Below are 72,089 nucleotides of genomic sequence, written 5' to 3'. Positions count from 1 at the left end.
CGCTAGTCAGACGGTGAGTTACACACGCTCTTTTTCCCACTGCGGGTGCCCCTGTGTATCGCACCCATTTTTGATGTCATAGTAGCCTGCGTGTCCCACGCGTACGCGTTATTCGTGTTACTGGGTGCCACCGCGTACTGCGGGAGGTTCAATCCATGCACGTAGGCTGCAGGGTTGCGTGCACGGTTTTACTGCAGTTTTGGGGTGCCTGAGCGTTGCGTGACCCGTCACCACATCACCGGGGTCACATACAGCCTTGCAGGTGCAGGGGGGCTGTTAACATCTTGCTTCCCACCCCCTTCACCCCAATTGCCCAGGTCAATTGTGGTGTACACCTCCCATTGGCACCACTCCATCTGTGCCAGCACTACTACATCTGTGCCATGGTTGGGAGGCCACCAAAGGTGAGGGGCGCCTCAGCTGGGCGTACTCCTCGTGGCGGGCGTGGTCGGGGACGTGGCCGTGGTGACCAGGGAGTAGGGGGACTCCAGGGTGTCCAGGGCAGCCACAGAGGGGGAAGAGGCAGGGGTGCGCCACTTGAGCACAATGTTGTGCCATGTGTCGGTGCAGCCATGCCACCACCCCCTGTGGTTCCGGGGGATGCAGCTCCTGCATCTGGCACTGGCACCCATATGACCCGGCAGTCCGTTCCATCGACTGCCACGGGCCCAAGGGTGGTGGTAGCTGCAGGTGCAGCTGTGGACACCGCCACCCAGGCTCAGGGTCTGCCAGCGCAGGCTGCGTTGGCACTTGAAGAGCCCTTGGTAGATCTCCAACAGGCCAGGGGGGAAACCATAGGGGCACGCTGGGCTGCTCAGACCAAGACACGTGTCCCTGGGGCAGTCATGTCATCTGCTGCCCCGAACAGCCGGGTGTTGGCAAGTGCAGGGGCAGATGCACCCAACAGCACCCCGGTTGTGAGTCTGCCAACCAGGACCGTTGCGGCCAACCACCCTGCCACAGCTGATGCTGCTGCGCAGGGTCCATTAGTGGGCACCCAGCTGCCACTGACACAAGTCAGGCCTCTGGTCATCCCTCCACCTGCCACTCCCTTGGCTCAATCCACCGAACCCACTGGCCATGCTGGTCAGGGCGGCATTAGCCAGCCAGGGTCTGCGCCACAGTCCAAGAGGAGGAAGGTTGCACCTGCAGCACAGGCTGGGACCCCACACACAGCCACGACCTCCTGCACGTCGAGGAAGAAGCCTTTCTGTAAGCAGGAACTGGACTTCCTTGTGGACTACGTGCGGGGACACAGCCGTGACATGCTAGTGGGTGCCAATAGTCAGACCACGGCTGCCCAACGTGACACCCACTGGAAGCATGTTGCGGAACATGTCAGTTCATTTGGCCATGAGGTGCGCACGGCGCAGGAGTGCAAAAAGCGTTGGAATGACATCAAGTGCAGCACTAAGGCCAAGCGTGCCTCAAATTACAACTTGACTCTGGTGACTGGCGGTGGGCCTGCACCAGAGGAGGAAGAACTCACTCCGCATGAGGCTCTCGTTGCGGAGTTCATACCACCTGAATTGGTCGAAGGAGTGGGAGAGAAGCTGGACTTTGATGCCCAGTCCAGTGAGTGTTGATGCGTGTTTGTTGAGGACGTGTGTGTTTCACTTGTGGGATGTGTTGTGCATGATTGCTGCTACATGTGACCTGTACATGGTTCAGATGTGTAAGTAATGCAATGCTACCGTCATGCATGTCTCCTCTGCCTGCATGCGGGACTCCATGTAGGCATGCTCCCTTGCCCCTCCTCCGCCACTCTGCACCCCAGTTCCACCTTTGCACTGGTCTGCTCCAATCTTGCCAATGTGTAGTTTCTTGTCCATGTGTCCTGTGTAGATGCTAACTTCCAGCGTAGAATCTGCCAGACATATGCCATGTCGTACAGCCTTAGTACTTGATGCAGGCTATCTCACTTGTACTGTGCATGGGTCAGATGTCCCGCAGGGACATGAGTGCCCATTCATGCTCCATGTGCATTGCACGCATGCCCCTATGTGTCCTTGACTGGATGATCACTGTAATATCAGTCCTTGGTTACATACATTGCCTGCCATCTCATCAGCCTTCCCATGTCAACTGTGCCTCAGTCCTGCGTTGCACACATGTTTAGGCTCTGACAATCGGTGTGGCTCACAGGCCTCAGCCTGTTCAATGGCCAATGACTCTGTCCAACTCTTGTTGTGTCTTCTTCACACGTGGGCGGCCTCTGGAGTTTCCATCATGTGTCCTGCCCACTGTCCCAGCACCATTTGCAGTGTTGTCATTTGAATCACATGAAGCTGTTGATGCCAGTCAACACTGCCTGTCAATGCACAGGTGTATGGTCAGCCTTTTGATACCATGATAGGCATCCCTGCTTTGGTACTGGGGTGGAGGGGTGCTTGGCTTCTGGACATGGTACACATTGAATGCACAATGCACGTGATGTCTGATTTTGACATTGCACTGCCTTCACATTTCCTGGCACACACCATGTAGTGCTTGTACATGTACGTAGTGAGTGGCGTACACATTTTCTGCACTGCATAGACCCACTTCCATGGAAACTGCCACCTTTCAACAGGTCTGATCACAGAAGCTATTCAAAGTAGACCCAGCATGCATGCCACGTCATATGTTGTGTGTCACATGTCTGCCTGATGCCTTTGCTGTCGGTGTGTGTGTGTGTCGTGTGCTTCTGACATGTGTATTGACCTTTTCCTCTCTATTTTTCAGGTGATGACGCAATGGAGGCAGAGGATGGTGTTGTCATGCCAGACACAGGGTTGGTAACGCCACATCAACCCGGCACTAGTGGGGGTCGTGGGGTGGTAGGCCACGAAAACCCCCAAGTGCTGCAGTCCATCTTGTCTCTGGCTGCCTATGAGTCCAGCCTTGATGACGACTCTGACGTCCATGTTGAGTTGGATGACCATCAAGTCCATGTGTCAGGGGTGAGTGATTCTGATGTGGACACTCCTCTGTCTGCGACACCTGCACTGAGGGATCAGACAGTCTTGGTTCCTCCGCCCGTGGTGGATCGGGACGCAGGGTCACCCTCCACACCAGTTACTGATGTGCCTGGGACATCACGTCGACGGGGGCATGTAGTCGTGCAGCCGCAGGCGGTGCCAACACAGCGAGGACACCCGGTCCTTGGGTCCCGCAGGGGTCAAGCCCGGCAACGCGGTCGCCGCGCGCAACCGCTGTATACTGAGTGGGAGCAAGACATGACTGCCAATTCCGAACGGCAGGGGGCAGCAATGGAGAACATCGCTGAGAGCATGGAGCGTGTGGCCCGATCTGTGCTCCCCCCTGCTAGGCAGGTGCTTCTCCAGCAGCAGGCGGCACGGTCCACGGCCCGCTCGCTCAGGCTGGGCATGGCGGCCTCAGACAGGGCACGCCAGGCTGAAATGTCGTCTCTGCGTCAAGCAATTGCTGCTCACGCAGAGGCGCACATGGATGCCTTGAGGGAGGAGTATGCTTCCCTCAGATCCACTCTGGGTGTCCCTATGATGTCCCAGAGGCAGCGGGCAGAGGAGAGGTTTGCACAGCTTGAGTGTACCATCTCGGCTGAGCTACAGGCTTGCCGGGAGGTGCAGCGGTTGTCCAGCCAGGCCTTGCAAGAGGAACTCCGTGTTACACGTGCTACCTTGCAAGAGGAAGCACGTGTATCACGGGAGGTTCTGCATGCAGACCTACGTCACATCGCCACACAGAACCAGGCTCACCCGTCCGGCAGACTTGCTGCCGACGAGGGGCAAGCTGCGGCTAGGCGTGGCCAGGCTACTGTGCCACGTCCTCCTTTCCAGGATGAGCCAGACTCGGACGACCATCTATCTCCCACATAGGTCGTGCTGTGCAGGCGTTGAGCCCATGGAGGTTTTTTTTTTGGCTCAGCATCATCGCATGTGGATGTTGAGCAGCACCCTGTACCTCCCCCCTCCTGGGTGCCTCCCCTCCCCCCCGGGTCGTATGTGGCCATTTTTGATTTTTCCTCTAGTTTAGTTAGTTAAGTTTCTGTTTGATAGTTAGTTTAAATAGGTAATGTAGGTTTTCCATAGTTAGTGTAATTAGTTAATAGTTGATTTAGTTTAAAATTGCTAGTCTATTGTGCTTTCATGTGACGGTGCGGTGCTTTGTGGCTTTTGAAGGCATCCACTGTCTGTTCCAGCTGGGCCCTTCATGGTTGTCTTGTGTATGTGTTTGCTGCTTGGGTTCCTTGACTCACATATGCCACTCCTGCCTCCCTTATCCATGGGCTCGCAAGAATGGTTCGGTGTTACAGCATTTTACACAAGGGCATTGGACTGTCATGTCTGTGGCATGTCTGGTGCTGTGTGACTTGTGTTGACACCCCTAGTGGGGATGATTTAGGTGTCATTGTCCACTGTTCAGCTTTTGCTAGATGGGGTGTATCATGATTAATGTGGACATTGATTGCTATGCATTGTGTAGTATGTTTCATTTCTTTCCTGTACATGTGCTTGTTGCAATTCATGCTGTAGATAGTGTTCCACACTTTGTAGGTGAAAGACGGACTGATGGTGTGATTTGTGATGTGACTCTCTGACATGGTCAAGTAATGTGACTTTGAAGCATTAATCATGTGTTACATGCCCTTTCTGCAGGTGGATGAGCCTCCAGAGCACCTTTGCCAGCAGACATGTCCCATTGGACGACGGAATTCTGGACCCGTTTGTTGGTGCCCACATGCACATGTGTGCAGAAGCAGAGGCACAGTGATTGCAGACCCACATCCTAGTACTGCTGACATGTTCCAAGGAACTCCAGGCAAGGTGAGCATCACAGGGGGGCCACGACACAGCAAAGCTTGCACCAGGCGAGTTGCACATGCAGGCTTAGTCACAGCACTGAGGGTGAGCTTAGAGGAATATTGGTGTTGAAGCACACAATGCAGCTCAGATGTGTTTGTGGACTGATGGCTGCTGATAGTAGGGTTGTCTGGGACACATGCAGGGGCAGTGGCACATACCCTCCGGTACACCAAGGTCCATTGAGCCACTTGTATCAACCATGTAGCCTTCCGAGACATGGAAAGGGGCAGCTCACAGGGACATGCAGCAAGGGACATACTCGGGTGCAGTGCATGTCTTTTCCACGTACTTCATGATAAATGCACTGCCAACTTTGTTTCGGTCATGGTGGTACACAACTTGCTCTGTAGTCATGGCTTGCAATATGGGTCTGTCTGCTTACCCAGGGAACATTGCATGTTGTGTGAATTGTGACACATTGGTGTCCCATTTGCCACGCACCCAGCAGCGGCTGCCTTACTGCATTGACTGTGTATGACCCGTCACAGGGGTGATGTTATATATGGGTACGAAGCATCAACCACAGATTATCTGTTTGTAGAGTAGTCTGTTGCTATGGGGCATGTTTGGTGTTGTGTTTGTGTGCAATTGGCACGTACAGGTTGTTGACTGTGTCTCTCTTTGCAGCATTGCAGTGCTCCTGTAACCGGACCTGAGAGTGCGCAGGCAGGAGGCCAGCACTCAAAACCAGAGCTAAGTGTCTTGTTGTTTTTCTTACAAACTGCTCTGCATAGGCTTGCTGGGGAGTGTACTGATGCATGGATGTATGTGTGGTCCAATTTGGTATGTTATTTTCTCCCTAATCACCCGTGATCCTATGCAATTTTGAAACCTGTACCCTCTACCCGGTGTTCCTGCTTCCCGTGCCTATCCAAGCAACGTTCCCTGACCCTCTTTCCCCACTGGGGTTGCGGATGCCTGTGTAAGCCCCGAACTTGCAGGCGCCAAAACCCTAGAGGGGGTGGTTGGTTCGTACCACTCCTGAGCCTGGACTACAGAAGGCCATGACGATGATGTCCAAGTCTGTTTGGATTGTGTATGTGTTCATGCAGGTTGTACATTTTCGTGCATTCCCTAGTATCATGTGTCATTCCACCTCCCCTCTCCTGCCGCTCATTCCAGTCATCCAGTGTGTCAACACCTGTCCCGACTGCATATCCCTGAACCTCCTTCCCCAGCAGGGTCTCAGGGGCCTGTGTGAGTTTGACCTTGCAGGCACCCGGGACATGGTGGGGGTGGTTGTTTCGTGGCACTCCCGCGCCTGTACAGGGGACCTCTGACAGTACACATCCATTCATGGTGCATCATCCTATGTCATGTACCACACATGTCTCACATCCTGTCGTGACATTGTTTTGCTGTGCTACCTTGGTTGTTGCATCATTGTGGTAGTACTTGGCCTTTGTGAGGTACTGCTACGTCAAGTCATCTACTGGAGGGTGTTTGGGTTCGTTTTTATGCCTTGGATTTTGTGTTTCGGAAATGAGTGTGTATTCTGAGGGTTCAGGCATCTTTTTACACACAAGGTGGGAGATGGTGACGAAGGGTTAAGGTGATCCTGTGGCCAGGTGGAATTGAGGTTTGGGGGCTCCATGACCCAGTTGCAGTTGTTCAGTGGGTCATGGTCATTTGTGAGGGAGGGGGGGGTTGTTGTTGATTGTTGCCTTGCCCTGCAGTGTGATGGGGACTCTGACATAGTAATGGTGGTATCCCATGTACATGTTGTGTTCTGCTGATCAATGCCTGTTCATGTGTTGTGTTTTCCTTTCAGGTGCGAGGGGATAGTTGTGGTTTGACATGCTGGGGTGTACACATGGTGGATGTTCACATGTGATGTGTAGGGAACACTGATGGTCACTTGAGTGCACATGCATATGTGGAGTGCATGTCCTTGCAGAACCACACACTTGCACTCTGATGCACTACATGTACTCCCACCCTTGCATATACACGTGTACACTGTTTGCCTTCTGGTGCCCACTGTGTCCCGGCAGCACATGTTCTGTGAACGATCATGGATCCAGTACATGCCTGAGTTGATGTTTGACGTGGTCTGTCACTCAGATGTGATGCTCAGGGTGTGCATCACACACAATGGCTGTTCACTGTGCTGTGCGCTGAGCAGTGTGATGCAGGAGTAGGACACTGCACACATGAGCTGCAGTGTTGATTTTGCAATGCATGATGTGCATGTAGACAGGCATTCATTGTGATGTTACGTCTACGACTGTTGTAATGCATTTGGAAATTACTTATTTTGGGTGGGAGGTTGTTGGTCTGTCATTACATCTGATTCGGGGTCAGGCAGCAGTGTCCGATGCCACTGTGCATTTAGGACATGGCAATGTGTACCTTATCGTTACTGCATTGGTGTATGGGTATTGCGTGCCATGACATGTTGATGTTTGGGAGGGTTTGTGTGATATGACAGTGATGGCCATGGCCTGGTTTGCAGGTGTGTGTGATGCACACCTTGCATGTCCGTGTCATCCGCTTCTCAGAGCAACTAGCTGGGGGTAGATTTCTCTCCGCAGCAGGGCCCTCCCCCTGGAACAGACTTCCGGCCTGACTTGAACTTGAGGGGAATTATCTCCAGTTCTGGAAGCACCTCAAGTCCTTCCTCTTTGCTTCTGCTTACTGTCTGCCTCCCCCTTGCAGAATTCTCCACTGGAACTGCACAGGAGCTGCAACTGGGCCACCCTCACCGACCTTGGTCCCTGGCCCAGCCACTCTCCACTTGCACTGCTTCCCTGGCAACCCCTGCACTGCAGTACTGTCTCTCTATCCCTACAGCCCTCCCTTCCCAGCACTTGTCTGCACTCACCTTTGTAGTTGCCACCAGGTGACCTATGTATTATTTTTTCGGGCTACTTCCCCTGTACTGGACTCCCCCCCCACCCTTCCCCTTGAACTTTTCCCATTCCCCCTACCCCTGCACTTGCACGATCCCAATGACACCTGGCCTAGTAGTACCGTTCTCTGTGTTCCCTTGTTCCCCCCTCCCTGCCTCATTGCGCCTTGGAATACTTGTGTATGGCCCATATCATGTCATATGTCATATGTGTGCCTTTTGGTCACACAGGATAGCTTGTGTTTAAGTAGCTAGGGATGCAGACGATGTGGCACTTCCGTGGCAACTATCTCAGGGTGGTAAGGTTGTGACAGTTGACTGTCTCTTTGTCATCATCGATTGTCACCTGGTATGTGCCAGGCCTGTGTGCACTCCGCAGGGGTGGGAGTTTAGGTGAAAAATGTGGCCACAAGCTGGGTCCGGGCTTCCTCGCCACGTGCCCTGTCCCCTCCCATGGGCAGCGCCTGTGGTTGGGGATGTGGGGGCACCACCATGTCCACCGGGACGCCCTGCCGTGTTGCAACATTGTGCAGGACACATGCTGCCACAATGATCCTGCACACTACTGGTGGTGCATAGAGTAGTTGCCCACCAGAGCGGTCAAGGGAGCGGAAACGTGACTTGAGCACTCCGAATGTGCGCTCCACTATGCCCCTGGTTGCAATATGGGCGGCGTTGTATCTTACCTGGGGTGGTGTGGTGGGGTTCCGGATTGGCGTCATCATGTGGTTGCTCAGAGGGTAGGCACTGTCCCCTGGGGAGATGATAATAGTTGAGATAATTAGGGTTTGGATATTTGTCTGTGTGTGACTTGCATGCATGTGCAAGGGCATTTGTACTGACCTAGGAGCCATGTGTCGCCATGCTGCCCAGCTTCCAGGGCCCGGCTCAGGGCGGACATTCTGTATATGAAACTGTCATGGGTGGAGCCAGGGTAGTTTGCATAGACAGAGGTGATGATTCCCTTTGCATCACATACCACCTGTACATTGATGGAATGCCAGTGCTTGCGGTTTCGGTAGATGTGCTCAATGGCCCTAGGTGGACGTAGGGCCACATGGGTGCAATCTATGGCACCGAGCACTTTGGGGAAGTGTGCCACCCTGAAATAATCCAGGACAACGGCCTGCCTTTCTGCGGGTGTTCTGGGCATGTATAGGTGCCTGCGGACTGAGGGGCGCGCTGTCATGATTGCCTGGTGTAGGCAGCGTGACTGCGTGGCCTGTGAGACCCCCCCCACTATGGCAGTGGTCCGCTGAAATGACCCAGTGGCCAAAAAATGCAGGACATTGAGCACCTTCTCCAAGGGGCTCAATGCTTGGGAGCAAAGGGTGGGGGATGTGAGGTCATCTTCCCACTCCCTGACCAGGTCTAGGATGATATGGGGTGGAAACCTATACCTGCCATAGACCTGGTCGTCAGGCATCCCAAAAAGGCTTGTCCGTGTTGCTAAAATGCGTGCCCTGGCTATTCTCCTCCTCCTGCGGTGTCCCACGATCAGTGCAGCGACAAATGGGGCATTAATCGTAGCTGTATATACGCGTTTGTTGTTTGCGCGCACTTTTATGCTGTGCGCGGGGACGCTTCCGCCTGCCTTCGTGTGGCAGACGCGTTGACGCCTGTGCACGTCTTTTGCCGTGCGCGTGTTTCCCGTGTTCGGATACGGTCCGAGTGTCATCGCGTGTGATCGGAGGGGAGTGTGCGTACACGCAAGTGGCCTGGGTACGTGTGTTTCGGGGTGCCCGGGAAGTTCCACACGCGATTAGCCTGGGTACGTGTGTTCCGGGGTGCCGGGAACTTTCACACGCGATTGGTGGAAATCCACGTTTGTTCTGTCATCACGTGCAATGAGGGAAACACCTGCGCGCGTCACGTCACTTACGCGCATAGGCCCTTTCCTCGTATTACACGCTGACGTGCAGTTTTTCACGCGCGCTGAAATGCGCATGCACGTCTGTACGCGTCACGTCACAGGGGCGCTTGCGCTTGAGGGGCCTTCTGTCCAATGAAAATGCGTATGCGTGCAGACGCGCTTACGCGCTAAGGGCCTTTCCTCGAATTACACGCTGACATGCAGATTTTTCACGTGCCAAATCACTCCGTATCAAGCTGGCCACGCGAAAACACACGGAAGACCACGCTCATGCCCAGAAGGCCGAATCACTGCCCCCCAGTGCCCCGAGCAGCCTCCCACGTGCCATCTGCTGCTGCCTGCCTGCCTGCCTGCCTGCCTGCTGCCACCGTGCCCTGCCATTTGGTGCCTGCACATCAGCCATCTGCAGGGGTCCAGTTGCTGTGTCCACCCCTGCTGGTACAGAAGACTCCCGACTCGAATAACATCGCTCCACAGCCCAGCCCCAGGACCCAGTTGCCCCCCCACTCCTGCCCCTGGGGTTGCCATGTCGGGCACATCCACATCTGACCCCAGTGGCAACCCCCGGCCAGAGGGGCAGAGGGGCACCAGCTTCACTGCCACCGAAGTTGGTGTCCTGGTGGAGCAAGTCCTGGGGCAGTATGATGCCCTCTTCGGATCGTCCCGCGCCAACAGGGAAGGACGGGATAGGATCTGGGCCGACTGTGTGGTTGCCATCAACGCGGAGGGGGTGGCAACCCGCACCATCCAGAAGGTCAAGAAGCGCTGGGAGGACTTCAGGTCCAGGACCCTCATGAAGGCCCGGCGCCTCGTGGAGGGGGGCCGGGGCCGCATGAGTTCCATCCAGTTGAGGGTCCTGGAACGCGCACACCCAGTGCTCCACGCCCAGGTCCTTGAGAGGGAGACCCGTCTGGAGTTGAGCGGTAAGTGGCCAAGCATTGCTGTGTGAGACAGGGCATGTTGCAGTGTGCTGGTTGTCTGATACTTGCCTGCATGTGTGACATAGGCCATGTACGCATGTATGTGTGCAGGGACATCATGGGAATGCCTGTGCGACCTGTAATGTGTGAACCGCACGGTTGTTGCATGTGTTTGAATGCGACATGGGGAGCCCTGTGCAGATTGCACACATGAGAGCATGGCAGTCTCTGTTCCTGGACATGGGTGGGGGCGAGGGATGGGTGCTGATGCCAGATACATATGTGGTATCCATGTGTGTGTGCCTGACCTGCGTGTCTGTGACTTGTGAGTGCCATGGATGCATGACACATGTCTGTGACAATGTACAGATTCACTGATGCAGCCTAGTCATCCTTGTATGCACTGTGATTGGGGTGTACGGGGCCAGATGGATGTGACTGAGGTGAAGTGTGTGCATGTGATAGGCATGACCCATGATGCATGTGAGTCCCATTACATTGTATGATTCGAGAGTCCATTGGACATGCATTGAAATGTCCATGGCACGCACCATGACTGTCACTGTGTGTGTTTTGCCTGGACTGACACATGTGTTGTGGTGTGACATGATGGAAGTGTACTTTGACAGTGGCACTCATCTGCTATTGCTTCCTGTCTAGGGGACCATTGTACAGTACCCTTATGCTTGTATTCTATGTCTCCCTCTACGCAGCGGCTAGTGAAGGAGAGGGCGGAGACGGCGCTGTGGAGCAAGGCGGCGGGGATGCCCCTACGGCTGCAGCGGAAGGGGTGGGTGAGCCCCCACAGGGGCCTGCTACGGCGGTAGACGGCGAGGAGCCATCCAGGTTGGTGGTTTCCACAGAGGAGGAGGAGGCCGCCACTGAGGCGCACATGGGGCCTGGTGGGGGCATCCCTGCTGGTGCAAGTGGTGCAGTCCAGGGGCAGGGGCAGGAGACAGCACAGGTCACCGTGGAGGGGCCTGTGCATGTCGCTGTCCCTGAACCTGTTGGTGCACCACCTTGCACCAGCAGGGATGCCCCGTCCCAGGCCCGTCCGCAGGTAGAGGGGATGTCCATGTTCTTGGGGGCGTAACTGGCGCTGCTGCAAGGTCGCTGCGCCACTGTGCGCCACGGCTGGTTTTGGTGGCTGGAATCCATGAATACGCTGTGCTCGGAAATGGGTTTTGGCGCACGCGGCTGGCGCAGGGATTCGCACGCGCACACTATGCGCCAGCCGCGTGCACCACTTGTGCGCTGAATTCTATGAATTACCCCCTTATTGTATGCGTATTCGGAAATCCATAAAATATCTTTCCAATTGCTTTCGGTTTGGTGTAGCCTACAACGTAGGTATTGTTCAAGAGTCTGGTTGGTCCTCCCCGTCTGACCATCAGTTTGGGGGCGGTGACTGGTTGATAGCCTTACGCCGATTTGCGCCAATTGACAGCATTTCTTCCAAAATTGCGAAATGAATTGACTACCTCGGTCAGAGACCAATACAGAAGGAAATCCATGGATTCGAACAATGTTTTCGAGAAATTCCTTGACCAAAATCGAAGCGGAAGGTAATCCTTTTAAAGGAATAAAGTGGGCCATTTTGGAAAAAAGATCCACAATAACTAGAATGGTGTTAAATCCATTACACAGAGGTAGATCTGTAATGAAGTCTAAAGACAAGGTGTGCCATGGTGGAATATCCAAAGGTTGTAAAAGGCCAGCTGGTTTTTTCTTCTGACTTTTGTTTTGGGCGCAGATACCACAAGACATCACAAATTACTTTACGTCCTTTCGCCAGGTGGGCCACCAGAATTGTCTTTTAATTTTAGCTTCAGTTTTTGCGATACCTGGGTGTCCTTCATTAGGGTGTCATGATAATTGGAGATGACTAGTTCTTGTAGTTCCTTGTGTGGTAGTATAGACGTCCTTGATAGTAAGGCAGGTCATTGATGACTGAATAATCTTGGCCTTTCTTTACCCAGTCCTGCAGGGCTGCTGGATCGAAAAGTTGTTGGATTTTTAAGTGAATTTCTTCTAGAGTCTGTAGAGTAGTTATGCCAAGAATTCTTTGTTCTGAAATTATAGGCACCAGTTCCGGGTTCGAATACACTTCTCCTATCCCTATCCGGGATAGGGCATCTGCCTTGCCATTTTTACAACCTGGTCGATAAGTGATCACGAAATCGAATTCGGCAAAGAATAATGCCCACCGAAGTTGATGCGATGATTGGGCCTTGGCTGTTTTCAAATACTGCAGATTCCTGTGATCGGTGATTACAGTGATGGTATGCCTGGCACCGAGAAGATAATGCTGCCAAGCCTTGAAGACAGACTTGATGGCTAATAACTCCTTATCAGTAACCGCATAGTTTAATTCGGGTGCTGAGAACTTTCTTGACCAGAATGCTACTGGATGAAGTTGACCGGTTTCGGGATCCTTCTGGGACAGGACAGCTCCCATGGCTAAACTGGATGCATCGGTTTCAACTTTGTATGGAAGCTCAGGGCGTGGATGCTTTAAGACAGGTGCAGACGTGAATTTCGATTTTAACTCTTGGAAGGCTCTTTCAGCCTCTTCAGTCCACAAAAAACGTTTGTTTTTTCGCAAAAGTGCTGTGATGGGGAGTACAATATGTGAGAATTCAGGAATAAATCTGCGATAGAAATTATCAAATCCAAGCATGCTTTGTACCCCTTTAACTGAACTGGGTGATGGCCACTTGAGGATTGAGTCCACCTTTCGAGAGTCCATTCGAACTACTTTTGGAGTCAGGATAAATCCCAGGAATTCAAGTTCTGTAGTATGAAAAACACATTTCTCCAATTTTGTGTATAACTTGTGCTGGCGTAGTTTCTCCAGGACTGCACAAACGTGCTTCACATGGTCTGATTCTGAGGAGGAGTACACTAGAATATCGTCTATGTATACGACAACACAGACATCAATGAGTTCACGAAGGACATCGTTCATAAAATACTGGAAGGCTGCTGGTGCATTGCACAACCCGAAGGGCATCACCTGGTATTCGAATAACCCGTACTTGGTGCAAAAGGCAGTCTTCCATTCATTGCCTTTCTTTACACGTACCAGATGATATGCCCCTCGGAGGTCTAACTTAGTGTAGATACAAGCATCCTTTACTTGGTCTAGTAATTCAGGGATCAGAGGCAATGTGTATCGGTTTTTTACTGTAATCTGATTTAATGCGCAGTATTCTATGCACGTTCTAAGGTCACCTTCCTTTTTAGGCACGAAGAATAGAGCTGAGGATGCAGGAGATTTGGATGGACGAATGAAGCCATTAGCAAGGTATTGGTCCAGATATTGTCGTAAGTGAAGATTTTCGGGTTCTGTAAGGGCGTAGATTCTACTGCATGGAGGTTGTGCACCAGGTACTAGGTCGATTTGACAATCGTATGATCTGTCAGGTGGTAAGGTATTTGCCTGTTCTTTTTGAAAAACATCCTGAAATTCTTGATATTCCTGAGGTAGCTGCACAACTGGATTAGTAACGGTGGCCAGGCTTTTGTTCAAGGTTTTTTCCGGGTAACAGGTGTGTGCACGATCTGGGAAGGTCACTCTCTTCTCTCGCCAATCAATACAAGGATTATGTGTTTCCAACCATGGCATTCCTAGAATTGTTTGGAATTGCGGGGCCTTGATTAAATCAAACACAATAGTTTCTCGATGCCCATCTTGACCCAACAGTGTCAGCTCAGTAGTGGAATGAGTTACAGGCCCAGAGGCAATTTCAGTTCCATCGACTGTGGTGATGACATCCGAAGCGGTCTTTTTGCAAAGGGGTAGATTCATCCTTGAGGCCAATTCGTGGTCCATGTAGTTTCCTACGGCCCCGCTATCAATGTATGCCCTTACTGCGTGCATACATGATGGCTGCCTTGGATCAATTAGGACCATTGGTATAATTAGGTGGGAGGTCTGAGTGTCCTTCTTTAAGCTCAGCAAGAGAACCTCTGCACTTGTCGGGCGTGGTCGTTTCCTGAATCAGGCTCTATTTGACCTTTGTCAGCTACTCCTACTACTTTCTTGGGTGGTTTTATAGGGCAATCCCGCAGAAAATGTCGGTTCCACAGTACAGACACAATTGCATCTGCCGTCTCTTTTCTCTTTCCTTTTGAGTTAAGGGTCTTTTAACCCCCCCCAATCTGCATAGGTTCTGATGCATCTGTTCCTTTGGGGGTAACATTGGGTTTAACCCATACCCGACTCTCGAACTTAGCTAGATCAGCCTTTCTATTCTGAACTGGACCACTAAGTCTATATATTCTGCGCAATCCTGAGGTGGGTTCACAACTTGAGCCAAAACATCTTTGAGTTCTCCCCGAAGCCCACGATGAAATAATGTAATTCATTTCTCCTCAGGCAATCCGGTTTCCACCACCAACCTATTGAAGGTTGCGATATAGGTTAGCAGATCCTGATTACCCTGTCGTAGGGCTAAAAGTTTGTTATCCAGGGCCTGTCCCTGTGAATGTCTGGCGAACAGTCTTTCCATGCTTCTTTGAAAACCCTGAAAATCCCGAAGAAGAGGGTCATCCTGGTTGACTAGTGGAATTGACCAGTCAGCTGCGCTGCCACTGAGATATAATAGTACAAAGGCTACTTTGGCTTGGTCATTTGGAAAAGCTCCAGGTCTCCATAAAAAGTGCAAGCGGCATTGATTCATAAACACTGCAAACGTTTTTGGGTCCCCAGCAAAGCATTCGGGTGGAGCTAAAGGAATAGCCCCTGGTAGGATTACTTGCACATGATTGCTCGATGAAACAGGAGCTGGGTTTCCCCCGAGTCCAGGTAGGGGTGTTTGCCCAGCTTGATTTTGCAGCAGTTGTCTAGCAAGATCATCTGTGTGTTCCTTTGACACAATCAGTTCTCTCCTGAGGGCATTAGTCTCTTGGCGCGCAGAGTGCACTTCCGCCCTAAATTCCCCTAATAATTGGGCTAGTTGGTCTGTTTCGGAGGTTTCCATAACGCCCGGGTGGGGATTTGTAGATAGGCTTCGCATTCTGTTAGGCTCACCTGGCTCCCACAGGGGCGTCGATCGGACCCGGAGAGCTGCAACCTCCTCCAACGTGAAGCGTAGTGCAGAGATGACAGACTGGACTGGACCACCTAACCTCGTCTGCTTGACCCGTAGAAGTATTCTCCTGCAAGTGGAGAAAGGGATTTAGCCACCCGTGGATTCTAGTAATGGCACCCCACTGTTCTCCCCACTAATCACCACCGATATTCACTTTCAGTGAGCTCACCTTATGTTTGTAAATGATGAGCTCTCCATCCTGCGCGGAATGCAGGGGCGCGTAGATACCAGTTACTTCACTGGTTTGAAGGTGTTGGAAGAGTTCCGGATGAATATTGACTCAGAGGTTCCAGCCGAGAACCCGTAAGTATAAAGTTCAAAGAGTTCAATATGTCCGATGTTCACTCTTGTACATTCCTTTCTTGTGTTGCAGCTGAGTCCAAGGGAAGATTGTCTTGTGGCAGCTGATGGTGTTCAGGTAAGAGTCTGTATTACCCAACACTGTCCGGCAGAAGATGCGTGTTTAAATTGCTGGTTTCTCTCTCCTTACAGGTGCGGTGTAAGAAGTTGCGGTTTGTTACAGAATAATGCCTCCGGTTGTTAATCAGGTAAGTCTATGGTGGAGAGGTTGTATTCGTTGGCTTTTTCGGCTCACCTTATGTTTCTTTTGTCCCCTAGATGGTGGAATTCGGCAGAGAAAATGATGGAGGCTGCGCCGGATCGAAAAATGCTGTGAGGACTGGTGAGTATGGCACGGCGCTGCAGCTGGCGATGTGACGCATGTAGAATAATGTCCTTTTCAAGTTCGAAGACGTGATGGATCCGGAATTCAGGTAAGGATTGAAATAATATCTGTTTTCTAACCTTTCCTTCTTCTTTCTTCTATTGCCAGGAGCTCTGGATTCGAGACGGGCGTGGCAGAAGACTGGATGCTGACTGCAGGCACGGTGAGCGTTACGCTGCTGGATGCAGAATAACGCAAAGCATGTGCTGCTGTTCGGGCGTGGTTTAAATAGCCTCCAAAGTAGTTCCAGGTAAGAAGTCCCTAGAACCACACTCGAATAAAAAATAGTCCCTGTAGTAAAATAGTCCCATCCAGGCCTCACATGGGCTTGGATTCATTTGCAGCATGGTCTGCATGAGGTAAGTAAAGACTATGAGCCTGGCGCATATGGCGCCAGGACTGATTTCTATTATGAGCCTGGCGCCTAAGGCGCAAGGACTGAACCCAGACAGCCCCCAGCCGGGGCTGATGGGGTTTTATTAAATATCTGGATGCCTGCACCCGGGGCTAATGGGCTTGATCCGGATGCCCGGGGGTAGGCATCATGACACTCCCATTCTGGTAAGAAGCTCCAGTCCAGAGTGCATTCTCTACCTACATGGGAGTTGGAAAGACTGGTGTTACTTCTATTTTCAATACACCAAATAGTGACATTAATTCAATCTCTTTGGCTTCAGGTAATGTTGGATCCCGCCTGAACATCACAATCAAAGAAGAACAACACACCGCTTTTGTTTCTGATGATGTAGATAAAACCACGAGGAACCTTCAATGAAGAGATAATCCTACGCAGAGGAGAGACTCTGACAGGAGCATGTCCTGCAGGGGCAGAGCCACGGCAAACTGAGGAGCCATCGGTAGCATGGAGAGCAAACAAATCACTAGGAAGACACCGGAAGGGTGGCGTCCTGTCCGAACAAGAAGCCAAGGTCTCGAGAGAGACAGAGACAGTAAATCAACCGTCTTGCCTGTTGGCATGACCTCACAGAAGCTGTGGTGGGCCTGGCGCTGTTAACTGATGCTTAGACCAAACTGGAGCAGAGAGCCTGGGTGCCTAAGCTCTTCATGAGAACAGAATTTGCTGCAGTACTCAGCAGCAGAAGTAAAGCAAACGCTCCTGAGGAGATAACGTCGCTGAGAAGGGCGAACAGTGACATTCGAGGCTGGGAAAGCAACAAGGGTTACAGGAGCCAAGAAAATTCAGAATCCCAGCTGAGAATGAGATAAAATAAGCCTGTCAGAGGGCCAAAGGACTTTGGGAAGTGTAAGAAACACAAAATATAATTAACAGAACTAGGAAGAGAGACGGGAGGGTTCCACTCCTTGAGTATAAAACAAGAACATTGTGAATCACCAAGTCGGAAATGGCGGAATTGTATTAGGAAAACCTTTTCTCCCTGGAGAGAGAGAATTGTCTAGAATTGAGATGTGGCGTACAGAACCTGCAGAGTGGTTGTGAACTGTGTGTGGAAAATTGATGCATTTTTTAAACCTATGAAACAGAGATCCAAGTGATTGGGCCAGTCAGAAGTCAAGGACAGAGGTTATTGTTGCAGCCTCCTTTTGGCGGTAATTCCATTATCACCAAAAAAAGGGCGGTAACAGAGTAATCGCCCCTTTTTTTCCATCAAAAAACTTGGAATGAGGCCCACTACATTTATTTTGTATTTTGAAAGCAGCATTTAGATATTGCGATCAGAAGCAGAGAAAAACTGTATGTGTGCTAACCACATACCAAATCCGCAACAGACACTGAGCGTGGCAAACATACCAAATCCGCAACAGACACTGAGCGTGGCAAACATGAGTGGTGCAAAAGTTACAGCACCGCTATCCATTACATGAGGACATGAGAAATGTCCATCCAACAATCTTATATAACTCATGGCTCCAGCTTGGGGAAGCTTTTGTGTAGGCATGTGAAAAGCACTTGCCAAGCACTGCTGTAGTGGTATTAACTGGCCATTGATGGTAGCAGGAGCAAATTGGTTCGAGTACCTGGGCATCTAATAGCAGTACATGGCAAATGCATTGCCAATGCTTGCTTTTAGCAGGACTTCAGTGAAGGACAGGCATAGTGCTTATATATTGAGTAGCAGACCATGGTAAGACATTTTTATTACGCCAGTAGCAGGTGTACATCTCCAATAAGTCATTAATTCTTAGAAGAGTGCTTTGAAAAAACACTGGCAGGCACTCGTTTCAACAAATCAACAGGCTTGGTTAAAGCGAGTGAGCTCAAAGGGTCCCCATGAGGAGGAGTTTTGGCCGTGGAGAGGCAGGAATGAGTGGGAATAGCCGTAGGGATTAGCATGGCCGTGGCAGGGAACGGGTGGGCTCATAACCAGACAGCACCTATACATTGTGTCTCCCTCCTCGTATTTCATTCCTGTGTGTCCCTCGTCATATGCCATTCCTCCATATTTGCACAAATATGTACTCGAATGCAATAGCTTGGACGTTATTGGTGTCGCAATCGACACCTAATAACCCAAACTAAAAAGTGGGTAACATTTATAAGCATGGTTTTAACAAGTCATTTTCAATGTTTTAAGTGGTGGAGAGGGGGTCACGATATCGGAATTACCGATTCTACCATAAAAAAACAGAATGCATTTTCACCATTTTGATGAAGACGGAAATGCATTTGACTTAATAGGAATCCCTGAAAATGTCTCCCTCCATGCGCGTAAATGGCCGGAAGCTCTAATGATTTGTTTACCCAAAAGAGTGTTAAGTGGCACAGCAACTCGGGTTCGCCCAGATTTCCGCGTTACTTCTTCTCCTTGCCCTAAACAAATTTAAACTGAATGGAGTGGAAAACATCCAAGAAAATAGTTAACGTAAGCGGTCCCTTTTGTGGAATTAGGGCACACTTGCAATATGACCCCCAATGCTCAAGTACAAAACACATCAGTGGATGTACAGAGTAAAGATCACTGCAAAATTTGTGTTCAAAAGAAACTATTCCCCTCCAAGGCAGATACCATTGTGACAAAATATGGCATGGGTCTCTAAGATTTGCACTGGAGCATAGAAGGAGATGCCCGTGAGCATCTCAAGTTTGCACCTGCTTCTTTTATATCTGATTCACAAAGCCTAAAACTGGGGCAAATCTTGCAATGCAAAGACTATCTTTGAGATGCTCATGTGCAAATGGAATCCACAAAGATGCATATGTTTGGACCGGTTACAGGTCATTTGGTCGAAAAAAAAAGGTCGACAGGACAAATGGTCAACGCAATTTGGTCGAAAGACAAATGGTCGAATTTTTGTTTTGTATTTTCACATTTTTTTTTGTTTTTTTGGGGGGGTCCCCCCAAACCCCCTCCCTTTTTTTTCCTAAACGAAAACCTGAAAAATATATATAAAAATAAAAAAAATAAATTCGACCATTTGTCTTTTCACCAAATTGCGTCGACCATTTGTCTGTCGGCCAATTGTCTGTCGACCAAATGGACAGCGTTTCGACCCTACGACGTCCTTTCATCGCTGGATTTTTCAAAGCCTGCCACTTCAACGTGCACTAATGTTCATCACATTTTTTGGGGGGTGGGAAAGGGCAGATAAGGGTTTTTTGGTGGGTTAGGGAATAGGTAAAATAGGTGGCACAGGGTGGGTTTGGGTGGGACCCCCACAATCAAAACAAAAATTCAATGAACATTTCCACATTGAAATGCCAGGCTTTGATAATTCTGCCTATGAAATTACATGCAACTGTTTTGTACAACATCTCCCATCCGTCTTAACCAGCAAAGTCAATGGTAAGGGATCATGGGAGTCATAGTTTTAAACATCTGGAGAACCACAGATTAGAGACCTGTGTGGTATGCTTCAGTAATCCCCCAGTACTTCAAATGTGTTATTCATTACTGCCAGTCAATGGTTAAAGAAAAGTGTGGCTAGGAGTAATTAATAACTCCACATAAATATAACATGTTTTATAAAGTGCAATTATTTAATGTCACAGGACATTTAATTATAATTTTATTTGAGAAACACAGTTGGGGGACACTGCAACTAGACAATTGAGATAATGATATGATATGATATGATATGATATGATATGATTGGTTATTTATAACACGCTTAGTGCCCAGAGGTTTCTAAGCATGGACCCAGGGATCGAACCTGTGTTGCTCTGTGTCATCTTGTTTCCAAGGCGAGCACGTTGCCCCAAAGCTATCCTCCCGATAAACCAGCAACTTAACATAAATAACAAGACAACTGTGAACACATTATAAATGTGCAGATGGACTATGAGGATAAGGCATAGCAAGGACAGAATAGTTCTTCCTATTTTAAGAAACATGCTGATCTCACTGACAATAGCTCACTATTGCATATTTATATTTTAAAGGACACATGTCAGAACTTGTTTTTGTCTCCTTCAACCTCCGGCAACTTCGTCAGGACTCAACAAATACCAGTCAGCAGGCTCTTTAACTGAATTCAATCCTTAATTCATACATGGGATTGTTGGATACGGGTTTCCAGCAGAATGAGAGTTGGGGTCAACAATGACTGCACCAATCTGGCTAAGAAGAATACACCATTAGAAGAACTTTAGGCAAGGCGTAACCTATTGGTGGAGTACTACAAAAAGGCAGTACAAATGTTTGCCCTTTTTCTGGAAATTGTGGCATCCATTTTAAGGTTCTCAGAAAGCTACTCAACAAATAATCAGCAAACTTTCTGTCCAGTGCCCTTTTAATGCATTTGTCCAATTTAGTCATGTCCAAGTCTGCATTCTTTGCCAATAGTGTCCAATTAAACAGGCATGAGTATCCAAACACCACCACCGCTCTTTTCGAGTCAAGCATCCCAGAATAGGTTTAACAATTCAGCTACATATTCTGCAGGCTCACAGAATTCAGAAAGCTTGGTGTCATAACTCTCCTACTTAATATACAAATATTATACTTCCTACCTTTTCTTCACTGCAAGAAAAGGAGTTGAACTTTTATGATTGAGAATTGATCATCAATGAGTGGTCTGCAATATCGGTATTTTCATCAATAACATTGTAGGATGTTGGGTGTGACTCGGACATCTTCAGGAATGAGGTTCAGTGTCAACACATTTTTACTCCGCAGGCTGTTCCTTGTTGTCTGCATTGACGGGAATAAAAGACAACAAAGGAACACATCAAGCAATCTAATGAAAGCATGGCACATACTTTTTACATGAAGTAACTTGTGATGTAATGTGTAACAGCTCACATACATTGAGTTCCGTCCATGTGCATGTCTGTCAGGCAACTCCTTCTACACTATTGGTATCTAGAATAAAACACAATTAAATTAGTTTCTTATATCACACTTCAGGCCAGACTCCAACCATAAGCTCTTTTGTGTTGCGTAAGTCACCCAAGAAGGACGGGTATGCCCAGACGTGGGTCCCGAGCCTTGTGGGCCTAGAGGCCCAAGCTATTCCTCACTGATGATGCACAGTCAGGTGAAATATTGTCTGGGGATGCTTGTGGTGTCTTGCAGAAAGGATGTGACCTATAGTTCGGGCTGGTCTGCCCGTTTTGAGGTGGGACCAAGCCTGATTTGCATATGGTCTTTCCCTTTCTGTAATGGCTTGGCAGGCTGAAGAACAATGGTCTGGAGGGTTGCCCAGAGCAATGCCAGAGGTTAGCATTAATTCCAAACCTTCCAGCCATCACCTCTTTTGTGTTGCATAAGTCACCCCGAGTGGGACGGGTATGCCCAGATGTGGGTTCTGAGCAGGCTGGGCCTAGAGACCCAAGCTGCTCTGCACTGATGATGCCCAATGAGGCTGAAACATGTCTGGGGAGCATGTGGTCTTGTGCAGAAGGGATGTGTCCTAGTAATTCGGGCTAGACTGCCCCTTTTGGGGTGGTACCAACCCTGATTTGCATATGTTTTTCCTCTTCGTTAATGGCGTGGCAGGCTGAAGAATGATGGTCTGGCGAGTTGCCCAGAGCAATGCCAGAGGTTAGGATTAATTCCAAATCTTCCAGCCCTCACCTCTTTTGTGTTGCATGAGACTCCAGTCTGTAAGCACGGGACAGGGACTGGGTATAGAACCCTGTGCTGGTCCAAGACATGCGCATTACCCCACAGCTAGAAGAGGCAAGAACTTCTCATATTTTATTGTAGTTTAGTTTAAGGAGGAACCCATTATCTCCTCAATGAATTGCTCTTATCCACACCTTGCTTCTTATCATATATCTTCTGTGTTTAATTTTCTCCACACCCTCTTCAGTGTTAGACACAAAATTCACTTTATTGTCAATGGAGCCCATCATTTGCACTGGCTTTGGCGTGCTCTAGCACCGAGCATGTCTACTGCATGTGCTACAAACTATGGTGACAATATTTCCAAAGCCCATTAGCTAGATTTGGCAGAAGCAGAAAATCTCCTTTTATACACCAGAAAATCTGTGTGCAGAGCCCCCCGGGACACAGCTAGACCCGCAACACATCAAAATTGCCAAATGTTTTCAGAAATTGCAACCGAATTGCAACAAATTGTGCACTAAACTCTGCTAATACTAAACCTTTTAGCAAATGCTCTGTTGAAATCCACCCACAATGCATACGTTGGGTGGCTTCTGATGCACCCATACCGTTCTTCTCACCTTTAACTACAGAAATGGGATTCCGATCCAAACTTCTGAAAATGTGTTACTTTCAGCCAACTTCAATGCCAGGAACTGAATACACTTACAACACACGTGGAAAATATGGGCTCACTCTATTACTATGGTATTAAAAATTAATCAAATCATATCAGATAAGACATTTTTCAATAAATAGTCACAAAAATGGTGTTAAATAAAATGAAAAGTGAAATCATAACATTAGTAATAAATTAATTTCACATACCAGGTTGGAGTTGGATATGTAGGAGAAATAACAGACGAAACATGGAAAAAAAAATATATAACATGTTAACTAATTATTAAGCAAAATATCCAATTGGGGTTACCTTTCACCATATGTCACAATATTTCTGTCAACCAATCATGGCTTACATTGTACTGCTACATTATTGATATTAATTATAATAGATAAGGTCCTTGTGTGAGATACCAGGTGTCAATATAACATGCAAGGGTTTGATTTCATCAAAGTTGGTGTCATAAGTATATCACTTAAGTATTATCTGCCCCCTGCTTGTGGATACATGCGGGTGATACCCTGCTAACTGTGTGTGCTCACAAATCAAGACCAGTTTGGTGATAAGTAGGTAAGTGGTTGGTTTCTGGTCCGTGGAATAAAAACTCCACAAAAGAGCCATTGTCAATCTGTAAATAGATGACGCCAAAAAATGTAACTGTTAACAGAATACAAACTTAGTATTCCTTAACAAACTAAACAGGGACATGGAGGCTTGCCAGTAAACAAATGAAATATTCTTAACCCTTCTGATGGGTCAGGTCTGTCTGTTACAATAAGATAGTAGTAAAATCGCTGATTGACGTACTTATTATATTTCCAAATTAGCTGTTTGAAACAAACACATTTAAGTAAGGGTTACTGAGTCGTGTCGTCATTCATAATTAGCATTACATGTGTCTCACTCTCCTGTTAACAGGTATTATTATGAAGCGCTACCTGATAAAGGATGGGCGCTGTGTTGTGCTTCTTCTTGTGCCTTCACTAAATAGTAGTAGGACCGTTTGGTTCGGCTCCAGCTAGTTAGCGGCTGGGAAATCCCTACAAATAACACATGATATATTAGGTGAACATATGATGTGAACAACCACTGCATACAACTAAATACCCTTTCTCGCGTAGTTGGGGTGAACCAAACTTACTTAGTTAATATCAACATATGTTGGGGGGTGTGGCCAACTGCCAAGAGATGAAGACGTCAATTTTTAGAAGCTCCCGGGGGCTGCCACTGAATACTGCCGAAATATCCTGTTAAATTGAATTAAACTCACACCTGAACGGTGTCTCATTGAGCTGTGGAATGACCGAACGCAGAAGGAGCAATCCAAATCCATAGACTATCACCAGAGATATTGGCCGCAAAGCGAGGGGCCCGTGGGCATACGTGGCGAGGGAGAAAATGGCCGCCGGAGCAGTGCTACGACTGGGAGACCGAGTATGGTGCCAGACCGAATAATAGCAGCGATCTGGTGTGTGGAAGTGGGGCGTGAGCTCCAGTGCTGCAGATGACGGACCCCGAGATTATTTCCTGTGGGCCAGGGGATGAGAAGGAGTATACAGGCTATCCCGAGCGGACAGAATGGTTGGTGGACCCGTGGAAGGATCGCCTGGTACGGAGTGCGGAGGGGGTGGACTGGAAGGCGGTGGCGGCCCGAGGGGCTCGTCCATGGATGAAGGAGGAGAGCAGTGACGAAACACCGCCACACGTGACAGGATCCTGAGACCTCAAGATCCCCAGCGGGGGTGGCTGCGCTGTGCCCCGGCGGAGGCAGGAAACCGTTGCCGGGAACCTGTGGTGTTGACTTTGGCTGCCCTCACCACCGAACGCGCGCTGCCTGGACCAGCGAGGTGCCCCGGCGGCTCAGCGCGAGATTGGACATAGCTGAATCACCCCGTCCTCCCGTTGAGCATGGATGGGTGCGGGCTGCACCAAAAGAGCCGCAATCCTTGGGCGGTCTAAACGCTTGCCGCTGGACACTGCATTTCCGGAGTGGAAGATGACCTTGGTGGGGTACACTAGCAACTCTCGCAGACATTATCACGTCTAAAGACCCTGGAGTCGTGAGTCAATGAAGGCGAGGTCAGGTCGCGCCGCAACAATATTCGCATTCAGGGCCTTCCGGAGAACACAGAGGGGCCCAGCATGGAACTCTTCTTGGAACAATGGTTGGCGGACCTTTTTGCCCCAAAATCCTTTTCCAAATTCTTTTCGATTGAAAGAGCCTATCGGAATGCCGGCTGGAAGACCCATCCCTGGTGCCCCTGCAAGAACATTCATTGCTAAAATCTTAAACTATGGGGACAGAGACGTAATCTTGCAGATGGCCCGCACAAAAGGGATGATTACACATAACGGCTCAAGATGGCTTTTTTCCCAGATTATACCAGTGAGGTGCAAAAAGCCAGACAGTCCTTCGAACATCTGAAGAGGAAACTTCACTCCATGAATGTGAAATATGGGCTTCTCTTTCCGGCCCACTTGAAGATTTACTGTAATGGTAACCACATTGCACTTCACAGACCTGCAAGAAGCCTGGAGGAGGGCGGAAATCCACATTGAGGGGAACTTGGGGGAGGACGACCCGAACCCCAGGGGGAGGCCGCGGATACGACTGAATCATGGTCTGTTTGTGCGGCAACCCCCGCCACCAGAACAAAATGGGCCGGAACAGAAAGCATACCCCTGAAGCTAATGCTTTGTGTATGACATAGGGCCTCATTACGACCCAGGCGGTAAGGGGTTTACGGCAGCGTAAACAGCGCCGACCCTTACCGCCTGAGTACGAGGTCCCTTAGCGCCATGGCGGATTTAACACCTGCTTTTAGCAGGTGTTAAAATCCATGGCGCTAAGGGACCATGGAGTTAATTACGCCACCGTAATTTACGGTGGCCTAATTAACGCCTTCCCCACTCCCATTATGCCCTATGGGGCAAAAATGGGAATGGGGAAGGGTAAATGGGGATTGGGGACTTACCGCCCCGCCAAGGTCGGAATGGGGCGGTAAGTCCGCCAACCACCATGGCGTAAACATAGTTTACGCCATGGTGGTAAAGTCACGGCCCAGGCGGTAACTTACCGCCTGGGTCGTAATGAGGCCCATAGTCTGAATGAACTGGGAGGTCAGTTGTGAGGTGGTACACTGTCTGAGGTGTCATGTTGATCCTGGGTTCCTATTTTTACAATGCTATTCTGGCAGTGGTGGCCACCGGGCTTCTACCTAATGTTCGGGCGACAGATACTTCCGGTTGAGGTGGAGTATAGGGAGGGCGAGGGAGGGATACTGGTTATTTTGGTTCAGTGTTCCAGTATTTAGGCGGATGTGTGCACACGGCAATACATACACATACCTGAATCGGTTCATACACATATGCAATCACGCCACCAGTGGTGACATGAATATACCAGGGCATGGCACACGTTTATAATCACCTAGGGGGAGATGGGCCTAATAGGTCCCTGCAGCTCCTCACCTGGAATGTTAACGGGTTGGGATCTGGGGTCAAGAGACGTTTGGTCACCCAGTTTCTCAGTCAGCATTCGCCAGACATTGCTCTCATTACCGAGTCCCATCTGTCTGGCACGACACGTAATCTCTTCCACAGGACCAACTACCGTACTGCGCTGCATGCAGGCTTTACCATGGGCTCCCGCGGTGTCTTGATCCTATTACACAAACGGCTTCCGTTTACTCTGACCTCGATGGAGCAGGACCCTAGCGGAAGATTTGTCATGATGCAGGGTATGTTGTGGAACAAATCTATAGGCATCCTGGCCATATATGCCCCGCCCACACTCACGAAAGGGCTTTTGGGGGAGGTGGGGAATATAATGGCAATATACCTGTTCTGATCTTGGTGATCCGCCTTGATGGTCATGCAGCTATAAACTACCTCCGTCCCCAAGTACCGCTCGAGCAGGTAAAGAATACTGCCCTAGCAATCTTTGAGGCCACAGGTGATGAGTGGCGTCGTCAGTCAGATACCGGGAACACCGGAAGGACCCCTGAGTGCTGTAAGGCAAAGGTTAGGATCAGGTATACTTTGAACAATAATGGCAGTGCAAGCAGACAAGGAAAAACGACAAAGCTTACCCTGGGGATGATAGGACAGGTGGGAAACCTGAATAGACAACGAGGGAAGACCGACAGCAGGCTGGGATGTACAGCACTTCCTCCCACTCACACCGGTAGCCAGAGCGTGACCAGATAGCAAGTCCATCCAAGGTCCAGGTGGTGAACCCCAAATGACTCAGGAGGCAAAACGTGATAGACAGGAATTGCGCGGTTAGAAGTTCGCCAAGACAAAAGGGTAATCCAGAGCAATTCCAGGGCCAGAAAGGGGGGTCATGAGTTCCAAGGGTCCAGAAGATACGTCGAATCCAAAGGGAAATCCAAGACAAGTCCGATTAACGTTCCGTGGTCGAGTTCCAAACTGTAGCAAGAAGAAAGAGGGTAATGCCGAACAGGTCTCTGGTAGAAACGGCTGTGAAGCACTGAGTGTTTCCTCTCAGCTCCTTTTGAAGGAAAGTTAGATCACGTGACAGGGCACGTGACCGCACAGGAGCGTCACGTGAGGTCGGACGCCATCAGTGATTGGTGTTTGTCCAATGTGGACGCCGGCGTCGGCTACAGACGATCCCGTGACCAGTCACGTGATCGTCTGAGCGAGACGCGATCGGGTTCCCCCGTGCGCGGGAGCTGGAGCCGATGACACCGGAGCCGTTGGGCATGGATGAGGCGCCATGGCAAGCGCCAGCATGGAAATGGGCGAAAAGAGGTGGTTCTGCCCCCTCGGACATCCCGCCTGCCGTGTCTTCCCCGTTGGAGTGGGGGGTGGTTACGGGAACGGATGGTGCCGGGTAAGTGTCGGGAGGAGGGCAGGATCGGGGACGTGACAGAGCCCCCCCCCCAAAGGCCCACGACCGCGTGGGCTCGAAGGATTGTCACGATGAAAACGGGCCAACAAACGGGGGGCATGAACATCCCGGGAAGCAACCCACGATCGATCCTCAGGGCCATAACCCAACCAGTCCACCAAGTACTGCAGGACACCCCTATGGACACGAGAACCCAAAATAGCCCGGACCTCATATACATCGTGAGAAGAGACAGAGACGGGAGCAGGAGGAGAAACCAAGCGGGTAGGGCCAAGGCAAGGCTTAAGGAGAGAAACGTGGAAAACCGGGTGGATCCGCCAGGCGGAGGGAACCGCCAGACGCAACACCACCGGGTTCAGAACCTTGACCACTCTGTAAGGACCCACAAAACGAGGCAACAGCTTGCGGCAGCCAGGGATATGTAGATGACGAGTGGACAGCCAAACCCTATCCCCCACCCCGTAAAAGGGCGGAACAGCCCTCTTTTTGTCAGCAGCCGCCTTCATGGAAGCCTGTGCCTCACGTAAGTGGACCAAGGTCTGAGCGTGGACAGATACGATGTCTCGGGCACAAGCCGATGCGGCTGGGGTGTCGGAAGAGGAAAAGTCTGGAATGGGGAGGGTACGAGGATGCTGACCGTAGAGCGAAAAGAAAGGTGAGTAACCGGTAGCCGAGTGCAGAGCATTGTTGTAGGCAAACTCCGCAAGTTGTAGCAGATTGAGCCATGTGTCCTGGTATTGCAGTGTCAGGCAGCGCAGGTACTGTCCCAACGTTTGGTTGACCCTTTCAGTCTGACCGTCACTCTCCGGGTGATACGAAGAGGAAAATCGGGCATCTATGCCTAACAGAGCGGTTAGGGCCCGCCAAAAGCGGGAAGTGAACTGGGAACCACGATCAGAGACCAACACATGGGGCAATCCGAAAAGACAGAATACATGCTTGCAGAAATGTTTGGCCAAGACAGGGGCTGAAGGTATTCCCTTACAGGGTATGAAACGTGCAAATTTGGTATACGAGTCAACTATGACCCAAATAGTGTCAAACCCATGAGTGCGGGGGAGATCAGTGACCAAATCCATGGAGATCGTATGCCAAGGTCGTGGAGGGATCGGGAGAGGAAGGAGTAGACCCAAGGGCCGACCCCTGCGCGATTTGCCCTGGGCACACACCGCACAGGTATTGACGTAGTCACGTACGTCACGCTTCATCGTAGGCCACCAGCACCAACGCTTAAGGAGATCTAAGGTGCGAAGTTGTCCGGGGTGACCGTTGATGGCAGCGTCGTGGGACCAGGTCAACGCTTGGTTCCGGGTTTCACTTGTGGGTAGAAGGAGTTTAACCCCATGAACGAAAGGCAACCCATCTTGCATGACCGGGTCCCATTCCGCCAGTGATTGCGGGTACTGAGAGGCCCATTGGCGGATAGTGGACAACAAGGAGGGAGTCGGTGTGCATAGACAGATTACATGATTCTTTCCCAACAGGGTGTCCGGAAAAAAGGGAAGGGTCTCCCCCCCAGGTGAACGGGACAGGGCATCGGCTTTACCGTGTCCAACACCGGGCCTGTGTTTGACCACAAAATCATACGCGGCAAAGAAAAGATGCCACCTAACCTGGCGACTGTTTGTACACTTCAAGGAAGCAAGGTCCTGGAGATTTTTATGATCAGAAAACACTGTGGTTTGATGTTTGGCACCTAGAAGGTGGTGTCTCCAGACCTGTAGTGCATCCTTAATAGCCAGCAGTTCCTTTTCTGTAACCATGTAGTGTAGTTCGGTAGTCGTGAACTTGCGGGAGTGGAATGCTACTGGATGCAAACGGTTGGTGGTAGGACAGGTCTGGGATAACACCGCACCTAATGCATAGGAAGATGCATCTGCTTCTAGAATATACGGAAGGTCGGGGTCAGGGTGCTGTAATACCGGAGCGGTGGTGAACAGGGTTTTCAGTATATCGAAAGCAGATTGCTGAGCCGTGGACCATACATAGGGGACAGAAGGGCTAGTGAGTGCCGTGAGTGGAGCCGCAACCAAAGAAAACCCTGATATGAATCTCCGATAAAAGTTCGTGAATCCTAGGAATGACTGCAGCTGCTGGAGATTGGTTGGAGTCGGCCATTCGTCGATCGCCCGAACCTTGGTTTGATTCATAGAGAGCCCCTTGGGCGTGATATGGAACCCCAGGAATTCGATTTGATTGGCATGGAACGTACATTTCTCGGGCTTGGCGTAAAGGGCGTGGCTTTGTAGTCGCGACAATACTTCCCTGACATGTGTTATGTGTTCCTCAAGGGAAGTGGAGAACACCAGAATGTCGTCTAGATAAACAATAACATAAGTGTTCAAGATATCGTTGAACACGTCGTCCATAAAGTGTTGGAAGGTAGCCGGGGCGTTACATAGACCAAAAGGCATGACAGTGTACTCAAATAGGCCTTGTCGTGAGCAGAAGGCCGTTTTCCATTCATCACTGTCACGCATGCGAATAAGATTGTATGCCCCGCGGAGGTCGAGGTTGGTGTATATTGTGGCATGGGTGAGTTTGTCCAGCAAGGGAGTGATCAGAGGTATGGGGTAGCGGTTCTTCACTGTGACGGCATTCAAGCGCCTATAATCGACACAGGGACGAAGGTCCCCTTCCTTCTTCGGAACGAAGAATATAGGGCTTGCAGCCGGAGAAGTTCATGGACGAATATGTCCTAGCCGTAAAGCCTGTTGGATATACTCCTGCAAGGTCCGCTCTTCTACCTGAGTCAGGGAGTAGATACGACCCTTCGGGATAGATGCGCCAGGAATCAGGTTGATAGGACAGTCGTAAGGTCGATGCGGGGGTAGGCCTTCTGCAGAACCTTTGTCGAATACCGCCTGGAAATCTGGGTAAACAGCAGGTATCCCACCCGTGACAGCCCCTACTGTGTGCGTATCGTGGTGGTCAGTGTTGTCCCCTATAGCCATGGATGTGACGCTTCCCAGGATTCCCGCGGGACTGGAGAACTGAGGTGTTGCCAGTAGGCAGTAGTGTTGACATGTTTCGGATTCGAATGAAACCTGACCCGTCCCCCAGTTGATGAGGGGATTGTGCAGCCTTAGCCAAGGAATGCCTAATATTACTCCGAACTGAGGGGTGGAAATGAGATCAAATGAGATCGTCTCTTTGTGGTTTTCCTGAACAACCAACTCTAAGGGAGCGGTCTGTTGCCGGATCGGACCAGAGGCAAGAGAAGTACCATCCACCGCCTGGACCGGTTCGGGACATTTCTTCGTGACCAAAGGCAGGTCCAGGGAACCGGCCAAGGCTATGTCGATGAAGCAGCCTGTAGCACCTGAGTCTATCCCTATTGACACGGCGTGAGAACCTGTAGCATGGTTCAGAAAGGCCTGCACTATAATGGGTCGCACAGGACCGAAGGTAGGTTCAGAGGTATTCCGGATAGTACTCGCTCCCACCTCTGATCTTAGGGGCGAGCCTTCTGAAAACCCGGGTTTCTGTTTTTTGGACGGCGAGGACACTCTTTTATGAAATGCCCGTTGAGACCGCAGTGAAAACAGGCATTGTCCGTTCTCCTGCGCTCTCGTTCGACGTGTGAGATAGGGCTGCGGGTCCCGCCTATCTGCATGGGTTCGGGGGTAGCAATGGCCATGGATGGAAGTGGGAACGAGGATGAACCTTCTCCGCGTCGCTCTGATCGCCTGGCATCGACTTGTAATGTTAAGTCCACCAAATCAGCATATACTGTGGGAAGTGTAGGCACTACAGATAAGGCATCTTTCATGACCCCAGATAAACCCCGGTAATACACCACAGCCTTTTTATTTTCTGGCCAGGAGGTCTCAGCAGACAACTGATTGAACCTGGTGATGTACTCTATGAGGGTTGACCGACCCTGCGTGAGATCTAGGAATTCCATGTCTCTAGACTGTGCTTTGTGCCTGGTGTCGAATACTTTTGCCATCTCTTGGGTCAGTAACTCAAAATCGTACAACGCAGGGTGGTTGTTTTCCAGCAATGGATTGGCCCATGTGGCGGCTACCCCAGATAGATGGGAGAGAAGAAAGGCTGCTTTTGATACGGAATCGGGGAAAGCCTGAGGACGACACATGAAATGAAGTTTACAGTGATTGATGAAAGTACGGTATTTCTTTGGGTCGCCCTGGTATCTTTCGGGAGCAGCCAAGGGAAAAGGGTTTTGGATCACCACAGGAGCGGCCGGGAAGGAAGGGAGTATGACAGGAGGAGGGTTTTGGGGAGGAATGGTTTCATCTAATTCAGCTTCTGCAGGTAAGGGATGGCGTGCACTTAGTACCGTGTCGAGGCGGTGGTGTAATGCGGTGGTGGCAGCGGTCATATCAGCGCGTAGGTTTGCAGTAGCGGTTGCCATGTCGACCCTGAGTGCTGTCACTGCCTGCATTAAAGCTGTCACGGGGTCCCCGGCTGAGGTGTCCATAGCTGGACGACCAGTAGGCTTCACAGTCTGTTCTGATCTTGGTGATCCGCCTTGATGGTCGTGCAGCTATAAACTACCTCCGTCCCCAAGTACCGCTCGAGCAGGTAAAGAATACTGCCCTAGCAATCTTTGAGGCCACAGGTGATGAGTGGCGTCGTCAGTCAGATACCGGGAACACCGGAAGGACCCCTGAGTGCTGTAAGGCAAAGGTTAGGATCAGGTATACTTTGAACAATAATGGCAGTGCAAGCAGACAAGGAAAAACGACAAAGCTTACCCTGGGGATGATAGGACAGGTGGGAAACCTGAATAGACAACGAGGGAAGACCGACAGCAGGCTGGGATGTACAGCACTTCCTCCCACTCACACCGGTAGCCAGAGCGTGACCAGATAGCAAGTCCATCCAAGGTCCAGGTGGTGAACCCCAAATGACTCAGGAGGCAAAACGTGATAGACAGGAATTGCGCGGTTAGAAGTTCGCCAAGACAAAAGGGTAATCCAGAGCAATTCCAGGGCCAGAAAGGGGGGTCATGAGTTCCAAGGGTCCAGAAGATACGTCGAATCCAAAGGGAAATCCAAGACAAGTCCGAGTAACGTTCCGTGGTCGAGTTCCAAACTGTAGCAAGAAGAAAGAGGGTAATGCCGAACAGGTCTCTGGTAGAAACAGCTGTGAAGCACTGAGTGTTTCCTCTCAGCTCCTTTTGAAGGAAAGTTAGATCACGTGACAGGGCACGTGACCGCACAGGAGCGTCACGTGAGGTCGGACGCCATCAGTGATTGGTGTTTGTCCAATGTGGACGCCGGCGTTGGCTACAGACGATTCCGTGACCAGTCACGTGATCGTCTGAGCGAGACGCGATCGGGTTCCCCCGTGCGCGGGAGCTGGAGCCGACGACACCGGAGCCGTTGGGCATGGATGAGGCGCCATGGCAAGCGTCAGCACGGAAATGGGTGAAAAGAGGTGGTTCTGCCCCCTCGGACATCCCGCCTGCCGTGTCTTCCCCGTTGGTGTGGGTGGTGGGTACGGGAACGGATGGTGCCGGGTAAGTGTCGGGAGGAGGGCAGGATCGGGGACGTGACAATACCATCCGGACCTATGGGTCCTTGGGGTGATTTCAATGATGTCATGGATAACACGAGAGACCGCACCCATCTTAGGGGCCGTAACCCTGACAATCCCACCAGCCTTAACACATTTGTGTCCGCCCTGGATCTAAGTGATGTGTGGAGAGAACTTCACCCACAGGAGAGGGGATGCTCACCCACAGGAGAGGGGATTCCAATCAGGGGCACATGCTTCATTGTCCCAGTTGGACTATTGTTTCCTTCCGACTCCAGACGCCTACAGAGTCACTGCTGCAACGCTGCTCCCCCGGAGCATTTCAGACCATTCAACCATGCTGATGGAAGTGGCAGTTAATGCGCCTTACCCCCAGAGGATGGCGGTTAAATAGCTACTATCTCGGATTCCCAGACTTTGTGGAGCACATCCACGAGAAGATTGCAGAGTATTTCGAGATAAACTCCTCCTCGGTGGGCAGCCCAGCGGTGGTCTAGGAGGCCTATAAGACTGTGCTTAGAGGTGAGGTGATTTCCTGGACGAGCGCAAAAAGGAAAGAACACTCCCGTCGAGTAACGGAAGCAGAGAGGAAGGCCGAAATGTGGGAGACTAGTTATATACAAAATAGTACCCCGGAGATACACCGCTCTTTTCAAAAGGCCAAAGAATGTCTCTTGAATATTGTACTCGATAATGCAAGAAACGCCCGCTTGGTAACTAGGGCACGTGTTTATGAACACGGAGAAAAAGCAGGTAAACTCCTGGCTTGGCTGGAGAAAAGAGAGGAAGGAAACCGACATGTCAGGGCGATTATGAATAGCCAAAATGAGCTGGTACACCAGGACTCTGCCATAGCAGAGACGTTCGTGGAGTACTACACCACATTATACCGGGAACCAACTGCCTCAGTAGACTTCTCCATACTGTACAATATTGTCCTCCCCCAGCTGACTTACTCTCAATGTACACAGCTGGATGCAGACCTTACCGAGACCGAAATATCGGAGGCCATCACCCAGTTGCAATCGGTGAAAGTACCAGGTCCTAATGGACTCCCGATTGAGACCTGGAAAAAACTGGGGGGGACTACAATAGCGACCCAATTGCATAAGGTCTTCCTCCATTGCAGAGACCAAGGTATCCTCCCTCCAGGCTTGCACAAAGCAAGCATTGTAGCCATTCCCAAGACGGGAAAGCCCCTGGAACTCTGTAGATCGTACCAGCCGATTTCATTGATCAACGGGGAGGCCAAAACCTTAGCTTAGCTGCTAGCGACGTGGCCCTATTTTTATGGTAAAAACCACTTTTTTTACCTACACGGAAACCCAAAAAAAAGATATAATACATTTTTTTTCTTCGAACCTTTGGTTTTCGATCCTATTGACTCTCACCTTTTGCATTCGACCCTTTTGTAATCGATCCTTTAACTGGACACCGTCTCCACCTGCTCTTAGAACGGGCTCCAATCCTCAATAGCCCTCTGGCCTTGCTGGCAATTGACTTCGAGAAGGCATTCGATACAGTGTTGTGGGGAAGTCTCTGGGAAATTCTGAGGCAGATGGGATTTAATGACACATTTCTGGGGTGGGTGAGTTTACTATACGAATCCCTGCAGGCGGAGGTCAGGGTCAACGGCTGGGTGTCTAAATCCTTCTCGCTAGGCAGGAGTACACCACAGGGGTGCCCCTTTCCCCCCCTGCTGTTTGCGTTAGCTATTGAACCTTTATCCCTGTGGCTTCACCAAACCAATACATGGGAGGGCTTTGCCTGGCCTGAGAGGGAACAGGACAAACTTTCTCTATATGCAGACAACCTCCTGATATATATAGGGGAGCCGGCTCGCTCCAGCATAGTGGTTACACAAATTTTTGCAAGCTACGGGACATTTAGCGGGCTTCTTGTGAACTGGGGTAAGTCAATATTCTTCCTGGTAAAGGGGGGGCAGCGCTATACACCCTGACTGCCCGTATCAGATTGAGTGGGAATGATTCCGATACTTGGGTATTCAGGTCTCGGGAAACCTCACACAGTACGTCCCTTGTAATTTACAGCCCATTATTGACCACTTTGCAGGTGATGTCCAACATTGGATGCACCTCTCCCCCCACGCTACAGGGTAAGGCAGCCCTATTCAAAATGCTAGCACTCCCCCGCTTCCTGTACGTTCTCCAAAATGCCCCACTCTGGATCCCTGACCCAGAGTTCCATCAAATAGATTGTCTCCTCCGGAAGCTAATATGGGGTGGAGGTCATCCACGTATCACCCTCAGTACACTCCAACGATCAATTTGGAGGGCGGTATAGGCCTGCCACACCTCCAAACGTATTACTGGGTGAGCCAAATGGCCGTAATCAACAATATGCTTTATGGCAAATGGGAGTTGCCACATGTCAGAGTGGAAGTCTAGGGACGATCAAATACTTCGCTGAGAGCGCTACTTTATCAACCCCTGAAACACCCCTGCCCACACACGACTAGAACTCACATTGTTATGATATGGAGGAGGGCACACAGGCATATCGGATGGGGACAAAGGGTGACACAGATGCACCCACTGTGGAATAGCTACTGTCTGGCCGAGGTGACCAAACTGCCATTGTGGCCACGATGGGCCGAGGCCCAAATATCCGTGGTCGGTGATCTTCTTGATGAGGAAGATCTCATCTCTTTTGACTTGCTTCAACAAAATACGGTATTCCACAGACAGAACAATACCACTACACGCAGCTTACCTACGCGTTGCGCAGGAACATACCTTCACTTACAAATGTGCCGGAATGCTCCCCCATGGAACGAAACCTACTGATAGAATGTGTACCCACCAAGGTCACCTCCACCTTATACGGCACCATTGCAGCTTTTGCCACTCCCGAGCTGGTCACCCTGAAACAGAAATGGGAAGGGGATGTGGGCTCCATGGATCCGGAGGATTGGCAATTATGCACCCAAGGGAAATAGCTATTACATACAGACTTTGCTCAATAAAACTCAAGATACTGCATAGGATATACTATTCCTGGGTGGCGTTATATGGGTGGGGTAGGGCCTCCAGCCCGAACTGTTTGAGATGCCGGGCAGAAGAGGGAACATTCATACACATCCTGTGGACCTGCCCCAAAATTCAAGGATATTGGCAGCAATGCTGCACCAAACTGTCTGAGACACTGGGGCGGGAGGTGCTGACAGACTCTAAACTATTATTGCTGGGCATACCCAATGAACAAACTACCAATAAGTGGGAAAAGCTGTTCATTTTCACTGCAGCCGTGCTGGTCAAGCGGAACATTGCCCGTTTGTGGGGCTCAACGGACACACCAGTATTAGCCCAATAGATGGGTGATATGGAGGTATGTGTTGCAATGGAACATCGCATATACACAGCACGTGGCTGTCCATTAAAGGCCACTAAAGTATGGGGCAAATGGGAAGATGGGAACTCTTAGCAGTCCTTGAGACAACCTTACAGAATAAGAAGCCCAACCATTTGAACTGATTTGACTGTGTCCGCTGCTATAAGATGTCGTTTAGCCTGTTCTTTTGGCCATGATTTGTCAATTATAAGAAAGTGTATGTATGTATGTGTTTGGTGTTTGTATGCTTTTAAATAATAAAAAGATTTATAAAAAAAAATATCAACAGATGTCCTGTTTGGATTCATCTTGTCCGGCATCCGCTGGTTCGCTGTGCGCATGCGTCTCGCATGCCTTTAAAAAATATATTTCTGGGTACACGCTACGCATTCTCTGCATGTACCCAAGCGTGTAACAGCTAGACCATTAAATGGTGAACGGTTCAGCATGCAAGGTAGCTTGCTGATACACTTATAGAACCACAAACACGGGTATCATTCCTAAGTATCTTGCAATCCAAAAGCCTTATTAGTGACTGCAGTCATCTGCTATAGTATAACATCAATTCTAGTATTAAAGACTACATTGTCAATATGTATTTGCATTTCTCCCATCATCCTTGCATATTTATCGGCATTTGGTATTTACTCTCCTGACATTCCTCAGCATTGAGGGACAGAGAATCCACAAGACCCTTCCTCCCATATTGGTGGGGGATGGCAAGGGAGATACTCATGACATGATTACTACCAAGATGATGCACCAGGAATAGTTTGGTGACTAAAGAAACATTGGGCCCCATTATGAGTATGCCGGTTTGGTAACAACAGTACCGGTAAGCTACCGGCACCGTTGTTACCGGACGGCAGACTCTGAGTTCTGCGGGCGGGTGCCGTCCCTCCCGCCAGGTCTGACCTGGTGGGTGGAATGGCACCCACTCACAGACTTTGACGGAAGAACTGGCACCACTGTCAACGGTGCTGGTGCTTCCGTCCTCCCCATTCCCATTGAGAGAATACGCTTAGCACTCTTTGCATTGTCCAATAAGCCTGGGTCCAACTGCCATTTAACCCCAAACGAGGTGGTGACAGGACGGCACATGCAACTTCCCCTGGCTCCTCCCACTACAGCGCTACAAGATGCTGAGAGAAGCGTGACTGTGTTAGGACAAGAAATGTTTGACTACATTACTTGCTTGATTGCTAGTGCCTCTTTTATCTCTCGCCAGATACAACGACACCAGGGAGGCCCTGAAGCCAGCGGGGAAAGCAACAGTGTCGACGCCACAGCGAACTCAGTAAAATCACTGCCAGTTTCTCTTGGGGACCAGGTGCTCTTGAGGAATTTCATCCGTCGATGGGATGCACCCAGATTCACAGGCCCATATACAGTTGAGACGGTGGCCAAAAGAGCAGTGAAATTAGAAGGGAAAACAGTTTGGAACCACATCGCAGACATCAACCCTACAAAGCTGTGGCCTCACCTTGCAACGAATTCGACAGGAGCAACGATCATCAGCAAGAGGAGCAGCAAGATAATTCTGAACTTACACTGCCGAGTGGAGGACACCCAAGGTTACTCACTCAAGGGCAGCAGAGTTAGGGCAAGGACCTCCTACACATTTAGAGTGAGGATACACTGTCTGTTTGTTATTTTATTCTCTACACACATTCTTTGTGAAAGTGCTACTATAATATTTGATGACTGCTCATGTTGCCCAACGATTTAAAACCTGATACCTTCTCAGGCCGGTTTGTAAATTTTATTAGAAGACCCAACTGATGCAGAGCACGTCCACCTATGGTATATTATCTAGTTTTCATAGCATATTTGGCCCAAGCTTACCGACAACTTGAACGTGGAAACCCTTCAGTTATTGCCATACTAAGAGACCCCGGAATTAGAACTGTGTGGAAACAGCTGTTTGAATTTGCAATGAGCGATTACAGGGTCCACAGGGCTTAAAACTAATCTGACACTAACCAAATAACGCTCACTTTTGCGCATTTCAGGCGGACAACTGATATCTTCAAGCTGCACAAGGATATGGCAGCAGAGGTCAAGATGGGTGGAATAGTACAACATTTGCTTATTTTGTCGTGTCTCTTATTTCCAAGTGGGGTATTTCTATTAATATTCTCGAGAGTATCGCTTGTGTCTAGTAAAACCACTGTATCCTCTACTAACATTACCCCGGCCCCAGCAGGTGGAACAACCATGTCAGGTGGACAGGAGAGCACTGGAAGCACGATAAGGAGAGGTAAGCACAGTACTAAAACAGACACGAGGGGAGTAGATCTATATCTCACTGGCACTGCTCGAGTGTCTAATCACATGTGATATAAGCAAATGACAAAAGTAGGAAAGGAAACCACCGGGGAGGCTGTTATGTCTGCTCATTAATCCCCGACGCCATGAGTGCCTCCAGAACATTTATAGCAACTGAAATACCAGCAGCAAGAGCCCAATGCCTAATGTACCTATCCATGGTTACAACTCGAGGAAGATTTCAGAGGAAAACTGCAACATTCAGATGGATGTCTCAGGCAACATTCCCGTATGAAGATGGTTACATAAAGACTCTTGACATGATGAACAATTATTGGCAGTTAGACCAAGCTATTCAGTACATAACTGACGAGCCGCAGAAAAGCGACATGAAAAAACAATAACACTGGAGGAGCAGCCCTGCCCGAAGAGGGGGTTGAAGGAAATAGGTGGAGAACCAGGTTGCTGGGAAAGACCACTGATGTTTGTGTATGGCCAAGTATACACAGAAGAATGATGAATAGTAGGAAGCAAAGCACACACCCTAGTACAATTACCAGTGAATACAGTACAAGGAGAGAATGACAAGTGCCTGAAGGAATGGGATGCAAGTGCCAAACTGCTCACTTAGGTAGAAAATTAGTTGTACAAATGCCTATAATACCTCTGAAGAAACCAGCATTGTGCTACAAGAATGAGGGAGAAGTCAAAGTTGGAGATAACACAGAATGTCTGTACACAGAATAGCATCCAGCAATGAAGATAGGCACCGCAGTACTAATGGATCATTACTGGGCATCTAGATCCAAGGCATACAAGAAGCTGCCACCCAACTGGGAAGGAGTTTGCTTGTTGGTACACATAAATATGCCATCACTGGTAGTGCCCCAGAAGGATATGAAGCTTGATGACCTCCCCAAGATGGACACTAATAAAAGGAAGAAAAGGTCTGTGGGATTGGAAGAAAAAGAAGGAAGGAAACAGTTAGAGGAAGTGAGTAGTCAACAAAAGCAACTATTTCTCAGAAGAGTCCGAAACATCCCTAGACAATGTACCACCAGAACATAGGTTATTTAGCAGAACAGAAATGTTTTTCGCGTCAGTAGTGCCAGCAATCCAGATATATACAAACTCAAAATGGCTGCAGATTACCAGGTGGGAGTTGATGCTGACGATAAACTCTACAGTGAATGGATTCAACGCGATAAAAGAAGAGCTCCGTGCAGTAAGGTTGATGGCGCTACAGAATAGATACGTTCTGGATCTTCTCACATCAATGCAAGGAGGAGTTTGTACAAAAATTGGGAGTTTGTTTTGCACGTTCGTACCTGCTAATGACAGAGAGAACAGCACCCTGACAGAAGCAGTGACCCAACTGTCGAAGATGCATGCCAAACTGGAGGAAGAAATCAAGGGGACTTGAAAAGATCAAAGCTGGATAGCATACCTCTGGTCATGGATGCCTTCGTGGCTGGCAGGTGGACTGAAAGTATTACTAGGGGCACTAATTATGGTACTGGTGGCATCATGTGTGATTAAAATCTGTATCCCTCAATGCTGCAAGATGACAGAGAAATCAATAGGGATGAAAATGATGCTGGATGTAAGTGTAGGAGGTGCAAAAGACAAGATAGTGGAAGAAAGAGACAAGCTTAGAGCAAGACTAAGGGGATGTCCACTATTGCCCCAGGAGACGATGAAGATGGACAATCCATATGACAAGAAAAATGAAGGAAGATGGGTAAGGTGCAACCCAGAAGGAGAGTGCAACTAAATTACCTGGAATTTTGACGATCATGCAAATTACTACAGGCACCTCAGAGAACTGGTCAAGATATGGATACCAAGGATAAAGTTAGTACCCTATACTGAAGTGGTCGACAGGTTGACCAGAGGTGGGACTGAAGAGAAGGTCCCAGGAATGCCCCTCCTCACCCCCAGGAACATGACAGGATATAGAGCCAGGAACACTCAAAGCCACCCATCTTATTTCAGACGAATCCTGAGTGCGCCGTTAGCTGACACATACATAGAAAGGTATCCCCTCAATCAACCATACAGACCCACTTCAGTGTATATTCTTAAAGGTATAGGGGAGACAACGGAGATCATGGATGGAATACTCTAATGGACAGTCTCAACTAAAACCCAAGAAGCCACAATGTTGACGTCATTAGTGACACCACGACATAGCAGCGTTAGTCATGAAGCACACTCGCACTCCTGCACCCCATTACACGAACACACATTCGCATGAACAAAGTACATGCTTACACAGTTCTATAGCTAGAGGACGGATACATAAACATACTGTCAAAGCTTTTATTATTTTTCTCATTAGTCAAATGCAGTAACGCAGAAATGCAAGGCAGCAAGGCATCCAGAGCAAGCTTGCAGATGCTTATATCAATCTAACCCTATGGAACTACAGGAGTATATATGGAGCCTGATAGAATCGTGCATGACTAACTTATAGGTTATCTAGTATAACACAGGCATGTAGAAGTCATATTATAAGTTAAAGGAAAATTACAAAAGGCCTCAATCCACAGAGTACGAGACAAGAAGAGCTGATTCAGGCTGCACAGAGCGCAAAGCAGGCTCACAGCCAAGGTCAGAGATACACAGTCACATTCCAAACTTTAGATGACAAGAGAGCAGCTGCAGATAAAATTGAATAAATCCTCATAAATACAAGCTCAAGAGCTCGATTTTGAAGTCTACAAGCACGTGATGCAGCCGAGCCAGACAATGGGCATTCACCCGTGGTGGGAAAGCAGAGCTGATCCCAGCAAACCAGGCGGGGAATAAAACAAGTGTTGCAACGTAGGAGCGCACTCTCATAGACAAAGGTGGTACACTATCCGTTATAATACAGATACATAATCATTTCACATTACCTTGAAGAGGTGCACAGAGGGCTGAGAACCGAATCAAGTGCCAGGCCTTTCTTGGGGACAGGACATGCCAACCACCGGAGATGCAAGGACGAGTAGAATAACCTCTATAGGCGACCACCATATGGATTACCACTTTCGATACCCAATAATTTGTGGTGATAGGTTTTTAGGGGAATGGCCCAAGGATGACATCATTTTATCACAAAAACGGAATGCACACCATGCAATGGTGAGATGTACTGGAGAATCTTGATTGTCTTGTATGATCCCTGTTGTTCTTTTGTAATAAACTGCAGTACCAACTTGCCATTGGCTGAGTCCTCTGTTTATTCTGGGGATGGGTGTTGGGCCCTTGAGAGTCCGGCAGACCCCCAGATGACCTCTGGCATACCTGGGAGAATTACCCTAACAATGAGTTTTGACACTCTCCTCCTTGATGGCTACAAGATCCTCTCCAAACCCAGAACCAACCATCCAGGAGGTGTAGTAGCCCTGATCTTCCCGGCCCAAGTGGATCCCTGCTTCTGTCATTCCTATGCAGGCCTACTCCTCCTTTGAATGCCTGGTCTGCAGGTTCGCTATCTCTCTGGGCCTCTCTCTTACTGTGAACACCATCTACCAGCCACCTGTTCAGGTCGCCATCTTCCTCTCCAAGTGCAATGACCTCACTGCTCCCTCCTTGACTCAAACTCTCACCTTCTCCTCCTCAAGACCACAAAATCCACTTGGATGTCTCTAGCTACTCCTCTGGGCTCTTTTGCAATCTCTGCGACCCTCTCTCTTTTTCTCTCTATCCTTCCATCTGGCCTGACACACTCAGCTGGGTACACCCTGGATGTTCTTATCTTCTCAGACATCACCCTCCCTAACCCTCTAACGACTTTCCTCTTGCGGACTGACCACTTTCTTCTCTCCTCTCACCTGTCACTCTCTGTCCCCCAGGTGAAGCTGACCCCAGCACTGCAACCCACCTTCTAAGTCAGTCTAGGCATTAACCACTACCTTCTCTCATCTTCCTTCACCTGCGGCTGACTCACACTCTGACACAGCCCTCTCCAACCTGCATCTCTCAATCTCTAACACTCTTAATGCCCTTCCCCCTGTCATGAGAATCCATCTGAAGCCCACATCCAAGTGTAATTCTTGGTATGATTCCGACCTTAAACGCAAGTGCAGGGTGGCTGAGAGGAAATGGAGGGGATCAGGCTCATCCCCTGACAAACTGGATTTTCTGTCTGCTCCAAAGGCGATATAGACTTTCTGCCCTGTCCAAGAAGAGAGCTTACAACCAAGCCTGCATCTCTGCAGCCTCTAACCGCCTGGTCAAACTTTTCAAAATCTGCAAGGAGCTCGCCAATCCTGCTGCAGTCTCCACATCTCCTGTTCCCTCGCAGGCCCTCTGCACAGCACTGGCTTCTCACTTTACCACTAAAACTCAGGACATCCTGTCCACTCTCGCCTCTTCCTCTCCCTCTGCCTCTTCCACCCTTGGCCCTTCCCCATCTCTCCTCCTCCTTTCTCCTCCTTCCCTTTGTTCATTCCTGACAATGTTTATAAACAAGTCCGATCCATGAAAGTCTTGTCAAAGCAGGCGTTGCCCTGCTACTCCAGAACCATCAAGGACCACATCAACACCCTCACTCCAACCCTGGCCGATTTCTGCAATCACTCTTTTGCCACTGATTCCTTCCCTTCCCCTCTTAAGTACTCCCTTGCATACCCCCTCCTCAAGAAGCTCTCTGCCGATCCTTCCTCTCCAGCAAACTACTGCCCGATCTCTATCACTCCTTTCCTGGGCAAAATCCTGGAAAAGCTGTCCATCTCCCTTCTTACTCTCCATACTGAATCTGTTGACTGTCTCCTTGACCACCACTCTGGCTTTAGAGCAGCCAGAAGCCCGGAAACTGCTCTCCTGAACACCCGTGAAGACCTTCTCTCTAGTATCAACTCTAACCTTCCTTCTGTCCTCATTCTCCTTGATCTATTCTCTGCTTTCAATACGTTCAACCACACCATCCTGATCAATCATCTTTGTGACAACCTGGGCATCACAGGTCAGGCCTTGGCATGGTTGACCTTCTTTCTCTCCAATCAACCCTCCCAGGTCCAACTTGGGTCCTTTCTCTCTCCCACCTTTCTCTCTATGTGTGGTGTTCCCCAGGGCTCTAACCTCACACCCTGGCTCTTCAACAATTACTTGCCCCCTCTGTCCCACCTCACCCCTTAGCTTCTGTTCTAACTTTCAGTGTTAAGCGGATGACACTCAGCTCTCCTTCAGGCTCCTCTGATCTATCGCTCATTCTTGACTGTCTATTCGCGATTCAGGGTTGGTGTGCCTCCAACGATCTCTGCCTTAATGCCAGTAAGACTGAGATCCTTCTCATTGGGCCCCCTGCTCCCGTTATCCCTCTTGCACTCTGGCCGCCACCCTGGGCCCTCCTCCCACACCTTCCTGTGAGGCTAAGAACCTTGGTGTCACCTTAGATTCCACCCTCTCCTTCTCTCCTCACATCTCTCCTCACGTCTCAGACATCTCTAAGAAGTCACACTACCAGCTGCAGCTCCTCAGATGTATTCTTCCTTTCCTCACTTTCGCCCAGAAGCTCACTGTCTTCAGAGACCTGGTTCTCTCTAGGCTGGACTACTCCCACAGCCTCTTTCTAAATCTGCCTGCCTCTACTCTTCACCCTTTGCAACTAATGCAGAACAGAACTGCACGACTTGTCCTTGGCATCAAGCACAGGGATTGTATCTCTCCAGCACTGAAATCTCACCACTGGCTCCCGGTGGCTGCAAGGATCAACTTCAAGACCCTCTGCATGGTCCACAAGGCTTTCTAGGGCCGGGGACCACACTAAATCCAACTCTCTCTTCCTAAGCATCTTTCTTCTGAAGCCTTCTGCTCATCCACCTCCCACTCTTTGAGGGTCAGATGCTTCTCCAGGCAGAGAGTGAGGGTTAGATCTCTGTCCTCGGCTGGGGCCTCTCACTGGAACAGCCTCCTTGCCTCTCTAAAACTTTAGTTCGCTTCTTCTCTCTCTCTCTCTCTCTCTCTCTCTCTCTCTCTCTCTCTTTCTCTCTCTCTCTCTCTCTCGCACTACCTGTGGCCAGTAGACCCTTGCACTGCCTCCGGGCCTCCCACCCACTTAGGGACTGTATCTGCAACTCTACAGTCCCCTACCTCTCTGCACTTATTTGAGCCACCACCCTGGCAGCACTTACCACATTCTTGCCACTGCACTCTCCCCTCTCCCCTCCCCCCTGGCACTTCTCCTCTTCCCTTCCCCCAGCACTTGCACAATCTGAACGACACAATGCCTAGTAGGATTGTTTGTTTTGTCCTCCCTCTGACTACCCTTCCTTGTCTTGACGTGCCTAGAAACACTTGTGTACAGGTGAGTAATAAATGACTTATCATATCATATCATCATTATGGGGTTTGGTACGGTCGAGCATAATTTTCCTGTCATGTTAATGCTGTATAACATTGGTGAACATAGTTGATTGCGTACCAACGTGCTGAAATGTTTTAATAAAGTTAAATAAAGTTTGCAAATATATATATATATATATATATATATATATATATATATATATATATATGTTCTATATACAGCGCTTAGGCGTAAATGCTATATAAATAACAAACTATTATCATTAAAGGGAAAAACAATTTAACTCTTTTTAAAGTGGTAAAGCAGAAGTGGTATTTCTGCAGAGATGTATGAATGGAAAACACAAAGCTAGAAAAGGAGCCCATCTTTTGCAGTGATACAAACTTTGAAAGCTGACTCAGAATACGCAGAACTGTTTAATGAATATCCATCTACATTGTTTAGCTGCACAGGAATAGCTAATGGCGCCATTGCTGAGCCAGTAACACGGCGCCACTGACTACGGGGAGTTAAAGAGCATTAGAGCGAACAACGATTAATGATCCAGGCTTGGTATCGACTACCTAGAGCTATTATATTGCGCTGCAATGGACGCGTTCTGCTATATTGTTGAGAAGACCTGGAAAAAATGACGCTTTATCATAGAATGGACATTTGATTTGACGAGGTGGCGATATTGGCAACTATTGATAAAGCAGGAACAGAACAATGTTAGGCCAGCGAGGCTGGCTCTAAAAGCCAATGAAACGTAAAAGAGCAGAACAAGCTTAAAGAGACCTTAAATCCAAAGCATGTGACATAGGATCCTCTATTTCTCTAAAGCCTGGCTCTGCAACCTGCGGCTCTCCAGATGTTTTGCACTATGATTTCCGTGATCCTCACTAACACTGATGGGATTTGTACTGGGACGTCATTTCACCAAAATGCCTGGGGTAGCCGAAGTGACATCAACCCTTGACCTCTGATGATATCACAGGAAGTGATGTCATTTGAACACACCCCAAAGTGACATCACAGGAAGTGATGGCACACAACCTTTCACCCCTTGACAAAACAGGAACTGGCATCACATAGCATTGTTCCTAAGTGGTTCCGATATAACTGTGATATGATATACATTTCATACAAGAATGGATCACCATATGTATCATTAATATCAGTGTGTATAGAACCGTATTACCAAATTACTGTGAATGCAAGCAGACGTCCAAAGGAAAATGATAATGATGTGTTATTATATAGCACTTATAGAGAACAAATGTACATACAATATCACCCAACCTGTGTTGGTACTCATGTATCGACCTTAGAAGTATGAAAGCCTGAGTTAGCCTTGCTGGGATTCAAAACTGCAACCTGCAGATCAGACACACATTGCAGCAGTGAACACTTAACCCACTGAGCTATCATACCAGCTATAGTAAAATTAGCAATTACATGCTTGAATGTTCTCAAAGTCAGAAAGCAAATTACACTCTGTAGTGGATACAATTAAACTGGTAACTGTCAACCACAGGCCAGTCATCTGCAGGTCCGGTGCAAATTTAGCCACATGGCAAGCCTGAGTGGATCTACTTTTCAGGCTTTAGAGGTTGGCATAATACATACCATTGGGAAGGTTTATAACTGTGTATTAATGAATTTAGAGTAGCGCAGGGAAAGCAGAGCACTCACACAGCATCCCGCACTCTGGGCACTCATTACCTCACACAAGCAAACAAACATCCTAAACAGCATGCTAGGGCGATAGGAAATATAGACATTACAATTAAGCATTCACTGTTGCACAATTAAATCAGGGGTCACTATGGGCTATGGTCAAACATTTCTACACTGTACAAAAGCTTTTAGGCACAAAGATTTTGTCAAGTGACCAAGACACCAAGATAGAATGTCTTGTGATGATCACAACAGTGACAACGGCAGAAAAAAAACATGCTATAACTGCAACCTGTGGAAAGCAAAATGCATAGTCCGAAATGGATACTTATACTCTAAATGCTTTTTGGACGTTTTGCCTGCCTTGTGAACTTGAGGTGTTGAAGAACAGACTAAATAAGTGACTCAGCCCCTGAAACACGCCTAAGACAAACCTTTGATGAGTCTAGCAAATATTGTTAAGAATCCCAGAAAGACAAATGATTTGCTATTCCTATTGTTTCTTATTTAGGATCACGGTTACGTCTGTGGGACCCCCTTTTTTTTTAAAGAAGCTTGAACAAAAAAGCCAGCCACTCCAGATACAAAGACCCACATGGTGCTGGCAACAGAACCAGGAGCTTCGGTTTGTAAAAAAAAAAACAAAAAAAAACACTTTATTTCTTTTATTTTTTACGGGTTGCAAAAAAAAACATGGGTGGCAATGCAGACCACAGGGGTCGCAGTTGCGACACCTGGTGGCCCCCAAATGATGTCCCTGGATTTATAGTCCAAATACCTGGCGAGACAAATGTTGCAGATTCCTGCTCTAAATAGATCCATCCCGCCCACGATCACATATCCTAAAAGTTCAAAGTGCAATCACTAAATCATATCAGCATGATTTAGTATGTTGCATTCCATACTATGTGTTTGGAAGGTCTTATTAATCCTGGCTTTTGCAGAATAATCACTGATGTGATGTTGTTGGATATACAAAATACATTCAGTAAGTCTTGTCCATGATCTACTGTAGAGGAATTCCCCATTGTCGTGATTAAAATGTCCAATTTCTCTAGCAGGATTTTAGTATGTTGCTAGTTTACCAGATAAAGCAGTTATATCTGTGCTGTATCAAAACAGGGAAAAGAGTAAAACAATGCATGGTTCCTGTGGCATGAAACAAAGCTTAAATAAATGTCACTGTGACAGATTGCCATCTGGCGTGTGTGTAAAAGCTGTAGATTTTTGGTTTTTTACTATGCTAAAAGGGTGTAGGTATGTCTGTTTCTGAAAATCAGGTCTGCTTACAAGACACCTCTTTCATAAAAGCTACATGGAAAAAGATTAGTGCATCCATGTGCCTCTGCTGCACTGGTCTCCTCGCATCCGAAGCCCATGATCTTCAATGGCAAGGTGCAGGTTCAAAGATGACATATGCATTCCTGACAGCTGCTGGACCCAAAATCCCTGTATTATTTTAACTTCTTAACCTCTGATCTAAAATATAACAATTTCTGCCTTAATAAGTCTGGTGGCAGTGTAAATTCTACAAATAGGCCATGCCATGATATGGTATGGTGACTGATAAGAGCACACAATTATGAGAGCTACAACAGTTTGATATCATGCAAGTGTCAACCTTGTGAGCCCAAGCCCAGTTATGTCAGGGCAATGTATTTATGGCTAGCCTGACTGTCTCCACGGCTGCCAGTGAGACAATAGACATGATGTAACCTCTGTTGATTAATAGGGAAGAAGATTTACACCTTCTTTCAAGGCCCAGGATCTCTTAAAAGGATATCTCCTGACAGTCAGTGTTTCAAAGGCAGCACTGATATAACAAAGCCAGCCTCACGCTAGCACACCATAGGTCATTTGAAGTCAGCAGGCATAGGAAAGGAGCAGAATTGGTACGGAATGGTGGACATGTGAAGGGGCCCACCATCTTGGTTTTCTGTCAGGTCTAGCTTCCTTCCTGGCCCTTCCAGTTCCTCTTGGTGTGATGTCAGAAGGCAAGGGTCACTTGAAAAAACAAGAGGGATTGGGCTCCTTACAACATGCTTGCTTTGGAGCAATTCTCTCTAACATTTTGCCTTCATAACTAAGAGGTCTCCCACCCCTTCGTGATTAATCTGCGACACCAGGAAGAAGAATGCACGTTTGGACCTCTCTTGAGTGCAGTCTATTCCAGAGTCTTCTCTCATAGAGATGAAGATAGAAAGCATCAAAGGCAAAGGAGAGTCCTGTCCCCTAACTATGCCCTGGGAACAGTTGGGGTGTACCAGTGTGGACCAAGGCCTGAATTGCTACTGCACTGGAAGCAGGATTCTCACTGAAGTTCAAGGAATGGCTGTAGATGCCAGCCATGCTCCCTGGTCTAAGGGTGCAGAGCAAGATGGATTCACATTGTCCTAGAGCCCCTGATGTGGGACACACAGCAACCTAAAGGTCCAGTAGCACTGAATTCTTATTTGCACACCTTAAAACACCCTCAAGCCCCACTAGACACCTTTGAGCTTACACAGGACCCGTGCTACTGCTTTTGGCACACTAAGCAAACTTTGAACCACTTGCTGTGTCTCAAACCACACAAATGCAGGTTCGACCCACTGCTGCAGTCTGTTTTGAGCAACCTGACCACATGATCGACCTTTGTCTGAGCAACTGACTCGAACACGACTTGACTCTCCGGAAGCCATCAAACTTGCATCGTGAACACCAACTCATCCCAGATGAAGCCAGTCTCGACACTGACCCGACTGCTGCTCAAACCATTTGAAGACATGGTTTTGCTGTCTCAAATGGCGACTCGACCATTCGGGCGCCTGCGCCATTGAACTGCCTCTATGCCAACCGCCAGTGGGATTGCATCAACTCGAACTGTCCCTACATTGGCTCAATCACAGCTAAAGCGCCAGGAAGCCTGGCTCAACACTCTCACGACAGGATATAAGGTACTGTTAAGAGGCCATGCCCCCATGGTCCTTTTTCTGGGACTTTAGTGCCCCTTATGCCCCTTTTTCTACCTTGTTCTTCCAGACATATCCTATTTGAACAGTAACATTGTTGCAGTTTCTTGCCTGAACACCCCTGTTTAAGTAACCAGAGTTCCATATACAACTATCTGCATCTTCTGTGTTCTCTTTCACATGGGTGGATCTTTGCTGGTCTTGTGTTTTCAGCAAGTTATTTACATCCTTATTGTTTAATTAAAACTCTATATTTGTATAGAAGCTGGGGTGGGCATTCTCTTAGTTTGGAATATTATACTTTGTTGTTTGGGTCGCTACTGTTATCACTTCACACCCCTCCTGAAGATTATAGGCGTCCGTCAGCCCATTTTACCACAAATGGCAAAGGACGTATACCCATTGAGCTCTGTCTGTTTTTACTTTATGATTGGGATCACTGTAGGTTTAGTAGCAGTGAAGGGCTGAGTAGGCGTTGCAGCCACTACTCATCCTTTTACTCCTGAATAGCAGTAGTCACTGCGTCACAGTTATACTTGAACAGTTGTGATGAAATGAGGTAGAAGGCTAAGGAAACAAGACTTACTTGAAGATGTTCTTTAGCTGTGTTTTGTCTAACCTCTTGCTCCAGCAATTCTTGCCATAGTTCATATAATGATTACCAAGCAGCTGCTGTTTATATGCTCTCAATGGATTTTCAGCAAAGAAAAAGTAGGGTAATTTCTGTACTCTCAAATGTAAGAATTTCTGCCAGAACATTAAAGAGATTTAATAAAAATGAGAAGACATGTATTTTTAAAACATTTTTTAACGTTGACAATAGAGTTCAGTCAATTTTTTCTGAAGATACAGATACAAAAAAAAATATTGTTTATTATTGGCAGCACAGTTGCTTTTTTCATATATTGAATCCTTACTGACAGATGCTGAAAGCATTCATATTTTTTGCTTTGGGATATACAACCAAGGGTGCTCTCAAGTAATGCTAATTTGGAGTTGTGCCTCCATGTCAGAAGAAATTGATGTTAGTGATGATAAAGAAACCAAAGGCTCATCCTTTAAATGTGTGTGCATAGTGACAAAATAAAGTATTTAATTAGAGCAAAGCTCGCACATTTACTTTTTCACTGAGACAACATGAAGCATTGTGTTTCTTCACAGGAAGAATTTTAGAAATAGACCTCACATGAAGCAGGGCATGGCTCTATGAGAGCCTGGTACCATGCATAGCATTGGACACCTCTGTGGGAGCTCACTGCATAACTGATGAGCTACACTCAACTAGGGTCAGGTATTAATCCCCTTTTAGCGTTCCGATAACCCTTGGGATGCAGGTGTCGAAGGATAAGGGCCCCAAACATAAGAAAGTTAAGGAATCCAACTTACTGAAGTCTAGGTTTCTGTAAATTGTTCAATATAGGTTTATGTTCAGCAGCAGCTACAAAAGTATAGTATTATATTTTCAAAAGTATAGACTTCTCTAAAATCTCTAAATGGAGGCTGAAAGCAGTGCAGGTTCTTCGAGGCTCTCCAAACCTACTATAGCTCATCAGTGCCTATATGTGGTGAAGGCGTGGGTGTGAATTTGACCATCTGCTCGCCTAGGTTTTTTGAAATGTTAAATTAAATTGAATGATGGTAGATCAACCTCCGGAAAATGTGTGGGGCTAATCACAACACATTTTCCTATACTCACTGCACGACATTCACATAGACCCATGTACTTTGGGTGGACAAAGCCTAAAGACGCAGTCCCTCCTGTCATATTTAGTTGGGATATGACAGCGAGGGGTATGCCATGTCATCTCAGAAAGGGTAGGGCCAAACCTTCCCCCTGCCATGGCCAGCCTAATTAACCAACAAAGGCTCCAGTGATTCATCCTTTCCTTTTGTTGGGCCCTGCAACTGGTGACAGCAATTAACATAATTAACATACTAATAGAGTGTACTTCAAACAGGCCCACATGGGGCCTGGCTGCCGAGGTTAACAAATGAGACAGTAAATCCCAACAACCTTTCATATGCACTGTGACAACCTGAAGCCAACTCCCACCCTTAGTATCGATTGACAATGAAAGGTCATGTCTGGGACAGCGCATATTGCAGTAGTCATCACCGCAGCGGGACCCCATTCAGAAGGTACGAGTATGTGGATTGACGGCGCCAGAAAGACTGGTCCCATGGCAGCTTCAAGGGAGACCTGTCACTTTAATCAGGAACCACAGAGAGCTCCATTGACCAAAGAGAACCTTTGATCCAAAACAGACAGGAAGATGGGTGGGACTCAGTATTACATGTTTTCCCCACCTTTACCTTTTCTGTTGCAAAGCACTCTGGTTATGACCTCATGCAAACGGGAGATTGTTGGTGGGGACCCAGGATTGGTTCATTAAGGTAGGCTTAGCCTACACCAATCCCTGTGGTCCATTTGGCTTTAAAAGAGGGTCAAGCCCCTCTTTTGGGCAGACCATCTGAAGTCTTCACCAGATTCAAAAGGAAGGACTCATCATTAGACCCTGGCTGAAGGTACAGTCTGCCTTACATCTTCTGCCAGTCAAGGAAGGCCAGGACCTCCAAGAGGGAAGCAAGATATCTCCCCTAAACATCTCCCAGGGAACAGTGGGAGATACCAAATTCAGAAGGACCCTTCAGCAGCTCCAGAACCGGTACCCAGCCAGCAGACCGCATGCCCTGCTAGGCACTGCAGCAAGCTTCCTAGGTGGGAAGTGCCAGAGAGTCCCTGAATAAACCAAGGACAAGGCCGCTGCCTGCAACACTCTTTGGCTTTGGGCTGTCTGCCTCAAAGGAATACACAAGCCCAGTGATGAAACTAGGAGGAGAGCATCGACAAGCATCTACCGATGTCCACCTTTAAGGACATTTTCAATCCAATCGAGCCCCTCGAGCTGGAACCGACTACATTGCTGACTTGTGTTATGCCGCAGTCACTAACATCATCCGAGACACCTCGACCAGTGATCAGGACCACCGCCCAGCACTGAGACAACGATTCCTGACCCTGAGCGGCCATGTAGGCCCACCTGTAGTCGTCCGTCCAGCTTCACTCGCTAAACTGTCTTCCGCCTGATAAGCTGTCTCCCGTCTTGAACTCTGTCGCAGAAGCTGCAAAGGGCCCTGAAACCTACTCCACCCTGTTGAGCACCAAGAACTCTTACAGAACAAGGTAAATTGTGGCTCTGTTCCCCTGCTCCTTGTTTGAAGGCCCCTACTGACATTTTACAACCCATTGCTCCCTTTCTGTTGAAACCAAGTATCCTTGAACTATTGCAATTATTTACTAAGCAGACTACACTCCTGTCAGTATCCAGAGTGCATCCCTTTTCCTTCTTTGAAACTGTCCTCTGCATTCATTTACAGGTTGGGTTGTATTTTGTAGTGTTCCAGAACTGTCTGTTGTAATAATAATGAAGTAGATATTTGTATACAACCTTGACTGGAAAGTCCCTTTGATCATTGGGTAATAATTGTATTTTCGCATTGTTGCAACTAACCAACGATCCACAACGTTTTGGAGCCTGCCATTCCATCCACGTTACCAAAATTGGACAAGAAGGTTTATAATTTGCTTGTCTTTCCAATCTGTTTGGATCCCTTCTGGCGTACTAGAGGTGTGGGGCTGATTAATGGTTAATAAACCGATATTCATCCCTGGACCACAGGTGCCCTAGTAGTTGATTCGTCAGAATAGGAATCTTTCCTCAGAGCCGAGAGAGTTTACCTGAAATATACAGTTATGATGATGATGATCATCATCATACCTTTCATTCGACAACTGTCTTCCAAGCCTACAACACATAACACAATACACTGGTTAGAAACAGGAAATAAAATAAATCTCGTAAAGTACAATGCAGATAGGATACGACAATGTTCCTATAACAAAAGTTTACGATACAACCATGATCGGTACAAAAACATAGAAACAGCAAGAACTACATTAGAGAATTTTGTGGTCTTACAAAAATCGTCAGCAATAAATAGAGTCTGTGGGCCTCATTCCGACCCTGGCGTTAACCAAGGCGCTATTAGCACTTTGGTTGACGCCGTTATCTTTCCGACTCCGCCATGGTGAATGGCGGAATTACCGCCCCATTCCAAGGTTGGCGGGGTCGGTAATTCCCCATTCACCAAGGGCCCTTCCCCATTCCCATTTTTGCCCCAATAGGGCTCAATGGGAATGGGGAAGGCGCTAATTACGGCACCGTAAATTACGGTGCCGTAATTAGCTCCGAGGTCCCTTTGCGGGTTGGTTTTTTAATGCCTGCAAAAAGCAGGCGTTAAGTACCAACCCGCAAAGGGAACTCAGAGTAGGGCGGTAAGGGTTTAACGGCACCGGTCTCGTTAACGGTGACCGTTAACCCTTACCGCCCGACTCGGAATGACCCCCCTTATGTTAACAGCATTTAACATTGGTTTCAAGTTAATTTGTCCCAGCACCCAATAATATGGGCATAGAAAAAGTAAATGTTGTATAGATTACAGCATATTGAGACTATTTGGACAGAGACCTGAGTTCATTGGATTCCATGTTTTCAGTTAAGTGCCCAGTGGTAGAATCCCCCAGCAAAATGTCACATATAATGTCCGAGCAAGGAGGCGGGGGACTTCTATAATATCCCAAACATTTAAATAACTGCAAATCTCCTTGATTAAACAATATGTATGAATTAGTGGGCTCAGGAAGCATCACTCACAGATATACGCTTCTTCATAAATTCTAAATTTCTCCAAGACCAGTGAATTGGTTTGCAGAGTAAGGAGAATCCTAGGTCACGCTTCAACACATTTTTACTCCAGGCCCTTTATGCATTTATACCATGGCAATTGCCTACCACCCTCTGTATTTAATACATCAATTAGTTCCTCTTTAAACTTCACCAATGGAGGGATCCCCCACAACCTTACTCAATACAATAATGGTCTTAAACCAACCCGATTACCTATATTTTTTAACCAAATTCTAAATTCAGAGGTAAATATGGTGGGCTTCTAGGTAGACCCAGAATCCTAGTTAGAAAGGAATTTTCATTTTAACTGATTTTCCTTCACAACTTGTTGGTCCCATATCTCAGTTCCTTATAAACACGCTTGTCTAGCCTGTTGTTTGTAAAAGTCAATGGTTGGATTTATATCCCTATCACTATGGGTCTTTTGGAACTTTGCTATTGCCATCGAAAAGAGAGTTAGTACTAAATTGCTTTTAGAAGTTTGCTGGTCCCACTGTCGCACCACTTACTTTGAGGGCAAGACAAAGCCCCCGGGTCCGGCAGGTTCTGTCATGGAGGCAATACCCCACTGTTGCCTTTCCCAGACACATTGTGCTCTGGCCTCCGGCACACTGGGCGCAGGCATTTTTTCCAGTCTGCGCATGAGTGGACATCTTTGTTCGAGGTTCCGCGCATGCATAGTTCTTCAGGCCCTGAAACAGCGTCAGCTTGCTGTCAAAGTCTCATTTTCATGGTGCTTCCTTATTTGGGGCCCACAGGCATAATTCACTGCTTCTCAAAGATGTTAGTTTCCCTGATCGTGTCCTCGCCCCTTGTTTAGGTTTCCAGTGCCTATTCTAGAGCTCCTTTGTAGTTCTTGTTTGCCCTGTTTTTTCTGTTTCACTTTGCTGCTCCATTCCTCCTGTGCCTTCGTGAGCCTCCTCTGTCTTGTGCCTTGTTCCCTTCACTTCCTTGGGTCCCTGACTGTTACTCCCTGCTGACCCTGGTGGGTTCCTCTTGCCTGCCCCCTGCTTGTTTTGCCTTTTACCTCCGTTGGGTGTTGCCTTGCTACCTGAAACTTCACCCTGCCATAACATCAGCTGAAGTTATCATCTGAATACCATCAATTGCCTACCAGACATTCTCTGTAGCCTTCTCTGCCAGTGCTCGCACTGTTCCGACTCAACGTTAATCAGGCAAGCAGTGTCCCATGGTGTTTGGAGCTGATCCAGTGCCTCCCTGTTCTTACCAGGAAGGTATTGGGTTGGGTTGGTACCCCGCAATGCAAATTCTTCTCATCAACACTTCCTGACAGACTAGCTTCCACTTCGCAGCAACAACCTCAACGGACATGTACGCAGTGCCCGCGAGACGCTTTGTATAACACCCACAAGCAATTGTTACACATTCTGACTCCCAAATAGACATACGTCTCTACTTGTTGAATCTCAATGGATCAATACTTCCAATACTAATTTTAGATGTTCTTAGCTTTTTTGGTGTCAACACCATTCATTTAGTCTTTAATTGGTTAAGTTCTGATTCCCTTCTGATTATAGTACCTTTTAAACCTTAATATCTATTTCTTTAATTCTCCCAGAGTTTTAGAAAGTAAGACTTCATTGTCTGCGAACAGGAGAATTGGTATTTTTGTCTGTACTCAAAACATTAGCATTGGTAGGTTCAGATAGACTATATTTTATTAGGTCGCTGATAAACAACAAACAAGAGACGGGGCATGGACTCATCCTTGTCTAACACCCTTTTCTACTTCAACAATGGCGCTAGGTCTCCAGTTAAACTCCACCCAACTGCTCACTCAATATCATTACATAAGGTAATAATAGCTCTTAGAAGGGGAGGTGGTATATCCAATGCGATCAAAGTTTTCCATAAAGCTATTCTCAGCAACTCATCAAGTGCAGCCTTCAGCTATATGAATATGGCATATAATTCAACCTTTTCTAATACCATATATTGTTATATAAGAAGAAAAAACTTAAACCACTGGTCAACTGTACTAATCCCTGGTTGAAATCCTGCTTGATTATGCTCTATCTCGTTATCTTCCATCCAATGACTTACTCTGTTAGATAAGACTTTAGCATAGAATTTTCCTGGCTCTCTAATAACAAAACTGGTCAGTAAAGATGCAAGATTTCTGCCTTCGTTCATGATGGAGGTATGCCTGAGGAAGCTGAGATAACATTAAATAAAACCGTTAAAAAAGCAGCCAGAATCTGGATTTCATCTTTAAAAATATGCACAACCATTTTGTCCGGTTCAGGGGGTTTATTACATGTTTTTGTGTAATAGCTAATAAAAATCATCTGTGTTAAAATCTAGTGGCTCCTGACTATGCCAATAGTACTCAAAAGTGAAATCTATATCGAATTATTTTTTATTTTCTGCATACATTTCTAAAATGTTCCAACCACGTATCCTTAGTAATGCAACCGTCCAATCGGTTACTTTCTTTACTTTGAACACCTGTAGATGCTATTCTGCAGAATGTAGCATTATCATCCTGTTTGGCTGCCATAGTTAAAGCCGACCATTTCTCTAATGAGTATGTCTTTATTTTTTACTTTGTTAGGTCTTCCAAAAAAACAGGGGTTTGCAACTTTTGGCTCTCCAGATGTTTTGGAGTACAATTCCCATCAGCCGCAGCCAGCACAGTGAATGGTGAGCGATCAGGGGAGTTTTAGAACAAAGCATCTGGAGAGCCAGAGGTTTCAGACCAATGATATCAACTTTTCTTCTATTCCTAGGTTCAATTATATCCAGATGTCCAGTCTTGTTTAAACAACACACAATATGTATTTTCACTGCTGCACATTCCTTATCATACTACAGGTCTTTCTTTATAGTTTTACTTTTGACTTATTTTCTTGGTTTCGCATGGGATAACTGTAGATCTGACAGGATTCCATTATACAGGCATAACCTTTGTAGAGGAGCAGCTATGCACATCTGCAGGAGATCCCGCCCCCCTACCTACCCTGTATTGGAGACATGAGATTGTGCCGTGCCTGACACCAGCCATAGCACCAATACCGCAGCCAGTGTTTGAAAGAAGATACCCATTGAGACAACCCTACCGAATGTACCCTCCACGTGAAGATAACTTACAGGAGGAAAACCCTGAAGGACTATAAAGAAAAGGTGGACGAGTGAACTGAGATGTCATTAAAAAGTATGCACGACATCTCAAGATACTGGCTGAAGATGATGTATGGATCCTAGAAGGCTAATGGTGAAGTAAGGACCAAGTGAACTCTCCAGTATAAAAGAAAAAGATTCCACATGCACAAACTCCTGCAGAATACAACCGTTCAATAAATGTTCAGACGCTGAAACGCAAGATAGATTAAGTCACCATAGAAGCTAGCTATGAGTAGTGAATAGAATGCAGGTGAAGCCACTATTGTACAGAAACTGGACATTGGTATCATGCATTTAGTAAGCCAGAACCCATGAAGCAGGAATGTAAAACTGTGTCGCAGCAAGAATAATAGGCACATGAAGCTGCATGGTGAGGCTGCCTGGCCTGGAGTCAAGATTCAAGAAGCGAGGTCAGCTAGATATTCTGAAGAAGGATGAGTATGTGGAGGATGAACCTTCTCACATTAAGGTGCAAGAAAGAACACAAAGGATGGCAAACTTTAATTCATTTAGAGAATTTAAAAGCTGCAAAATTGACCAAATCGTGGTCTCCTGTCACGTGAGCCAAGGATAGAAATAGAGCTTGAACTAGGAGTTCCAGACACGATAGTGAGTGCCCTCACTGCTGTGCATTCTCAAAGACAAGGGTACTCTGCAAGGCCAAGTAAAAAGAACATTTTTTAATGGTAGAGGACATGGGTGATGAGAGATGCTGGGCTAATTCGGTGGTGGGGTAGTTCTTTTCATGTCCTACCTCCCTCCACCGGGGTCTGGGCTTACGTGCTGCTAGATGAACCAAATGTTACAGACATGGCACAAGTATGCCAACCAATTATATCAGTCCATATAACAAAGGACCTTATAGTTTGAAAATCAATAAGTAACAGTTTTTTTAGGGGATTGGTTCTTCTGAAGTATTCCGCATCTATGACAGGTAATCACCACAGCTGTGCTGCTTCTGAACATTTTCAGCGTCTGCGTCCGCATCAATGATGTCGATACGCTGTCCTCTAGGGCCTCCATCGAGCCGACATGACCGGATGTTATAAGTAGGACGCACGACGCCCGTAGCCTCAGTTCTGTTTTCTCTGCGAACGTGTTCGCTTCGAAGATGTCGGCGCGTCTCAGTTCTTCTGTTCTATCAGTTCTTCGAACTTGGTGTTTTGTGAAGATATCATGTCTTCGTCTTCTTCTACCCCGTGGTCGGGATTCAAAAGTGTCAGGACTGCGGTTCCTGACTGTGACGATTGCCAGTCGTTAACTTCGAAGGCCTTGTGGGAGCGGAAGAAGAAGCTTTCTGTAGGTAGGATTTCCAAACCCCGAAATCTGCTGGGCTTTCCACCGACGATTCGAGAGGCGACTCTCCACGTCGTCGGCGTAAGCCCAGGGGCTCTCGGTCGCAGTGGTTCCCGCCATTCCTCTGCCTCTTTGAGGCACTCACGGATGTGCCGTCACCAGTCGCCTTCCCCGTCCTCGTCCGAGGACTCCGCCCGTCGGCAGGTTGCTTGTCCCAACAAGCATTCCTCTCCTGCGGAATGGGATGCATTTCATAAGGAGATGATGGCAATTTTTGAATCGCAGGGCTCCGTTCCATCCGCATCTTCGATAGAAGCCGGCAGGGAAAGTGCTAAGGCCACCGCTCGCATGTCTTTGGGCTCGGGTGGTCGGCACGATCATCGGGAGCCTACGAGGTCCCAATCACACAAGGTGGATCGCTCTAGCCATACCCGCTCCAGGTCCCGGGCCTCGACGCCCTTAGACCGTCGGATCCTGTGAGGTCTTCTAAGAAGACGTTGACGCCATCGTCGCCATGTCCATCGAGGGACTCTCTCGAGGCTTCGCCTCCGAGGAAGCCATCGACACCATCGGCGCCAAGGCCGTCAAAGGATACGCCTTGGCCTGTGCTCTGTGCCCTCGAGGCCTGTGTCGAAGCCATCGGCGCCACGCTCGATGTCGACGCCGATTCCGTCGACGTCGATTCCGTTGACACCCTCGACACCTTTTGAGGAGGCTTTATCGGAGGTGCCCCGGAGACCGGTAGAAACCCTGAGGAAGGCCCAGGCCAAATCGAAACATGTGTTTGTCGTTTTTCTGTGCCCCCATTCCAGCCTCTAGATTATATTTCTGAGGTGGATGAAGGGTCTGATGAAGGTATGGTTCCTGATGAGGTTCCTGACGAACTATTGTCTGGTCATAGCCAGATTGAAGACCTGCGTCAGTCTCTGCACGACGCCAGTGGTCTGGACACCTCTTGGAGGGTGAGTTCGGTAGGCCTGATCCTGGCACGCACGCCGAGTCTTTGTACCGGCGGCTCATGTCAAGGGTGTCGGAGTACTTGGGGTGGTCTGTACCACCAGTGGATTTTCTGCAGGATGACCTGACAGATATCTTGGACCAAGGTCCACCCACTGACCCGGTACTGCCATTCTATATGTCCTTGCAAAGAAGGGTGGTGGCGGCTTGGACTGCTCCGGAGAGTCTCCCGGCAGTGGGTAAATCAATGCCAAAAAAATACCGCCCAGCCAGTGGCGACGCCGGCTCCTTGTCCATGCACCCTACTCCGGAGAGTTTGGTGGTGTAGGTGGCTACGGCCCCAGCAAAGCAGGCGTCGTACCCTATCAGCCCTCCTGATAGGGATGACAAGCGTTTTGACAGTTGGGCGAAGAAAGTGTTTTCTTCAGGGGGTATGGCTTTGAAAGCAGTCAACTCTGTGTGTGCCTTAGCACGTTTCACTCCCACTCTGTGGAATTGTGTTTCTCTGGCGGCTGAACATATTCCCGAAGGGGAGGAACGGGATGGCTTTCTTGCCCTGGTACAGGATGGCAAGGATGCCATGTGTGAATCTGTTCAGTCAGGTCTGGATGTGGCAGACTGTGTCAACCGGTCCATGGCAGTGAGCACTGTAATGCGCAGATTTGCATGGTTGCAGAAGTCGGGGTTTGCTCCGGATGTACAAGCCCAGTTTCTCAACATGCCCTTTGATGGTGACCATCTTTTTGGCAGCAAGGCTGAAGAGAGTCTTGAGAGGTTGCAGACCTCAAAGGCTGCAGCAAAGTCGTTGAGCGCTGCAGTCCACCAACCTCCACCTTTTCGTCCCAGAGGACAGCAATGGAGGGGAGGTTCCTTTCAATACTACTCGACCTTTGGTAGATCGAGGGGAGCTGCAAGTCAAAGAGGCCAATGTAGGAGTACCAGAGGTGGAAAACAGGGTACTGGAGGTGCGAAGGCCACTCAGGCAGTTGCCTCTTTGCCCTTAGGCACTGCTGTAGCTGCTTCAGCTCAGTCATGAGGCCATGTCCCATGGTTCGCCGGTTGGGAGAAGGCTGGCGCAGCATCTTGTAGAACGGCGTGCCATTACTTCAGACATGTGGGTTCTTGAGATCATAGCCCACGGCTACTGTCTTCCTTTCCGGCAGAGGCCTCACGACAATCCACCATGGATTCTCTCTTTGAAGAGTCCGGATCCGCTCCTTGTGCAGGAAATCAAATCCCTGCTGGAGAAAGGCACCATAGAACTGGTGCTTGTAGCGGAGAGGACATTGGATGGTATTCCCCATATTTTTTGATCCCGAAAAAAGACGGGGGATTGAGACCCATCATGGACTTGCGTGGTTTGAACAAGCTCCTCAGGAAGGACAAGTTCAAGATGGTTACTCTCTCTCAAGTCCTCCAGGCCCTTCGACTTCAGGACTGGTTGGTGTCTCTCGACCCCAAGGATGCTTACTTTCATGTGCTGATCCATCCCAAGCACAAGAAGTACCTGAGGTTCGCGGTCCTGCCGTTTGGATTGACCTCCACCCCGAGGGTCTTCAGCAAGCTCATGGTGGTGGTGGTGGCAGCGTTTCTCAGGAAAGGGAGGGTTCACGTCTACCCCTACCTGGACGATTGATTGATCAGGGCGAGCTCTCCTGAGCAAGTCCTGGATCATCTGTCAGTCACCTGCCACTCCCTTCACAGGCTGGGCTTCTCCCTCAACTTAAAGAAGTCCCACTTGACACCTATCCAGCAGCTCCAGTACATCAGAGCAGTGCTCGGCACATCTCTGGGGAAGTGTTCGCCTCCCCAGGTGAGGGCTCATCACATTCTGCAGATGGTGCACAAGTTTCAACATGCCCAGAGTCTCCCGGCGTTCGAGTTCTTGAGGTTGCTCGGCCTCATGGCATCCTGCATTCTTCTGATGCCAGAAGCCAGGCTGCAGATGAGATCTCTGCAGTGGGCTCTCAAGATGCAGTGGTCACAGTCCTCCGGCAGGATGTCGGATCCCGTTCAGGTGCCGCCCTCGGTTGCCCAAGATCTCCTGTGGTGGGCCGTCGAAGGCAATCTGATGAAGGGGGCTCCCTTTTGGCTACCCTGACCAGAGGTGACAATCGTGACGGACGCATCCCTCACGGGATGGGGAGCTCATGCCAATGAGTTGACAGTCAGCGAACCTTTGTCTCCGTCGGAGTCCAGACTCCATATCAATCTGTTGGTGCTGAGGGCCGTCAGGCTTGCCCTGAAGGTTTTTCTCCCGACTGTGCGAGGGAAGAATGTCTCCTGATTCTGACGGACAACACAGTGGCCATGCACTACCTCAACAAAAAAGGGGGGCAGGGTCACTTCCTCTGTGCAGAGAGGCAATGCAGCTCTGGTTCTGGGCCATCCAGCAGGAATTTTCGATCTCGGCAGTTCATCTGGCCGGAGACAAAAACGAGGCGGCAGACGCTCTGAGCAGGCAGAGCACGATCTCTCACAAGTGGGAGCTGGCTCAGGAGATTCTCCTGGAGATCTTCGCCCTTTGGGGAACCCCACAAGTGGATCTCTTTGCCACCAGTATCAAATGGAAGTGCGAAAGATTCTGCTCGCGGGAATTTCCTCCAAAAGGAGCCTTAGGGGACGCGTTCGTAGTGGAGTGGTCCTTCCCACTGCTAAACGCGTTTCTTCCAGTCCCCGTCATTCCGCAAGTGCTACAGAGGTTACGGAGGTTCGGTTCCTGAATGATCCTCATTGCTCCGGCATGGGCCCGGAGAACGTGGTACCCAGACCTTCTCGACATGTCCATCTGCCCTCCATGCCGTCTTCCCTACCGAGACGATCTGCTCTCACGGGAGGGGGGGTCAGGTTCTCCATCCAGAGGTCAAGTCTCTCAACCTTCATGCTTGGCTTCTGAAAGGTTGAGGTATAAGGATTGGGACCTCCCTGAAGACGTGATGGAGATGTTGCTTTCAGCCACAAGGCTGCAACTAAGTCCCTGTACCGTTGGAGAAAGTTCTGCGACTGGTGCAGAGTTAAGAATGTGGATCCTTTTTCATGTGCCATTCTTGTGGTTCTGTCTTTTTTGCTTTCGTTAGCCCACAAGGGCCTGCAAGTGGGTACCATTAAAGGTTACCTGGCGGCGCTGTCCATATTTAAGCGCTCGTCTGAGGAGTGTTCTTCTTTTAAGATTCCTTTGATTTCTCAGTTTCTTGAAGGGCTCACTAATGTGTTTCCACCGTCACCTTTCCAGGTGCCCAGGTGGGATTTGAACCTAGTTCTAAAATTCCTAATGGGTGCTCCATTTGAGCCGTTACATTCTTGTCCTTTGAGACTGTTGACCTTTAAAACTGTATTTTTAGTTGCGGTTACTTCCGCTCGCAGAGTGAGTGAGTTGCAGGCACTTTCTGTTAAGCCATCCTTCAGTGTTTCATAAGGACAGGGTTGTCCTTAGGGTTCATCCTTCTTTTCTTCTGAAAGTTGTGTCAGAATTTCATTTAAGCCAGAAGGTCATTCTTCTAGCGTTCTATCCACCTCCGCATCCTGGTAAGGAAGAGGAGAGTCTCCATAGGTTGGATCCTAGGAGAGCTTTAAGTTTCTACATCTCTGCATATCCCGGGTCAGAGTGGACGATCAGCTCTTTGTAAGATACGCTGGAAGGTGTTTGGAACAAGCTGTTACTAAGCAGACTTTGGGCCTCATTACACGGAAGGCGGTAAGGGTTTACCGGTACCGGTAAGGGCACCGGTACTGGTAAACCCTTACCGCCTTACTACAAGGTCCCTTTGCGGGTCCTCCCTTAACGCCTGGTTTTTACAGGCGTTAAGTACGGGACCCGCAAAGGGACCTTGGTGCTAATTACGGTACCGCAATTTGCAGGACCGTAATTACCACCTTCACCATTAACATGGAGCCCTATGGGGCTGACTGGCAATGGTGAAGGGGCAATTGTGGATGGCGGAATTAGCGCCCCCACACACCTTGGAATATGGCGCTAATTCCGCCATCCACCAAGGCGGACCCGATAAGGTACCGGCGGCAGCCATGGCGCTAATAGCGCCATGGCTTACCGCCTTCCGTGTAATGAGGCCCTTTGTCTAGATGGATTATCTTGGCAATTTCTGAATGTTACCGCTTGGCGGGTAAGGACCCTCCGGCAGGCTTATGGGCCCATTCTACTAGGGGTGTGGCTGCCTCTACTGCTCCGCACAGGGGTGTTCCCATTTGTAACATTTGTGAAGTAGCCACATGGGTCTCTGTCCATACTTTTGTAAAACACTACTCCCTGGATTCTATCCATGGGCAGGATTTGGCCTTTGACAAGGCGGTCCTCTATTCTGCAATTTAATTGGGCGTTCTAAAACTCTAAATTCTTTTACCACCTCCATACGTTGGTACGGCTATGAGAGTCTGTCATCGATGTGGAATACGTCAGAGGAACCAATCCCCTCGAAGAACAAGTTACTTTCTTACCTGGTAACGTTCTTTCGATGGGATATTCCGTTGATGTATTCCACATCGTACCCTCCCAGCCTGCCCCGCTACAGAATTTCTTATGCAATTGCAGCCTACGTTTCTGCAAGGCTTTCTGTGGTCATACTGGCAGAAGATTGGTGCCATGCGTTCTGGGAAAAAACTACAACTGAGGCTACGGGCGTCGTCCGTCCTACTTATAATATCCGGTGACGTCGGCTCGACAGAGGCCCTCGAGGACAGCGTATCAACATCATCGATGCAGGACGCAGACACCGAAAATTTTCCGAAGCAGCACAGCTGTGGTGATTACCTTTCATAGATGTGGAATACGTCGTTGGAACATCCCATCGAAAGAACATTACCAGGTAACAAAGTAACTTGTTCATCTAATGTTTCTGAAGTGACATGTTTTTAGAGGTAGGCATAAGTTGTCCATTTGATAAAGGGCAGCCAATTACAATCCCAGCTCCTATAGTAATGTATAGTTAGATGTTTCCGTTAACCAATCCTGACCCTTGATAGGTTTTTCACTATTGCCACGTAATATGACGTCACTCTGATGCATTATTTAGTATTTAGTTCCGTTATTTGGACTCAAAATTACTCTGGTACAATCCCATTCATTCCATATGCATGGTCCTAAGGGCCATAAACTCATCTTTCTTTGTCAGATACAGACAAACATAATAATACATTTTCCAGTTTAGAAAATATCTTAGTGTAAATCTCTTGTTTAATCAACTTGATAAATATAGAATCCCATTTCAAATGTTGCTGTTTTTTTTATTTCCGGTTATCTGTATCACATGTTGTCTATCCAATCCTTCTGTATCATTAGCCTCAGAATAATTTCGCCAATTCTCAGATTAGTGGCTTGGGATCACTTTCCGCACTACAGATGACTGTGAAGCTCTTAATAAGAGTTAATTCTTCTAGGTTAACTAATATGTAATCAACTAGCAGAAGTACCCGTTCTCCGAAAAGGTTCTGTAGACAGACATGATAACATTGATCCTGTAGGTTGCTGTTCCAATTTGTTTATTGCTTGATGTGCTTTGCACTCAAAAGTAAGATGCATGGAGAATGGGCGTGTGTGGCTGGCTGACATACCCTAGAGCGGACGCTAGGGGGAGGTGAGAGTTGGTGTGCTGCTGCATAATGGGGCATTCTTTGCTCTCTATACACATGTCCCCTTCCCTTGGTATGGTGCAGTTCATTGCAGTGCATTGCAGTGCACATATCTTGGTAACCGTGCATCCTACCGCCTGGATCTCGAGTTTTGTTCTTCGTGTCGGGACCAGTCCTTCTACAACCACATTGATGTTTCGCTGATTTCAGGCAACCGTCTCATGTGTGAAGGTGCGGAAATACGGGGAAAGGGGTTGGGTGTCCAAATGTCATGTAGCTAGTAATCAGTACAAAAGAGAAGGTGGGTGAGGCGCGCACTCCCGGTCCTGGTCAATTGAACCTGTTGTAAAAAATATAAGTAGCTGGGTCAAATCCCAAAATGGACAAAAATTCACAGGGTTAGATCCCTTCTGCTGCAAAACAGGTACTTAGTATTAACAGGGTTAGATCCCTTGCTGCAAATCAGGTACTCAGTAATAACAGGGTTAGATCCCTCGGCTGCATTTCTGTGGTCTGTAGCTAGTAATGTCTGCAGGGTTCTAACAAGTAACTATACAAAATGTGGTGCAGATTGATGAAATGGTATGTAATTGAATAAGGAACAATGCTTCGTCAAGCCACAAACCCACAATCAAATTTTGACTTGTGCTGAAATCCAGTGAACGGGGTGGGGTATCCAAATGGCATGTAGCCAGTAATCTCTGTAGGGTTCTAACAGGTAACTATGCACAATTTGGTGAAGATTGGTGAAACAGTGTGTAATTTTATAAGGAACAACGCTTCGCCAAACAACAAACCCACAAATAAATGTTAACTTGTGCTGAAATCCAGGGAACGGGGTGGGGTGTCCAAATTCTAAGTAGCCAGTAATGTCCATAGGGTTCCAAAAGGTACCTATGCAAAATTTGGTGAATATTGGTGAAACAGTGTGGAATTGTATAAAGAGCAATGCTTTGGCCAGCCACAACCCCACAACCAAATTTTGACTTCTGCTGAAATCTGGGGTAAGGGGTGGGGTGCCCGAATTCCAGATAGGCAGTAATGTCCAGAGGGTCCAAACAGGTAACTATGCAAAATGTGGTGCAGATTGGTGAAACGGTGTGGAATTTTATAAGGAACAATGCTTCGCCAAACAACAAACCCACAAATAAATGTTAACTTGTGCTGAAATCCAGGGGGCGGGCGGGGTGTCTAAATTTCAAGTAGCCAATAATGTCCATAGAGTTCTAACAGGTAACTATGCAAATTTTGGTGAATATTGGTGAAACTGTGGAATTGTATAAGGAACAATGCTTCGCCCAGCCACAAACCCACAACCAAATTGTGATTTGTGCTGAAATCTGGGGAAAGAGGTGGGGTGTCCAGATGTGTTATGTAGCCAGTAATGTCTGGAGGGTACAAACAGACAACTATGCAAACTTTGGTGCAGATTGGTAAAAAAGTGCGGAATTGTATAAGGAACAACCTTTGTGACAAATTCTGCCACAAACAAACACATTTTCACTTTTATATATAGGGAAGACATCATGAACCAAGGCACAGACAACAGATTCAAAGTTCAAACAAACTTACTTTATTTAACTCAATTGTCAGGATGGATGAAGATCTAAGTTGCCCTAAGCTAAAGTGTGATTTCCCTACCTAAAGAAACTAAGGACATTCTGAATCCAAGAGTTCAACTTAAAAGTCTGTCTGTGTCCAAAACCTATGCTTGCCCTCACAACTAAAACTAAGCAATGTGTAGGGATGTCAGCAGTAAAATAAATAGTGCTCCTTACCTTTCAGCTCCCCTTTTCCAAGTACAAAACAGTTCCACACAATTCTCAGGGTTCCCTTCCCCAAGTTTAAGACATGTTCACAAAGCCTTGGAGTTCCCTGCCCCACGTTTTCCCCAATCCTCTTACCAAGGGTGGTTCCTCTAGTTCACCAATGCATGTCCGTTACAACACAAGTCTCCATATTTTCACTGACTTACTCCTTCTGGATATTTACACTCTTGATTCTTCTCTTGATTTGCTTTTCATGCAGGGCACTCGGTTTAGGTGCAGTTCACAGACCACACGGTCCACCCTTTATAGGTCACGCAACCGATAACCTTTTCTTGGCTGTGATTCTTTAATGTTGCTTCCATGAAGGGGTTCCCTCAGTCTAGGCACAGTTAACAGACCACATGGCCCACCCAGATACCCAAGGGTTTTGTGTGCTGTAATAAATGCGAAAATAAATAAACAAAAAAAATAAATCACAGGTCACACAACCAATACCTCGCTTCATCAGCTTTTGCAACAATTGTCCACTGCTTTCCCATGACAGTGAAAAGTGCTTCTTTTATCAGAATTATCCTCTTCCAACACTTTCCTGTGGTTAGCTTGATCACCATTCACTTGGATATGCTGGGGAACTTCTTTGGCCTTTGCCAATACAGGTTTTCATTCAACCTCTAGTTCCTTGACCACTTGGGTTGTGTCAATACTTATTTCTTTCTCACACCCTTTTGGGGATTTTATTAGCTTTGCCAGCACTTGTGTTTCAATAAACTTGCTCTGTAATATTCGCAACTTGCACCACATTGCTCTTATTTCATTCAAAACATTCTCATAATTTGCTTCATCTCTTTGCAGAATTCAGAAATTCTTATTCAATCATACTTCCACGTTACTTTACTTCTGTATGGTATTCAATAATGCGTTCAGTTCATTCAGTATTCAAAAAGATATCTGTTCACCATTGAAACTATCTTCACTTATTTTCAGGATTCTAAGCACTTGCTTCAGCATTCAGAAGTTCTAATGACGTTTCCACAATGTTTGACATTCAAGAACGTCTTATTGGTAGTTTTCGGAGCGTCCCGATATGAGTATTTCTAATCTGCACTCACCGGGTTCACACTACAGCGCCCTTCGGCTCTGCTCCTGTAATGCCTTTCCTGCTTCCATGGCCTGTGCTTCTCTCTCGCAGAGTTCGGGGAGAGTGTTGCTCACTCTTTCTCTGGTCCGTGACAACCAGAGTTCTTTGGCACCCCACAGCTCCTGCTTGCGCACAACACAGAGGGTGCAAATGACTTCCTGACCTTCTCTGAGTCTGCCTTGGCACCAGCGTCTCTTGTTCTCGCCTGACACAGCTTGCCGAACTTGCGTGTCACGCTCTTGTCTCTCCGGCTCGTCAGCTTCCAGCCGGCTCCACAATCCAGCCTGCTGTGCGACCTCTTCCAACTGAAAAGCCTGCATTTTTATATCTGCTGGGCTTTCTAAGTGGTCACAGGTGGTGGTCACTTAGTCCAATTGCCTGACCATAATATGTCTGATCTTTACAATACTCTTCAGGCCTCTTCCTCGTCTCAGTACTAGAGTGGTGAAATGACCTACAAGTGTTCATCTCTCTGAGTTGCCTCTTCCTCGTGCCAGTAGCATAGTGTGTTAAAAGATGGAAATTGTGGGGAAAGGTGTCACAATAGCCCATAAAGGCCAGGGGAGGGTTAGGCTTGTCTTCAATAGGGGAAGGGGATACCATATCTCACCTGTGGATATCCTCTCACCAATCCCCAAGGACCCTCCACCCAGGTGATCCTCCCTCACTTCTCCACCCCTAGGGTCAGGATCCAAAAGTGGTGGCCTTTCCCAGGCTACCTGAGAAGGGGATCCAAGGGGAGTAAGTGTTAGGATACCCTCACATTTCTCACAATATATAGATATGACTACTTTTTCCAACATTGCTAAAGTTTGGTTTTGCCAGACTATCTTCTGGGATTCTGCTGTAACATGCGCAAAATCTGAGCTTAAACCAGGTTTGCACTATAAGAGAAGTAATCAATGTGGTCTTTTAGGTGAAACCATATTAAGCTCAGTAATTCTGCACATTAGATCTCACTGTCCTATATATCCTTTCCATTTCAGGAATCATTTCATATTGGAGGGTGAAGTCCCCAACTACAATTATTGGATGTTTACCCTTACATTTGGAAGCAATATTATCAATGATCAAATACATTTTTTGCAAGATGGACATTCCATTTTCTCCTAGTGAACAGTTATACAAAATAAACACATGAATATTAAATCTAAAATGAATGCTAAAAACTAAATATTGGAGTGTATTTACATTTTCAACCTGCGCATTTAGGTCATCATATACGCAGACCAATACACCACCACTTCACCTTCCTGTCTTTCCCTTAATTGCTGGGATATTAAAGGAGGAAAACCCCTTGTTACTCAAGAATGTAGTAGACCGCATTTCTTGGAAAGAGATGATCCTATGTTGCCTTCAAAATCATTCCAGAAAGGATCACCAAGATTCTTCTTTAACCCAGTGATGTTCCAAGGTAACAACTTTATGCAATTATACTCATCTACAGCATCAGATCTTGATTCTCTTTGAGGCTTGTCATCATGGGCTACTTGCACTATGTCTTGTAAAGCGATTTCCTCCATATGTCACATGTGGTCATCTGATTCAGTCATAAAAATCTTATCTGGTCTTTCTCTATCAGTTCCAAGCCACTTCCTCAAATTAGCTTCCCTGACATAATTTAAGGAGATTTAACCCTCCATATTTTTAAATCTCCATTGGTTACAGAGTTGTTCAGTGGCCAGCATAGGAGATGCTCTGAGATGTATTGATGACCGCACTTCAGGGTATGCCCAGATTCTTGGGGCAGCAGGCCAGGTGCCAAAATATCATTCAGCAATTCAAACCTCATATAATCAAACTGGGATTCAATTTATGAAGAGAGGTGTTTACAATTAGATAATTCCTAACATCTGCACCACACCCTTTCTTATGTCGTATCCAATGGATACATGTGTTCTTTTGGGCATCAGTAACTTCTCATGACCCTTTTGCTAATTTTGGGGCATTTACCGTATATATATATATAACATTCATAGGGGGACCATTTGGGAATGCTGTTTTCTTTACTTGCTTATTCAAATCTTCTTTGTTGCCTACAAACTTCTTTTAGTTAACACTTTCAACTGGGGTGGTGTTTTGTGTGTGTGTTTGTCAATCAAGGCATTAACAGATTGAACCAAGGTTCGATTAGGTGTTTCTGCTATCTAACAACAAACAAAAGAGCAAACCCTAGAACATCTTTGGAGTTGTACTTCCCGCACTCTACATCGAGCAAAAAGCTCTTCAACGAATTTCACTAGTATTGACAAAACATCACTATTTTATTAATAATGTAGTTTCTGCTAAACTCAAATAATTATTCAAATGTACAATTTTTAAATGAAATAAGTCTGTTTGCAAATGTTTACAACAGGGTAAATTCCCAATGTTCTGTAAACACATAAGAATATTCCTCTTACATAAATAGACATGCATTTAATACATATTGTAACCACCAAGAGTTCATTCCTACTCAATGAATTTCACCAATCTCAAGCAGTTAAAAGTTTCAAATCCAACGTGTTTCAAATTTCTAATTCTTCTTCAGGGATGTTAACCTCTTGAAATATCTGTGAACCATAAATAACACTATGTAATTTAAATAACCCACTGTACTGATCTTCACTAAATTAAATATATACTAATGTTACTAACCGGATGTAATTCCCAGAAAGTCATAAAACCAATTCCAGCCTAGTATGAAAATGTCTCTATCAAGTGAAACAAAAAAGCAAACTAAGTATCATTGCCATACAATACAAGTTATCTTAGTCATATAGTGTAACTATCTAAAATATACTAGTTATCTTCAAGGGTCACTGAAAATTCTGATTACTCTCAAGCAGTTCCGCTGATGACAGCAGGCTAACAAAATATAATACATATTCCCATTGTAAAATCTTACATTCATCAAGTGCATATGCGGGAGACCCACTCCCTCCTTTTCAAAATGAACCTCTCTCACCTGTATATGACTACTATTTCCACTCGAAAATAGCGTGCATTGTATGTCACCAACCCGCATGAAACTTACCCACCGCTTCATGCCACTTAAGAAGACCTCCATGTCTATTCCTGCCTTGCCACGTGATGTGAGGTGAATAACGTCAAAAGTAAGTTCTACCCGTGACTTCACTTATCGATTTATGTGTATCTCAAGCGTCACCATCTGTGAAAACCTAATATATTACACAATCTAAATGTGCCTTTTATTATTAACTTAAAGGTTGCGCAGGAAAACGTAAAATACGAGTCTTTCAAATTATACTACCAAAATAGATGTTGCCTATATGTCAATAATATCCTTAGATGCGAAGAGAATGACATATAAATGTAGCACTATAATTACCCTTAAGTGCAAGTAAACATGTAAATGGCACCCCTGTAATTTGCCTGATGCTATAGACTCCCAAATTCGCTAAATCGATTGTGAGTACTGTACGTTGTACAATGATGACATCTCAAAATATGATATAATGACTTCAGAGTGAGGTGCATACTTAATATATAAGCTACACCCCAATCACAGATATTTATCCAGAGATGTTAATAGTGGAAAACCACTCTCTCTCTCGTAGATACCATTTGAAATTATGCAATTGGATATACTAAAAACCTTAACACAA

This window comes from Ambystoma mexicanum, chromosome 8, assembly GCF_040938575.1.
Source record: "Ambystoma mexicanum isolate Mex_15411 chromosome 8, UKY_AmexF1_1, whole genome shotgun sequence".
NCBI lineage: Eukaryota > Metazoa > Chordata > Amphibia > Caudata > Ambystomatidae > Ambystoma > Ambystoma mexicanum.
This window is presented reverse-complemented; position numbering follows the sequence as displayed.